Source organism: Xiphophorus hellerii, chromosome 16, assembly GCF_003331165.1.
Source record: "Xiphophorus hellerii strain 12219 chromosome 16, Xiphophorus_hellerii-4.1, whole genome shotgun sequence".
NCBI lineage: Eukaryota > Metazoa > Chordata > Actinopteri > Cyprinodontiformes > Poeciliidae > Xiphophorus > Xiphophorus hellerii.
This window is the reverse complement of record NC_045687.1, coordinates 21,357,843-21,418,729: the sequence shown is the minus strand read 5'-3', so window position 1 is coordinate 21,418,729 and position 60,887 is coordinate 21,357,843. Positions and strand designations below refer to the sequence as shown.

The window sequence follows — 60,887 nt, the reverse complement described above, 5'->3', positions numbered from 1 at the left end:
AAGATGTACAATGTCTTATGCTTATTTCATCACCTCTGTGGAAATCTACTTGATTTTTGCTTTCAGTTCATGTAAGAAGTTATGAGCAGCAATAAACGCAATAAAGTAATATTCAGTAAGAACAAAAATCACATGAGTCCTTGTGACTAGAAGTCCAGTGGAGGAAGGTACAGCTTCAGCGGACGCAGGATTTGTCAAGCTAAAGATTTATTTAAATCCAGGATTCAGTGCTACAGAGAGCAGAGTTGTTGCTTTGTGTTATTGATCATTATGATCTTTGGTGACTCCACATGGAGACGTTCAGCTGTGTGTGAACTGGTGTGATCGATAAACAATGCCCTCCCACAGTTCACTGGGCTGTTTTGACACTTGCACAAAGGATGTGAGAAGTTTTGATTATTCATCTTGACCTTTAAGATTGTGACTGAATTATCACAACGTTCCTAGAGAAGAGCCCAAGCTTTGGAAAAGTCAAACATTTACACATTTTGTTACATAACAAAATCCTGGTTTTAATCTTTTTTTTTTTTTTTTTAACCTAAATCCTGGAAAGCGTTGGGTATCATTTTTTCAGACCACCAATTTAATAGTTTAAAGTTTGTAAAACTTTATTTTTTTCTCACTGTAGATTACAACTTCTAGTCTTTTGAAACCTCTACCACTTTTGCTCAAATCCCTCAGCATGATTCTGCCACCACCTGACTTGCGTGGCCCTCGGGCTTCATCGATGCCGTTTCTTCAGATATCCTCCAACAAAACTGAAAAGATAATTATTATTTTTAATATTTAGAAGTGTTAAGTACAATGCTGTATTCGGGCCATTGTAGACGGAAACCCCCCCCCCCCCCCCCGCCCCCGAAGTGTACAAGAGTACATTTCCACCTAAAAACTCAGAATATTTGAGATTAATCTCTGCAATTTTCCAAAATTTATATATTTTTTGGAAATATCTGAGATCCAAAAGTGGAAAGTTTGCAAAAAAAAAAACAACAAAAAAAAACATTTTTATAGGAATCTATTCAATTTTCTAGAAAATGTTTTGGAAATTAAGTTTCAGAAATCAAAAGTTTTTGATTGTTTGAAATTTCCAAGTTTCTTCTAGAATATTTCTGAGATGAATCAGTTTTTTCCCCCCCACAGGTTTCCTTCCCCCTCTTCAAGGGGTATTATTACTTTTAAAGGCCTGATGTCGTTTTCATGTACAGAAGTTTCTAGATGAACCTAAAAGAGTGAATGTAGAGAAACCAAACAGATGTGATTTTCCTGTTCGGATCCAGTTTATTTGATGTGCAGCAGTAGAACAGAACTACGGCTCTTTAACGTGCCTTAGATCCCCGTCACAGCACCACGTCATCTACCAGACCACAGTATGAAAACACAGCCAAGCCCCTTCCCACCATGCTACCATAAATAAAACAAAAGCAATGAACGCAGAAAAACGTGCACAGCAACATGATTGTGGCCTGAAGAGAAAACGGCACAAAGCGTCAACGGGGGTCAAACAAGTTGCAAGATCGCAGTTCTGATATGGGATGAGCAAAAAAATAAATAAAAAAAGAAAATACGTAGATAAAAAAAAAAAAGAAAAGTCAGGGTAAAGGTAAAGAAAAGGCAGATTTAGTGTTTGATCATGCCTTTTATCTGCTGCTCGCTTCCTGTCAGAAAACGGCACAGATTCTGGCGTTGCGTCAAAGTTTCCTTCCATGAGGCGTCAGCAGCACAAAATGGCCGAACATCAGTAGTTTGATCATCCAGCTTTAAACTGGGATTAACACGACTCCAGCAGCGGGAAGCGGTGAGCGCCGTTAGGCTCCACCCACAACCACATACCCTGTTTCAACCTTTAGTGTGATGATAAAAAAAAAAAAAAAAAAAAACAATATTGAGAAAAATAAAAAACATAAATCTAAACTTCGATGCATAAAACAGAGAAGAGGTTGATCATCTTCATCGCCGGTCTGCTCCACAAAGGAAACAGTTTTGATCCTATACAAGGCACTAAACTCGTCCAGCTTTCTAACAAAAGTGCTCCAGTGTAAAGAGTTCTAAGAAGTTTGCACTTCAGAAAAACATTCAAGTGAACACTAAACATTTCCCAACCACCCCCGACGACCGGGTTCCCTCCAGTGTTTACATTTTAGACGAAGACGGGAGAGAACTCATCAAAAACAGTGTAGTGATTTTATACTTTACGCCTTCTTTAACCGGAAATTTCCTACTAATACCCTTCTCCAGCACATTAAAATGATCTAAACTTGTACCGTTTTACCTAACATTAAATAATAATAATAATAAAAAAGATTAAAACACAAGACTGAGTTGAAGAGGCTACAGAAGAAACAAAAAGAGTCACCTGGAAAGGTGACAAAGCCTGCTGGAGGCTAATTACAGAAAAACACAATACTCTCATGTGGCTGTGAGCCAGCAGGGGGCAGCAGCAACACAAGAGACGGAGGGAAATATGTGCAGCTGTGCAGCGGTCCAAGTGAAGGCATCAAGGTAGAGGTGGACCCCGCCGTCTGGTCCCGTCTCATCTGGGCTGGAGGCGGACCAGGCCGCGCCGGGCGTTGGTGGACTGTCTCTGCTGGGCCAGGAAGGACATGGCCTGGTTTCCGGGTCCCAGCCGCTCGCCGGACACCTGCTGGTGCAACGCCATGCCCTGCGGAGGAAACGGCGCGAGTTAAGCGAGACGCGGAGCTGGGAAAACGAGGCGTCGCTCCTGGTACCGACCATGTTGTACCAGGCGCTGATGATGAGCTTCTCCTCCTGGCTGTGTCTGGCTCGGCTCCGTTCGTAGTCGTGCTGGAGGAGAGACGAACGCGCCCGGCGCTTTTTAGTGACACTTTGGGGGAAAAAACGAGCGGAGGTCGCCGGCCGACGCTCTTCACGCGGCTCACCTCCAGATGCTGGAGTTTATTTTCCTTCTCGGTCAGCTGGTTTCTCAGAGACTGGACGTCGGGAGTCGGAGCCGGCTGCTTGGGATCCAGAGTCTTGATCACCTGCACACAGAAAACATCCTCCTGGTGACGCCTTTCTATCGCCCCGGAAACGCTTCATCACGCTGAACATGCGTCCTAACTGTCGAAAATAAAATCTGAAAAGTGTGGTGTGCGTCTGTAACCAAGTCTGTAGGTTTTAGATCCTTCTGCTGCTTCATTTCGAATAGATTTTAGGTGTGTGCTTTGGTTAAGTCATTCAAAAACATGAATATTACTTGACATAAAACAGTTGCATTCACAGATTAGCATTTCTACAGCATAATGGTGCCAGAACATGTTGCAGTTTGAAGCTTAACTTTGGTCAGAAAAGAAAAAAAAACACCCAGAAAAACCATGGATTCCTCCACTTCAAAATGACACATTTCAACGTGATGATTTATCACATTAATTTTGTGGTGGCGACATAAAAAAATTAGGTAAAGTTTAACAGATAGAAGTGCTTTTGAAAGCTTCACTGCTGTTACATCTCATGTTTCAGCCACTGAGAGACCTGAATAAGACTCCAGCTCTACGGTATGTTCGGGGTCTAACATCGAACATAAATCAGAGAATAATTAGCCGAAAAACCTACAGCAACTAGAAGTTAAAGGGATCCACAACTAGTTGAACATGTTGGCCACAATATGTTGAAATATTCTCATTTACTTAGAAGTTGTTAACATAAAAACTAGCGGCGCACCGATTGCTGTTTTCTGACCGATCACTGATTACCAATCTTTAAAAAGCCTGACCTATCGATTCCGATTTTGGCCGGTACCAATTTTTTTGTCGCTAAATGCAGCAAGAAAGTTGCTGAGTTGGTAACTATTGTTAACTGCAAACATGACCTGGTGTCTGAGTTTGTCAGTCAAAGGTCTGTCACTGCAGAGCAGAAGAGGAGAGTGTTTCATTTTTAGACCTTTGCTGAGGTGATAAGATTGTTTTTATATAAAAGTATTGGTCCATCACCAATCTCCCAAAATTAAGAAAATCGGCGCCAATAAATCGGTGCACCCACAGCAAAACCTCACAGTAACTTAAAAAATTGTACACCGTGGATATATTTTTCACCTGCAGGGGCCGCCATTTTTTTCACAATGCCTGCCAGACTGAGGATGTGGTTACACCAAAAGTTTGATTAATCTTAAATAAAAAGTATTGGTATTTACTTTGTGTAGGAGCAATACCAAAACTCATTTTTGTTTCTTCAACAAAGACGGCTTTGGCTTCACCTCCAGTCTGTGTAATACGTAAAATCAGTCTCTCCTCATCTTCGCTTTCCTGTGTCGTTGCTGAACTGGCGTTCAAACTGAAAGGGTTGAACGCCGCTCAAAGCGCAAAAAATACTTTTCTGATGGAGCTAGCGCTGTAGCACCTAGCATACGTCCGCCACCGTATACATTTTTAAAATAAATCTGTAGTAAATGTTCCTCAAATAAAGTCTGAATGTTACAACTGATTGCGGGTCCCTTTAAGAGGACAGCTTTGTTTTGTAAATATCTAGCAGATTTCTTCTCATTTGAAGCTATAAAATGACGGAAGGCTTTTACAGCTGCCGTCATTTTAATGGCTTATTTAAGCCATGTTGATGAGGGGAGTGTGTTCCCTCGACGAGGACTGACCGTTCTGGCTTTCTCCATGTAGCGTTTGTATCTCTGCTCCATCTGTTTCATGTCCTCGTCCTTCTTCCGAAGGATCTCCTGGAGTTCATCTATCTTCTTGGCCACTGAAAAAAACGGGCGCGTTCAGAACTCCACAGCATGAACCAATAAGCCGGGAGAGTAAGGGGGGGGAGGGAAACAAAAAAAAAAACGGGTCTTACTGTTGCTGTCCGCTTTGGGCTCAAGGTCGTCGATGACCTCCCGTTTCTTCCGGAGGTCAGAGTGAGCTTCGTTCAGCTTCTCCCTGAAACAAATGAGTCACTTTAGACGAATCCCATCGGTGGTAAACCGGCGCCAAGCAACAGCGGCGGTGAATGACTTACAAATGCTCCTCCAGCTTTTTCTTCAACAAAGATGACTTTGGTTCAATAAGAGGAGGAGAAAAAACAAAACGTTAACGTAAGATTCACGCTACGTGAAGGATGAAAACCTGAAACGTGTAAGCAGCGAAAGTCAAGCTGTTGCAGAATGAAATCATGGGCCTCTTGGACGGACGACGGGCCGTACTTACGATGGCCTGATTTTGGCAGATGTAGGATGGGGGGAAGAGGGGAGAGAGACAAACAGAGAGGGGCAGGCGTTAGCGCTGAATCACCACAGCAAACATGGGTTAAAGTCCCACACAACAGGTCCCACAAGGAGAGCAAACACTGCAGTCCTCCAAGGCCAAGTGGTCTTTCTAGCTAATCTCTCAGTGAGCCGTGTAAAAAGGATTCTTTTTCTTTTTCTGTTTTCAGAAATGATAAATTGATTATCCTTTTTATAAAGAGTCAGCATTCCATCGGCCTGATTGTGGACAGTATGCTGAGTAACGGCGAACGGCAACAGAGCAGGAGAGGCAGATTATTCCACTCACGTCCTCGTGTTTGCTGTCCTGCTGCTGGAGCGCTTTCTGGAGCTCCTCCACCTGAGAACGCAGCTCCGAGATCTGCTGCTGGTTCAACCTTGGCAGGGAGGAAGGAAGATTTTAATGTGGATTTTAAGAAAAAGTATTCTAAGTCTGAAATGACTACCAACTCTACGACGCCGTCATCTTGTTTAAGGACCATGATTTTATTTGTTGACTGATTCGTGTTAGCAGCAGAGGCAGTGGAGCGCATTGCTAACTAAAACGTTAGTTGAGCTAACCTTACAGAAGTAATCAAAAAATAGCTCTGCTAAAACACCTACATGGTATTTAGCTAAAGAGCTACTGTACATTAACAGTATTTAGTGGAAGCTAAAGCACTTTTTCCACAGCTGTTAGCAAAAGCTAATGGTTCTGCTAAAGACGGAAAAGTGAACGGGTTATAGCGCTTTCACACTGAGCTAAAGTGCTACATTAACACAGTATTAAAAGGAGCTAATGCTAAAGCACCAAACAACATGGTATTTAGAAGAAGCTAATGCTAAAGCAGTAAATCAACAAGGTATTAAGAAGCTAATGCTAAAGCACTACATCAATGTGGTATTAAGAAGCTAATGCTAAAGCACTACATCAATGTGGTATTTAGAAGAAGCTAATGCTAGAGCACTACATCAATGTGGTATTAAGAAGCTAATGCTAAAGCCCTACATCAACGTGGTATTAAGAAGAAGCTAATGCTAAAGCACTACATCAACGTGGTATTAAGAAGCTAATGCTAAAGCCCTACATCAACGTGGTATTAAGAAGCTAATGCTAAAGCACTACATCAATGTATTAAGAAGCTAATGCTAAAGCCCTACATCAACAAGGTATTCAGCAGTTTATTACTTGTTTTCTACTGTCTGTTTTATTTCCTTCCTGTATCTTTCTTGTTTGAAATAAAGTTGAGAAGACACAGAACTGTCGTCCCAGAAAAAATATTGCTAAAAAACTGAAAATATTTAAGCTAAATGTTTAGATTAAACCCGTTTCCCTCCAACAGTTCAATGAGTGAACTTTCAAAAATAAACTGTATAGGATTCTTTTGACAATGTAATAGTCCTTTTCAGAACTGAGCATTTCATATATGTCACTATCCTCTTTTGAAAAAAGATCCTTAGATTATCTTTGTTTAAATTATCTAGTAATTCCACTGTGGGTTAAAGATGTTTCAAGTGGAACTTTGTGCATCTGCTGTGAGCACCTGTCGTCCATTCAACGCTCCGCTCTACTGAGCATGCTCACTCCACTCCTCTCCTCCTGTTACTGTTGCCGGGGATGCTTCCCACACCCTCAGCCTGGTGTTGCATTGGACACACACACACAAACAGTCCACCCACATGTCCACATGCCCAAAGGCATGTAAACACACACACACACACACACACACACACGCCTGCACGTAAACACACACGCCGTAGGGACAATCTGGCTTTCTGCTGCCTGTCCTCCAGCCCAGCCCACACAGCTCCGCTCCACACGCAGTCCAGAGGGCGAGTTGACATTTAGGCAGATATCACTCCTTCCCTCAGCCAAATCAACAGTTTAATACCCGGGAACGCACAATATGGTGGCCCCCGGGGGGGAGGGAATGCTTATCCAACTATGCTGAGCGAAAAAAAAAAAAAAGTTAAACCATTTAATGAATTCATGAACAAACTCCCACCTGTTCTGGGTTTCCAGGGTGTTCTTGCTGCGCTGCGCCTCTTCCAGCTCGGCCTGGACCTCCACTAGTTTCTGTCTGTAGGCCTCCTCCTGAGCACACAGCATCTTGTTCTCGCTCTGCAGACGGACGACCGTTTCCCTGTCGAAGGCAGAAAATGGGGAACAACAGAAAGGCAGGATGAGGGGAAGGAACGGGAGACAGACCGGGGAACAGTGGGACAGACTGAGGAGGCTCTTATGTGATGCCGTGTGTTACCGATCCACTGGCCAGCTGAGCGTTCAGCTTCCAAAAATAAAACGCCACAATGAACACAGCCCCAGCGTAAGCTCTGGTTCAGATGGATAGATGGACCTACTTTAGCTCAGTGGGCATGATCTCTGCAGCAAGGTTCCCCACCGTCACATCACCGTCAGACAAGTCTCCTACAGAGAGAAAGAAAGATAAATGAATTGTTTTACGAAACGCCATCGTGTTTCAATGCGTTACCAATCAATAAATAAAAGTATTCGGGATGATTTTCCCACCTGTTCCGCTCAGGCAGCCCTGCTGGACCTGCGCGCACCGCAGCTCGTCGTTAGCTTCCCGAAGCGAGTCTCTTTCTGAAATGAGACGCTGCAGAAGAGAAAAGGTCGTTGGAAACACGCTGTCCAGAATATTCCAAGTCCTGATTTGATAAACTTTGTTTTATTATTCATGTTTTGTTATGTTACATCACCAAACAATGCATTTTACACAAAGGATGCACGATAAATCTTCAATGTTGGCACTGGCTGATTTTTTTAACATCTGCATATCGGTCTGATAACTAAAACTAAAACAAACTAAACAGCAGATACTTTATTATTTACGTCTTTGTCGTTTGTTTTGGAGGGGAGCATTTGTTGACCTTGACGGATATTTATATAAAAGTAGTACAAATTGTCGTCCATGATAGCAGTATTAATATCTGGGCCTGTTGCAATAAGCAATAAATCAATTAATCGTGTGATAAATTGAAACAAGCTCAATAATTTCTATTTGCATGATTTATCATTTTCCTTTTTTCTCTCTGTCTACAAAAACTGTCCTCAGTCTGGTGCTTTGATCTCAACTAGTCCTAACTAGACATAGTTCATTTTATCCGTTTTGTTTATTTTGGATATTTAAAATGTCTTCCAGTTCCAAAGGTGAATGTTCACTAGAATTTAAAGATTATTAATCTTTGAGCATTAGTTTGTTTTTGCATGATATTACTTGAAGTTGGTGTCAAAACAGCAATATTATCGTTCATTGCAATAATGTGCTGGATAATTTATCGTACTGCTAAATTTGCTGCTGTTACAAACCCATTAATATTGGATATTCATTTTCATAAAACAACACATCAATCTTTATGTGACACGGATCGTTGTCAGATCTGAGACTTTTCTAGAAGCGACAGATCAGGTGGGAGTCTGCAGCACAATATCTGCCTGGCGACAGCCTCAGCAGCAGAGAAGTGCTGATCCACACAACATTTCCCAAATGTGCCGGCGAGGAGCAACAACTCACTTCTTTCTCCTTCAGCAGTGCGTCATACTTGTCATAAAGATTCTTGTACTCAAACTGCCACTTCTCAGCCTTCATGGCCTCCGCTGTGTGCCTGGTGTGAAGCTCATGAGCCTGGAAAAAGATAAATAAATAAACACACACGCACAGAAAAAAAAAAAAAAAAAAAATCAGAAAGCACACAGTCTGCGAGAAGCGCTCCAGGAAAACAGCAAATCTCTCCAAACACATGCAGCAGCCAGACTCAGTTTATCATCGCTCAGATGGCGAACAGATGAAGCGGCGACGCGGCGTGCCTGTCTCTTGTAGGTGTCCAGCTGACCGCGGACGGCGTTGGCCCGCCGCAGCTCCTCCTCCAGCTCGCAGGTGCGCTGCATGTACACGGTGTTGCGCTCCTCCAGGAGGCGCACCTGTCTGCGCAGATCGCCCAGATCCTCCAGCTTCCTCTTGTAGGTCTCCACCAGCGCTTCGAGCTGGTTCACCCGGTCAGACGAGTGTCTGAGGGGGCAGCAGAGGGACGGAGGGTGTGGGTAGCGGCTAATCATGCTTGGGGAAAGTCATTTATCGCTGAACATGAATAACAAACGCCTTCAATTAAGAAAGGTGGTGTCAGCTTTGTGTCCTGATCTGTGTCACCTTAATATATTTAGCTGGACGATAAATTGTCTCAGAAGTTATTGCGATAAACAATAATATTGTTGTATTTAATACTTTTTGTTTTAAATCAAGGCTATCATTTGATAATAACTGGAACATTGATCGATATATTCAAAGTGTATTTGCCTGATGATAGTATTTGACAAAATGTCATTTTTATTTTTCGTTTCTTCATTGATGACTGTATCATGTTGCTATGATGTGATGCACTTTGAAGTTGTCGCTGAAATGTGCTATACATAAAAAAAAAAACTCGACTTCATTGTGTCACGTGCTGCACTGCTACTCTAAAGCACATGTACAGTTACGCTGATCACCATTCCAGCTCATTTCGATAGTAGAGAACCACTAAAGCGTTCGGCCACCTGAGGATGTCCATCTCGTCTTTAAGCGCCTGGGCTTCGTGCGCCAGACTCGTCAGCTCCTCGTTCCTCTGCTGCAGGTCGGCCACCTCGCGCTCCAGCAGGTCTGCACGAACGCGCAGGTCGTCTCTGCTGTTCTCCAGCCTGAGACGCACGGCGGTTCATGTGGGTGAGAAACAAACGCGGCCGAGGTGACTCGAGAAGACACTCGAGTCTAGCACCAAAACGTCTCACATGTGGGTATAGAAGCTGCTAGGTATCACAGTGATCTTTTCGGCGTTGGCCAACCTGTAGTTCTCCTCCTGCAGCTGCTCCATCTGACTCTGCAGCAGCAGCAGCTTCTTGCCCGTGATGGCGGTGGTCGCGGCATCCAGAGAGTCGCTGCAGCAAAGCCTCTCCCTCAGGGAGCGGACCTCCGCCTGGAGCGACGACCTCTCCTCCACGCCCAGCGACAGCTGCCGGAGGGCAGAGAGACTTGATGCAAAACATTGCAAACACACATCGAGTAATTTAGGGGGGGTGGAGGTGATTCGACTAGAGATACACTGACCAGATATAAATATCTGCATCGGTCACAATATTGAAAAAAAATTTCTAGATTGGTGACACTGTGCCCGACCCATAAGGGGAGATCTATTCAGTTTAATTCTATGTTTCTCTGAGCGACGTCGTGCTTTATTATTTATTTTACGTTACATTTAGAACTCCTTATTGTACTTTCTGAACCTTTTCAAAGAAGGTTTGTTGCAGTTTAATTTTACATGTTTGATCAAGGCACTCCACCTTTTCTTTTTCTCGATTTCAGCTTATATTACACTGGCTGTTCTACTCCTAATTGCACCGACTGAACAAATTAAAGTTTGACCAAGCTTGTGATGCCATTTGTATATACACAAGTGTGCAGATTTATCACATAAATATGTAATTCAGTACATTTGGTCGGTGTTAAAAAAAAAAAACAACTAACAAAAAAAAAAACTTCAGATATCTGTATTGATACAGGAAGAGAAAAAAAAAAGTGGATCGGTGCATCCCTGGTTTTAACTACATAAAAGACAATGCAAGTAAAGAACAAAAATCCTCAAGGCAAAAATATTCCCAAGTGTGTGAAAGTGAAGAAATTTGTTCATTTTCAAGCAGATTTATTTAGAGCAAACCTATGAGATAACACAAAAGAAACTCACCATGCTTTAGTTCAAAGAAGGTCTTTAAAACACGAGCTTCTCTGTCACTTCACATGCTCTGTCGTCACTGCTGCTCAGTCAGCTGATGTTCAATATTCCCTCACAGTGCTCCACTTATCCCCTACCCCGACGGTTTAAACCAGATCCTCATGCTAAGATTAGATACGACAAGAATGCTTATACTGGAACTGCTGCTGTATTTTTTTTAAGTTGAAAACAACTCCAACAATTTGGATCTTTTAACCATCAAAAAAAAAACAAGCGGAAACTTTTCAAACGGGACGCGTTTTCCAGGCAGCATAAGCTGCATAAGACCGCGCTGAACTTTTTAGGACAGATTGTGTGTTTGCAGCGCCGGGCCAGTAACAGCAAATAGCTCCTAAAACAACACCGCTGACTAATTCCCAATGTGTGGGCCGAGCAAGTAAACAAACAGGTGGGCCGAGAGCAAGCACAAATTATTGTTGGCTACAGATCCATCCCAAGGCAATGTGTCAGTTTTATCTAGATGTTATGCAACTGCTGACAAGAAAGTGTGTAAAAGGGGGAAGAGGGAGAAAAAAAAGTCACAAATAAGCAGAAAGAAAGATGATATCCTGCAGGGTAACCAATAGAAGCTAAAGTGAAAATAGTTCTGATAATCTCTGGCAGAGCAGCATGTCGGCGCAGAGAAGAGCTTTGTAAAAAAAAACTGATTCTGACTTTATTAAAGATGAAAATGTTGGCTATAAAGCAACGTGAACTCCGTTTAGCCGACTGACCTGACGCTCAAGGTCTCTGCAGCGCTGCGTCAGGTCCTCCTTCTCGCCTGCTTCCTCGCTCAGAAAGTAATACTTCCTGGACTGAAAGAGTGCAGAGAAGAGACGTCACATCAGGGAATCAGAGGAGAGACCGGCGCGTCACAACAGCAACGCGAGCGCTCACAGTTTCACACATTACTACAAACTTCCCTGCATTGAGAGCGGAACACAATGAATGTAACTGTGAAGTTTAATCATTTGAAAAGCTCGTCTTCAACTGCAGCTTAAAAATGATTTAAATATTTTTTTTACCGCATCCAGCGCAGGTGCTCAATGCAAACTGAGAGATTCTATTTGTAGTCAGATTAAAACTATTACAGACGTTATTTTCTTACAATAGAAAATGTAAAGTACAACAAAAAGTATTTGTGTTTTTATAACCGAAGTTTAACAATGCTTAGAACCAGAGACTTTTACTGAGAAGCCCTAAATAATAAAGCCAAATCAGCCTTTACTGAATTTAGTAAGTTTGGCAGAATATGGCACTAAGTCTGTCACGATAACAAATTTTGCTGGACGAAAAATTGTCTCAGAACTTACTACGCTAAACAATATTGTTGTTTTGATACCGTTTTGACTTATACAATAGTAATAATGCCATAAAAATGGCATTCTCAATTATCAATAAACTTTAAATTCTAATTAACATTTAAAAAATGGAACTGGAAGACATTTTAAATATCTAAAAATAAATGAAGAACAGAAACAGCAAATAAAGTGAATTATGAAGACTCTGTAAACAAAATGATCTTTTAAAAAGGGATAGTCGGGACCAAAACACCAGACTGAAGATTTTTATCATCCAGTTTTTGGTAAAAAGAGAAAAAAAGAGAAAAACGCTAAATCATACAAATGAAAATGATTGAGTTTCTTTTAATTTCTCATGCGATTAATTGATTTATTGTTTATTGTGACAGGCCAATATAGCACACTGCAAAAACACTAAATGCTACAAAAGTATTTGTTGCATTTGTCTAAGTTTACTTGAACAAAGGCAAAACTAAAGTACTAACAACATTTCAACTAAATATTTCTGGATATTGATTAAAAAGTACTAGTTTCACTGGCAGTTTTTGATCTTGTAAAAGACAAAAATGTCTCAATTTAAGTGAAAATAATCTAGAGGAACTAGTACTTTATTAAAACTATATTAAGGAATTATTGACTTAAATCAAGCTCCTACGTATATCTTTGTGAAATGTTAAATGTAGGTTAGTTGTGTCGTATTTCACGTATACTGAGATATTTGCACCGACTAGACAAAAGAAATCTTGGTAATATTTTGTGTTTTGAAAGAAAAAGGCACAAATTTTGTTCTATTTCCTGAAAATAAATTTGTTCAGTCGAACAAAAAACAAAAGAAATTGAAAACTAGATGCCTGTTTTTAAATACAGAAAACGTACAACATCTCTTTTTAAGTTTTGGATGTACAATGAACAACATCCATTTTGTATATAAAGAAAAAAACTAAATCTGACTATTTAAGCATTGTTCTTTTTTATTTCCTCACCCCTTTCACCTCACAAACATAAATACAGACGATCCTCTGGTTCATAATTTTCCTGTACTGACTTTGTGATATTTACCTGGTAGTCAAAGTCTCCATATGTCTCTGGACTTCCTGGTTCAGATGACGGTTCCTTCGCCAAAAGCTGAAACCAAGCAGCAGGAAATGAGCTCAAGTGACAGATAAAAACTGACAAGAACCGCACTGGCAGACGCAGGTTTGCTCAGATTTATTAATATCTTTCATTTGAAGGCAATCTTCCTAAGCTCAATATTAATCAACTCCTACAGCGTTGGCCCTCAAAAGCATCAAATCTATTCTTAGAACTGCACAAAGCAGGATTTGGGGGGAATTATTTCAGTCTAAATGTTTATGCGTATGAATTACACCCATGACTAACATCTGGATTAAAAGAAAAAACAAATAAAAAAAAAACAAAAAGAGAGAGCAAGGAGAGGGTAAGTCGGGGTGCTCACTCACCTCCTGAATGGCTGTCATCACAACATGCTGGACAGATTCCTCAAGTGTCATAATCTGCTGGATTTGCTCTGTTTGGGAGATGATGACAACAAAAGCTGTCGATGTGCAGCCAGATGCAGATTAACGCAAATAAACTTTCCTAAAATGAAACCAGCTCAGGTTCATTAAACCGACGGTTCAAACTTTAGTGTTTTAAAGTTTATTCTGGGAAATGGGGAAAAAGCGTCATTCATGTGTTTGAGTTAAAATAATCTCGTGGATCATTTCTCACAGGTTGATGCGTGGATTTCATTTGTTTACTTTTTTTTTTTACCTTGTTTCTTTTCGCAGCTGACGGCGCAGCCCAACACGAGCTGCAGCAGCTTGCCCAGCTCCGTCACGTCTCCCAGCTCGCCTATGAGGTTCACATCTGGTAAATGCTCGTCGGACACCTGCTGACTGAGCACCTGGCCATGACACGGGAATGTCAAAGGTCACATGTCCAAACACAGCCACGAACCAAACAGAACTAGAGAAGTAAGGGCGCAGCTCAAAGAATCAGAACATTGTCAAAACGTTTTATTTTTTTTTGTTGCTGCAGTATTTCAATTTGAAAACATGGCTCACAGCTAAAGATAATGATAAAGATGTTGTCTATATCAAAGTCAAACAAATTTGACTTTATAATTTAAGCCTTGAAATTGGGCTTCTGTCCCTTTAAGAAACTCCACCTTCAGTAAGACATCACAACATGGCTCCTCTATTAACCCTAACCACGGTTTTACCAATGTTGCACTGAGAAGCAGCTCCTATAACGAGCTCAGCAGACGTGCAGCTCCACCAGGTGTTTGCTAATTGCTGCTGACTAGTCTGAAGGAGCTGAGCGGGGCTCAGTGAGGCAGAAGCTTGGAAAATGAAGCTCCAAGGAGGTCGGGCTAGGTCCACCAAAGCGTTTTGCACAGCTAAATGGTTGCCATGGAGATTAAAGGATTCCTCAAACATGCATGAAAGAATCAAAGCAACACTCCAAGTATGTTTTTGATGAGGGAATAAGAATATAACATGTAAAGCTCAAAAAAGTCAGTTTCACATAACACTACTGCCCCTTTAAAGAGTGAATAAACAAACTAATGTGTGATTTTAATTGTGTTTGTAATTTAACGAAAGCACCACAATTGCAAAATTGTGATTTCTTTTTCAATATTAGCGGAATATCGACAAAGTTTTGAGCACATTTGTAATGCAGCTACTGTGCTGGACTGGCCAGCAAACCTTCCGAAACCTTTTAATGTACAGAAGATGAGAAACAACAAAGCCAAAAAATAACCAAAAATAAACATTTCAAGTATCAATTTGTCTGGAATGATTATAAACAATATGAGCTTCCTGCTTTGAATTAAATCACTGAACTAGATTAACTTTTGACGATACTCTGACTCAGTGAGAGGAACCGATAAAAAACAAACAGCCTTACATCATGGTAATACTCCAGCATGCTTTTCAGGACCTTCTTCAAGTTGCTGACCTAGAAAAACAGAAACAAGAGTTGGCACTGTGATTTTTTTTTTTTTAGTTCTAGTGAAAGACAACAAAAACAAAAGGGATGTTCTGCTGCTCTTCAAACGTTACTTTAAGGCGCCAGTTGGCCTCGCTCTCCTCCTTGATCCTGCCAAGCCACGTCTCATTAAACCAAGAGGGGTCTCTGTTAATGAGAACGCAGAGCTGCAGTCACAATACATCTCTCTGGACATCACAATCCACAGGAAGCAGCAGCAGTAACACAGCCTTTGTTCTTTTAAACACAGTAGCATTCGAGTAAAGATGCTCATTAAAGTTACATGACATGGGAATAATGAGAAGGGGAGGAAAAAAGTCAAAGTGTCCTGAAGTGGAACAACAGGTTTGATGTTAGGACATTTTTAAGCAAGCTGCTCAGACACGGACCAAAAAAAACAACCAAATAACTTTTTCCTACAAGCCGAGGTCTTGATTCAAATGCACACGTGAACGGAAAGAGAAACGGGGAACAATCCAAAAGCAGGAAGTGGCCTATAATGCAGGGCATTCTGGGTAAGTACAACCAAAACAAACGCAATATTCTAATTCTAGCAGGAGAAATGTCACGTTGTCTTTTACCAACAACAAAAGATTAATCCTACAATGACTAAAATATGACGCCACTACATTTTGGTTTACATTTCGTGAAGAAGGAATTTGTGCTCAGTGTCTTCTTCAGAGAGTTATGTGTCACATCCTTGAGCGGGTCCTGGTGCGGCGCCACCGCAGGTGAGGAGGGGAACAGGTTTTTTCAAAAGGTTCTGGCTCGTTTGACACAATGCAGTGTGAAAGAGAACCACACCAGCTGAAAATGTAACAAATGTTGCAACTTTGGTTCCCAATTGAAGCGAGTCTACCAGACTATCAGGTGTGAAAACACCCTTAATGACTTTGCCGTTAAAATGAGACAAAAAAATTAGTAACAATCAGTATCAGCCAAAATCGAAATCAGGCTTTTAAAAAGATCAGAACCATTTTTTTTTACCGAGGCTTGAATAATTATACAAGTGTAAATATATGTAAAAGACATTCTATCCAACACTGGGTCAATATTATATGTACATGTTTCAAATATACACGTGATAATCATTAACAAGATTCTGATAAAGTTCTGATCGGATATTTGACCTTTTATGAGAAATGGTAGACCTAATTTAGAATGGTTGGTTTTCTGGTTTTGGTCCAAACTAACTAAAGTTTATCCTGTAAATCTTCAGGGAAGCTGAATATGTGAACTCCTGATTGTATCCAAGTTTGAATCATCTAGCTTTTTATTTGAGCGGAAGTTGAAGAATTCAGAGACAGTCGTCCATTTATACTGATAAAGAGAGGATGTAAACTTCTCAGCAGAACTGTAAATTAGTTTTTTTTTAAAACATTTGATTTAAGTCCTTCCTCTGCACGAATCAGAAGAGCAGAAAGTCTATAAGTACGCAATGCTTACATTCTGTAGAGTACGTGAGCAATGGCCACTCCACTCGTTAGATCGTCCTTGTTGTCACATGACGGGACCTGAAATGTCTGCAACTGAGAATAAAAACATAAAAATGTTAACATGAGTCGTTTTATATAAACTTAACCATACAGCTGCACACCAGCTGATTTGAAATTACTACCAAGTCATTTGGTTCCTACAAAATATGAACCAAATCAAACTGTATATTTTGTTTCAAATACACAGTTTGAAACAAAATTCAGCCAGAAATCACCAGAAAAAAAATAAGTATTTTAATCTTTGGGCACATTTGATTTCTTTATAACAAAAAGAAAGAAACAAAAAACAGATCAGTTTACAAAAGCACAAAGATGTATGAAACTCAAATCCCCAAATACTCAAACGTATTTCTCTTTAAAGCTTAAATATATCTAATTTTATATTAGAACTTCAGTCTGCAACAGAGGTCCAACAAAACAGTAGTTCTTAATGAAAGTGACACCAGTCACTTTGAGTCATTCAGTGACTGGTTTGTGACCTGCAGCCCAGTGATAATGCAGACAGATCTCACTCAAAGTGACTGGTTTGAGTAAATGAATCTCATCTCACAATGAGATTCATTTAAGATGAATCTTTTACATTCATCTTAAATAAAAGATTTTAAAACAATTATGATGGACTGCAGACTTGCTCAGTGCGTCACCTTACCCCACTTGTTTGGAAGAACCAAACAAGTGGATTTTCCCTGAGCTTCAAAGGAAAGTTAGCATGTTGGAGGCTTACGCCAAGCCGTTTGGGTTTGTTTGTTTAGCAGCTACTGTAACTTTGCTTTGGTAAGCAGACCACCAAGTCCATATTGCTCAACTTGTTTACAGCTTGTTAGCTTGACTGAAGAGCAGCTAACACCGTTTCCAAGAACTAGTTACTGCTTGTATGTTGTCACAGAGAGTAAAACAGAACGTCCCGTTTTACCTCAGGAATTTATTTACGTGAATTTTCAGAACACCTGCCGTCACCTGTTAGCCCCGGGGCAGGTTAGCCTCGCTCGGAAACCTCGCTAACTTCAGACTTACCCAGGTCAACAGCGAGTCGCACAGCTTTGCTTTATCCAGACTCATGCTGCCGAGTGGCGTGAAGCGACAGACCGACTGGACCTTCGCCGGTTCTGTTGCTCAGGAGTTTGTTTCTCCGGTCCTGACTCCTTCCACGTCAGGCCTCCGAGCGCTGCCTCCCGTCCGCTTCGCGTTTCACTCCCTCCCTCTGTTATCCACGCGAGCTTCCGTATGACGACCGTTACCATGGAAACGGCTTGTGCTACGGGGTCAGCGTGTCTGGTCACAGTGAATGGTGGTAATTTGAGAGCAATGGCGTCGGTTCAGTCAGGTTTGAACGCACTAGAAAAGAGGTGGATTTAAACGTTATCATGTCTTATTTTTACCTGCGTATTTAAGCGAGATTTTGTTAATTGAAATATATAGAGGAAAAAATTAACTAATGAAAAAAAAGAAAAATAAATAGGAGCTTTCAGGAAGACTTTTCGGGTTTACTCTAGTTTAAAAAGGTATTCATACCCCTGAACCTTTCTACATTTTGTCTTAATTTACAACCAGAGGTCGGTAGTAATTCATTACATTTACTCAATTACAATTACGTTAGTAAAAGTAGTTTTACTGTACTGCACATTTTATTTTTACTTGAGTAATATTGTGATGAAGTAGCCTATCGCAACTCTTGAGTAAAATTACTGGCTACTTTACCAAATAAAATTTAATACACGTCTATAGTAATACTATCCACTACAGTAAATGGCTGAAGAGAGAGGAGATGCAGTAATTATAAAAGACTGGAAAAAAAACAATCACATTTATATTCAGTCAGCAAAAACGAAATTTCAAGAAAATCTGGATGAGATGGGCTGTATATTAAAATACAAAAACGTACTCTTCATTTTCAGATACCATTTCAAGTACTTATTGCCAAATCCAAAGTGTTTAATTCTTTTCATGTTTTTTTATTTCCCTTAAAGCACCACTGGATGGCTCTAGTCGACAGTGGGTCTATACAGCTGCGTGTTGCACGACTGCTATCTATCCGTCTGTCTGTGAAGAGTTTTTAAAAATTTTTTTAAACCAAACATGACATTTTCGATTCCCCAGTTGGCCGTTTAGCTGCATCTGTTTTCTTGTCCCTGCTGGAGAAATGATCCCCGCAGCATGATGCCACCACCGCCTGTCCTGTGAGTTCCTCGGTCTTCATGATGCTGTTTGAGGCTGGATTCACAATGAGGTTTAATAACACTCTGGTGAAGGCTACATGCTAATTAGCCACTCTTATGTCATTGTGGGATTATCACAATTAGGACTCTAAATACACATCTAACACACAATTATGTGTGTTTTTTTTTTGGAAAAACAAATAAAAAAAGGAAACCATGCATCATTTTCCGTCCACGTCACTCTCTTCTGCTACATTGTGTGGGTCTATTCCAGAAAGTTCTGATGAAATACGTATTAAAGCTTGTGTCTTTTGCAAGGGCCGTGTGTTATAGATAAACGATGTCTTGGTTTGCTTTAAGTATTATTAAAATGTTTTCATTTTGAAATTCCTGACTGTTTCACAACACTTTGTGATTTCCAGCACGGCAGATTTTTCACAGGTTTCTGTCAGAATCCTCCCCTCCCGTAATACCAACATGTCGTTCCACACGTACACCCTTTCCACTCCGGTCTCTGTATCTCACGGTTCACTCCTGCCTCCTTCCTGCAGTCTTAATTTCCTGTCACAAATCAAACTGCAGTAGCTAATCGCGTTGAAACTCTGCCCACTTCTTTCCTGTTTGCTTTGCCAAACCCAAAAACCGCAAGTTTGCGCCGAGTCCACCGTGTGTTGTGAACACCTGTGCGAGGTGAACACCTGTGCGAGGTGAACTGTCGACCTCGCTTCCTGTCCTTCGCCATCCAGACCGGTCGGGTCAGTTTGTGGCCTCAGATCTGGCTTCACCATATTTGTGTGGCTGGAGTTCCTGTTTTTCCAGAAGGTTCTGTAACCCGAGGAATGCAAACGTTTACCCGATGTCTTTCACCGGATCCTGTTGCAGTATTTTCAGTCTGTCTCTCTAGGTTTTGTGCACTGAAAGCGCCCCCAAATTCTTTGAATTGGTTTTATTGTTCGTACATGTTTGATTATTTTCAGCCAATGGCATGTTTCATCCTGAGTCTCACACACACACACACACACACACACACACACACGAAAGTGGGGTCCAGAAAGAGCAGTTTCAAAAGAGTGATGGTTCTCAAGTTGGAGCACCCTGAAGGAAGTGAGGTTCATGATTCCAGGTGGGGGTGGAGGGGTGCAGTGGAGAACTTAGTCACCATCTAAGGAGTAGGTCAAGGCTGACTAAGTCTTAAGTGGCGGGAGGTGTGGGAGGGGCACCGGCAAGGCAGAGGCTCACTATTTTTGGCCGGCTACCCCTTCCTCCGGTCTAATTCCTCTTTTCACCCGTTCTCTCTTTCCTTATTCTCCAGATGCGTTTCCTTCCTGAAAGTCGAAAAGCTGCACTTCTCCTCTTTTCCAACCCCTCTCTGACGCACTTGCTTCCCTCTGGGGGGGGGGGGGGGGGGGGGGGACCAGAAGGGTGGAGGTAGCAGGGCCAGCAGCTAAGATTGAGCAATTATTTCTTATTTCGAAGTTTGCGGTTTTGTAGAGGGGGGGGGGAATGAGGATGGTTCCGCTTTTCTTCTTCTTCTAAAAAAAAAAAAAAATTCTTTAAGAGCAAGTTGCAAAGAATCCACGTTTTTCACATCATAATAATGACATCTAAGCCACTTGTTTAAGAGATAAACAAATATCTCTCAGTGTGTAGAATGAGGGTGAGTGATATGAGCTTAAAGTTTTACTACGATATTTTGTGATACTGTCGTGATAACGGTAAATATGACAATAAGAAGTATTTATTGCTTTTTTTTTTAGATTACTGTATTTGAGACTACATGGCACGACAACCACAGTCTGGCAAACACAAGTACTAGTCTTGAATAACATAAAGAAGTGTGATTTTTATCACTATTCTGTTCACAGTATCTGTATTTTATCACATTTTCAAATTCATTGATATTTATTGATGATTATTGAATAAACATCAGAGAAAATAGTGAAAATAATCTCGACAGTGCAGGTAGTTTTGGGGGGGATTTAAACAGCACTAATAGGAATTTATCGTGACAATAACAAATCCAAATTTTTATCATGATAAGAAATGCATCGCGATACGATAACTGGTATCGTATCAACGTTCTCCTAGCAGGATGTTTTTACATTCGTCTGCTGAGTAGAAACAACAGCCTCTAAATGTAAAAAACGTGATTTTTGTCTCTGCTAATCAATTTCTCTGAGGATTTTAACCGTACGTTATGGATCAATATCCTGCTAACTGACGCCAGCAGTGACCCGTTCTCAGTTTACCGGTAGAGGAAAATCTCACAATACCCTGCACTTTGTCAAATTTCCATCAACCTTTGGGATGGAAATGCTGGCGGCGTCACAGATCCTCCACCGTGCTTAAAATTGGAGCTTTTCAAAATATTCATATTTAGTTTCACATCAAACCCACGTGGAGCAACGGCTACCTTAAAGTTCAGCCTCATTAGTCTCATCTGACCAAAGAACCTGATTACAGTCCAAGGAACATTTAGTAACCCCTGTTTTTTTCCTCTTCTGTGTTTGTGTGGCTCTTGTGGCTTTAATTGCTCAATAACATGACAGGAAATTGAAGTGTTGCAGCAAAAAACCTTGGACTTGAAGTCAAACCTATGATGACTGTGTTGTGGAAAACGATCTTGCCCACTAAGCCTCTGGCGCTTCGGAAACTCCACATATTTACACTTGTGTTGATGAGACAGAAAAAAGTTTTTGGCATCACCCAGAAATAGTTGGTTGCCATTTATAAAGTGTCTAATGGTTGTTGAGGGGACTTTGGTGATTCGTGAAGTCCACTCTTTTCTAGTACAAATGCATGGGTTTCCAGAGAGAGCCTTCATACTGCAAGGCAACAGTAGCTGTGTTTCCGCTGATCATATATTTGCAATATTTGACATTTTGAAAATACATTTGCTTAATGGAAACACTCCAATTCCAAACATTTTAAATTTTGTACGCTAGATTTAAGTGCTTTTTTTTTTTTGGCTGTGTTGAAATTGGTTTATTTTACGAAATTGCAACGGAAACACTTTTTTATTCACATCACACGAGTCACATGATCAATAACCAGACTTTGCACATGTGATTTTAGTTGCTTTTCTTATTTAATGGAAATTGTGTGAGGGTTTTTTGTTGTTGTTTTTTTTACATTAGCAGAATAGCGACAAAGAAACAAAGCTAGCTCTGCACCATGCAGACCCTCAGTTGGCTTGCAGAAAATGTCTAATCTATTAATAAAGTCTGACTGACCTATCTGACTATTTTGTTGACATTCCCTTTAGCGCAGCTCCATCTAATGGATGCATAACGTAACCCCAGCCTCTACTGTAGCGTCTATTCTATGCGCCTTATAATGCGGTGCGCCTGATATATGAAAAAAGTTTTAAAATAGGCCATTCATTGAAGGTGCACCTTATAATGTGGAAAATACGGTACTGTTAGTATAAATAAAAGCTAACAATCGGATTGAGTTTCTGATTTAGTGCTATAAATCAGAAGACAAAACTAAAACTTTTTATAAATTAAATGCTAACAATAAACAGTCGCAAATATTAGGAGCTGAGATACTTAATGGTTTTAATTGTGATTAATCAATTATTGAAGTGATTGTCAACTAATTTAGTAACTGATTAATCATTAACTGGAGTATACATACTCAGAAAAGTTATTTGATAAAAGAACAACATCCTCAGAACAGTACTCAAGGCAAAATGTACAAAAATATATAAATTTTGCATTTGAGATAAGAAAAACTGTCTGTAAATACGATCTGCGCAAAACTCATCAAGTGGCAGTTTTAGCTTCACCTGGTCCAAATTCAGTCAAAAAAATAATCTCACACTAAAACACATTTTCAACTCTACACCTCATTAACGTTAAGTCAAGCACAAAGGACACAACTTTTCAAATGTTGATGTTAGAGATAATTTTAAGCTGCAGATTCATCCTTTGCTACTGCTGATCAAGCATGATATTTAGGAAATAAAATTAATATTTTCTTATTTAAAAAGGATTTGAATGTCTTCCTTATTTGTATATTTCAGTGTATTTCTGATTGCATAAAAAAGTCTTAAATAAAAAAAATATTTTTTAAGATAGTAATCAGAATTATAACTAATATAACCCTTAGTTGAGCATGAAAGTTTAAGTTCAGGAGTCACAGAGACTTCAGACTCTGTGACGTCAGGAGTCACAGAAGTTTTCAGCCTCTGTGACTCCTGACGTCAGAAGTTTTCAGTCTCTGTGACTCCTGACGTAAGAAGTTTTCAGCCTCTGTGACTCCTGACGTCGGAAGTTTTCAGCCTCTGTGACTCCTGACGTCGGAAGTTTTCAGCCTCTGTGACTCCTGACGTCGGAAGTTTTCAGCCTCTGTGACTCCTGACGTCACAGAAGTTTTCAGCCTCTGTGACGTCAGGAGGCACAGAAGTTTTCAGCCTCTGTGACTCCTGACGTCACAGAAGTTTTCAGCCTCTGTGACTCCTGACGTCACGAGTCCTCAGCCTCTGTGACTCCTGACGTCACAGAAGATTTCAGCCTCTGTGACTCCTGACGTAAGAAGTTTTCAGCCTCTGTGACTCCTGACGTCGGAAGTTTTCAGCCTCTGTGACTCCTGACGTCACAGAAGTTTTCAGCCTCTGTGACGTCAGGAGGCACAGAAGTTTTCAGCCTCTGTGACTCCTGACGTCACAGAAGTTTTCAGCCTCTGTGACTCCTGACGTCACGAGTCCTCAGCCTCTGTGACTCCTGACGTCACAGAAGATTTCAGCCTCTGTGACTCCTGACGTAAGAAGTTTTCAGCCTCTGTGACTGCTGACATCACAGACATTTTCAGCCTCTGTGACGTCAGGAGGCACAGAAGTTTTCAGCCTCTGTGACTCCTGACGTCACGAGTCCTCAGCCTCTGTGACTCCTGACGTCACAGAAGTTTTCAGCCTCTGTGAGGTCAGGAGGCACAGAAGTTTTCAGCCTCTGTGACTCCTGACGTCACGAGTCCTCAGCCTCTGTGACTCCTGACGTCACAGATGTTTTCAGCCTCTGTGACTCCTGACGTCACAGAAGTTTTCAGCCTCTGTGACTCCTGACGTCGGAAGTCCTCAGCCTCTGTGACTCCTGACGTCACAGACGTTTTCAGCCTCTGTGACTCCTGACGTCAGAAGTTTTCAGCCTCTGTGACTCCTGACGTCACAGAAGTTTTCAGCCTCTGTGACTGCTGACATCACAGACATTTTCAGCCTCTGTGACGTCAGGAGGCACAGAAGTTTTCAGCCTCTGTGACTCCTGACGTCACGAGTCCTCAGTGTCTGTGACTCCTGACGTCACAGAAGTTTTCAACCTCTGTGACTCCTGACGTCACAGAAGTTTCAGCCTCTGAGTCCTGACTTCAGAAGTCTTCACCCTCTGTGACTCCTGACGTCACAGAAGTTTTCAGCCTCTGTGAGTCCTGACTTCAGAAGTCTTCACCCTCTGTGACTCCTGACGTCACTGAAATTTTCAGCCTCTGTGACTCCTGACGTCACAGAAGTTTTCAGCCTCTGTGACTCCTGACGTCACAGAAGTTTTCAGCCTCTGTGACTCCTGACGTCGGAAGTTTTCAGTCTCTGTGACTCCTGACGTCACAGAAGTTTTCACCCTCTGTGACTCCTGACGTCACAGAAGTTTTCAGCCTCTGTGACTCCTGACGTCGGAAGTTTTCAGTCTCTGTGACTCCTGACGTCAAAGAAGTTTTCACCCTCTGTGACTCCTGACGTCACAGAAGTTTTCAGCCTCTGTGACTCCTGACGTCAGAAGTTTTCAGCCTCTGTGACTCCTGACGTCATAGAAGTTTTCAGCCTCTGTGACTCCTGACGTCAGAAGTTTTCAGCCTCTGTGACTCCTGACGTCACAGAAATTTTCAGCCTATGTGACTCCTGACGTCAGAAGTTTTCAGCCTCTGTGACCCCTGACATCACAGAAGTTTTCAGCCTCTGTGATTCCTGACGTCACAGAAGTTTTCTGCCTCTGTGACTCCTGACGTCACAGAAGTTTTCACCCTCTGTGACTCCTGACGTCACAGACATTTTCAGCCTCTGTGACTCCTGACGTCGGAAGTCCTCAGCCTCTGTGACTCCTGACGTCACAGAAGTTTTCAGCCTCTGTGACTCCTGACGTCAGAAGTTTTCAGCCTCTGTGACTCCTGACGTCGCAGAAGTTTTCAGCCTATGTGACTCCTGACGTCAGAAGTTTTCAGCCTCTGTGACTCCTGACGTCGGAAGTTTTCAGCCTCTGTGACTCCTGACGTCACAGAAGTTTTCAGCCTCTGTGAGTCCTGACTTCAGAAGTCTTCACCCTCTGTGACTCCTGACGTCACAGAAGTTTTCAGCTTCTGTGACTCCTGACGTAAGAAGTTTTCAGCCTCTGTGACTCCTGACATCACAGACATTTTCAGCCTCTGTGACTCCTGACGTCACAGAAGTTTTCAGCCTCTGTGACTCCTGACGTCACAGAAGTTTTCTGCCTCTGTGACTCCTGACGTCACAGAAGTTTTCAGCCTCTGTGACTCCTGACGTCAGAAGTTTTCAGCCTGTGTGACTCCTGACGTCGGAAGTTTTCAGCCTCTGTGACTCCTGACGTCGGAAGTTTTCAGCCTCTGTGACTCCTGACGTCACAGAAGTTTTCTGCCTATGTGACTCCTGACGTCAGAAGTTTTCAGCCTCTGTGACTGCTGACATCACAGACATTTTCAGCCTCTGTGACGTCAGGAGGCACAGAAGTTTTCAGCCTCTGTGACTCCTGACGTCGGAAGTTTTCAGCCTCTGTGACTCCTGACGTCACGAGTCCTCAGCCTCTGTGACTCCTGACGTCACAGAAGTTTTCAGCCTCTGTGACTCCTGACATCAGAAGTTTTCAGCCTCTGTGACTCCTGACGTCACAGAAGTTTTCAGCCTCTGTGACTCCTGACGTCACAGAAGTTTTCAGCCTATGTGACTCCTGACATCAGAAGTTTTCAGCCTCTGTGACTGCTGACATCACAGACATTTTCAGCCTCTGTGACATCAGGACGCACAGAAGTTTTCAGCCTCTGTGACTCCTGGCGTCACGAGTCCTCAGCGTCTGTGACTCCTGACGTCACAGAAGTTTTCAACCTCTGTGACTCCTGACGTCACAGACGTTTTCAGCCTCTGTGAGTCCTGACTTCAGAAGTCTTCACCCTCTGTGACTCCTGACGTCACAGAAGTTTTCAGCGTCTGTGAGTCCTGACTTCAGAAGTCTTCACCCTCTGTGACTCCTGACGTCACAGAAGTTTTCAGCCTCTGTGACTCCTGACGTCACAGACGTTTTCAGTCTCTGTGACTCCTGACGTCACAGAAGTCTTCACCCTCTGTGACTCCTGACGTCACAGAAGTCTTCACCCTCTGTGACTCCTGACGTCACAGACGTTTTCAGCGTCTGTGAGTCCTGACTTCAGAAGTCTTCACCCTCTGTGACTCCTGACGTCACTGAAGTTTTCAGCCTCAGTGACTCCTGACGTCACAGAAGTTTTCAGCCTCTGTGACTCCTGACGTCAGACGTTTTCAGCCTCTGTGACTCCTGACGTCGGAAGTTTTCAGTCTCTGTGACTCCTGACGTCACAGAAGTTTTCACCCTCTGTGAGTCCTGACTTCAGAAGTCTTCACCCTCTGTGACTCCTGACGTCACAGAAGTTTTCAGCCTCTGTGACTCCTGACGTCACGAGTCCTCAGCCTCTGTGACTCCTGACGTCACAGAAGTTTTCAGCCTCTGTGACTCCTGACGTCACAGAAGTTTTCAGCCTCTGTGACTCCTGACGTCACAGAAGTTTTCAGCCTCTGTGACTCCTGACGTCACAGACATTTTCAGCCTCTGTGACTCCTGACGTCGGAAGTTTTCAGCCTCTGTGACTCCTGACGTCACAGAAGTTTTCAGCCCCTGTGACTCCTGACGTCAGACGTTCTCAGCCTCTGTGACTCCTGACGTCAGAAGTTTTCAGTCTCTGTGACTCCTGACGTCAGAAGTTTTCAGTCTCTGTGACTCCTGACGTAAGAAGTTTTCAGCCTCTGTGACTCCTGACATCACAGACATTTTCAGCCTCTGTGACTCCTGACGTCACAGAAGTTTTCAGCCTCTGTGACTCCTGACGTCACAGAAGTTTTCTGCCTCTGTGACTCCTGACGTCACAGAAGTTTTCAGCCTCTGTGACTCCTGACGTCAGAAGTTTTCAGCCTGTGTGACTCCTGACGTCGGAAGTTTTCAGCCTCTGTGACTCCTGACGTCGGAAGTTTTCAGCCTCTGTGACTCCTGACGTCACAGAAGTTTTCTGCCTATGTGACTCCTGACGTCAGAAGTTTTCAGCCTCTGTGACTGCTGACATCACAGACATTTTCAGCCTCTGTGACGTCAGGAGGCACAGAAGTTTTCAGCCTCTGTGACTCCTGACGTCGGAAGTTTTCAGCCTCTGTGACTCCTGACGTCACGAGTCCTCAGCCTCTGTGACTCCTGACGTCACAGAAGTTTTCAGCCTCTGTGACTCCTGACGTCACAGAAGTTTTCAGCCTCTGTGACTCCTGACATCAGAAGTTTTCAGCCTCTGTGACTCCTGACGTCACAGAAGTTTTCAGCCTCTGTGACTCCTGACGTCACAGAAGTTTTCAGCCTATGTGACTCCTGACATCAGAAGTTTTCAGCCTCTGTGACTGCTGACATCACAGACATTTTCAGCCTCTGTGACATCAGGACGCACAGAAGTTTTCAGCCTCTGTGACTCCTGGCGTCACGAGTCCTCAGCGTCTGTGACTCCTGACGTCACAGAAGTTTTCAACCTCTGTGACTCCTGACGTCACAGACGTTTTCAGCCTCTGTGAGTCCTGACTTCAGAAGTCTTCACCCTCTGTGACTCCTGACGTCACAGAAGTTTTCAGCGTCTGTGAGTCCTGACTTCAGAAGTCTTCACCCTCTGTGACTCCTGACGTCACAGAAGTTTTCAGCCTCTGTGACTCCTGACGTCACAGACGTTTTCAGTCTCTGTGACTCCTGACGTCACAGAAGTCTTCACCCTCTGTGACTCCTGACGTCACAGAAGTCTTCACCCTCTGTGACTCCTGACGTCACAGACGTTTTCAGCGTCTGTGAGTCCTGACTTCAGAAGTCTTCACCCTCTGTGACTCCTGACGTCACTGAAGTTTTCAGCCTCAGTGACTCCTGACGTCACAGAAGTTTTCAGCCTCTGTGACTCCTGACGTCAGACGTTTTCAGCCTCTGTGACTCCTGACGTCGGAAGTTTTCAGTCTCTGTGACTCCTGACGTCACAGAAGTTTTCACCCTCTGTGAGTCCTGACTTCAGAAGTCTTCACCCTCTGTGACTCCTGACGTCACAGAAGTTTTCAGCCTCTGTGACTCCTGACGTCACGAGTCCTCAGCCTCTGTGACTCCTGACGTCACAGAAGTTTTCAGCCTCTGTGACTCCTGACGTCACAGAAGTTTTCAGCCTCTGTGACTCCTGACGTCACAGAAGTTTTCAGCCTCTGTGACTCCTGACGTCACAGACATTTTCAGCCTCTGTGACTCCTGACGTCGGAAGTTTTCAGCCTCTGTGACTCCTGACGTCACAGAAGTTTTCAGCCCCTGTGACTCCTGACGTCAGACGTTCTCAGCCTCTGTGACTCCTGACGTCAGAAGTTTTCAGTCTCTGTGACTCCTGACGTCGGAAGTTTTCAGCCTCTGTTACTCCTGACGTCACAGAAGTTTTCAGCCTCTGTTACTCCTGACGTCGGACGTTTTCAGCCTCTGTGACTCCTGACGTCAGAAGTTTTCAGCCTCTGTGACTCCTGACGTCGGAAGTTTTCAGTCTCTGTGACTCCTGACGTCACAGAAGTTTTCAGCCTCTGTGACTCCTGACGTCACAGATGTTTTCAGCCTCTGTGACTCCTGACGTCGGAAGTTTTCAGTCTCTGTGACTCCTGACGTCACAGAAGTTTTCACCCTCTGTGACTCCTGACGTCAGAAGTTTTCAGCCTCTGTGACTCCTGACGTAAGAAGTTTTCAGCCTCTGTGACTGCTGACATCACAGACGTTTTCAGCCTCAGTGACGTCAGGAGGCACAGAAGTTTTCAGCCTCTGTGACTCCTGACGTCGGAAGTCCTCAGCCTCTGTGACTCCTGACGCCATAAGTTTTCAGCCTCTGTGACTCCTGACGTCAGAAGTTTTCAGCCTCTGTGACTCCTGACGTCAGAAGTTTTCAGCCTCTGTAACTCCTGACGTCACAGAAGTTTTCAGCCTCTGTGACTCCTGACGTCAGACGTTTTCAGCGTCTGTGACTCCTGACGTCGGAAGTCCTCAGCCCCTGTGACTCCTGATGTCACAGAAGTTTTCAGCCCCTGTGACTCCTGACGTCAGAAGTTTTCAGCCTCTGTGACTCCTGACGTCGGAAGTCCTCAGCCTCTGTGACTCCTGACGTCACAGAAGTTTTCAGCCTCTGTGACTCCTGACGTCGGAAGTTGGCAGCCTCTGTGACTCCCGACGTCAGATGTCTTCACCCTCTGTCACTCCTGACGTCACAGAAGTTTTCAGCCTCTGTGACTCCTGACGTCGGAAGTCTTCAGCCTCTGTGACTCCTGACGTCAGACCTTTTCACCCTCTGTGACTCCTGACGTCGGAAGTTTTCAGCCTCTGTGACTCCTGACGTCGGAAGTCTTCAGTAGTGTCAGCGGTCTCAGTGTTCTCCCAACCGCCATAAAAAGAAGTGCTCAGTGTTCCGACTGTCATGAAAAGATCAGATAGAGGTCGAATTACGTAAAAAAAAAAAAAAAGAAATCTGAATTGGGTCACTTCAGGCTGCAGTGTGAATGCAGCTTGATATGTATTCATTAATATCAGAGTAATATCAGTCTGTTCCTATCCTTAGTTCATGTTTTACATGGGAGAAATGATGAGATGTGGTTAGCCGCCAAGACTACGTCTATTCGTGTTTGGCACCACAAACAACGTGTGACTCAATTTCAGCTGACAGATTGAGATTGAAAATAATGAAAAATTTACACAAAAATCAAAAATGGGTTTCTGTCAAAAAAAAGGGCTATTACCGTATTTTCCGCACTATAAGGCGCACCTAAAAACCTTCAAAATTCTCAAACGCCGACAGTGCGCCTTATAATCCGGTGCGCCTTATATATGGACCAATATTGAGCCACAACAGGTCTCGCAACTACGGTAAGCAGCCGCCGACTTCATTTCCCCCCGTAGAAGAAGAAGCGCGCAGTGCACACTGGGTTTTGTGTAAAGACCCCAAATGGCTCCTATTAAGAGACACGCTTACGACGCAGAGTTTAAGCTCAAGGCGATCAGTCAATCAGAAGAACACGGGAATAGAGCAGCAGCGAGAGAATTTAACATGAATGATTCAATGGTGCGGAAGTGGATATATATTGTGATTGCACTAACGTTTGATTTACCGTAACAGTATCAGACTGTTTTTTACGTGTTTATTGAATCGAGGAAAAGTTCCCCTCCACTATATGTTATACCTTGCTGTTGTTAAAAGATAAACTGTGTCACGAAAATACCACGTCACTGACTTTACCTCGGGGAAAATAATAAAACAGATGTTTATTCATTTTGGGAATGAATGGAGTTTTCAGAACGCTGGTTTGTAATCTATTAATAAAGTTTGACTGACCTATCTGACTGTTTTGTTGACATTCCCTTTAGTGCAGCTCCATCTAATGGATGCATAACGTAACCCCAGCCTCTACTGTAGCGTCTATTCTATGCGCCTTATAATGCGGTGCGCCTTATATATGAAAAAAGTTTTAAAAATAGGCCATTCATTGAAGGTGCGCCTTATAATGTGGTGCGCCTTATAGTGCGGAAAATACGGTACCTTAAAACAGAAGATTCCCATAAATTTTCCATTATTTTCTTTGTTCAATGTGCGAACAAACACTTAAGTTACTGTATTTGGAAAATTTCACTTTAAAGTTTGTTCAGTTGTGTATCCAGAAGCACCTGTTTGCGAACTTCAAAAACAGTTTTAAATATAATCAAAACTCTTGAAGGCTTTTTAAGATACGTCTTATACTAAAAGCATTATTAGAGTAGCGGATCACACGACCCCTAACGTGTTTTTGCAGATCCTTACGGCCTGATTGGGCTCCTCAGCTCAGCCTTAGACCATTGTTAAGCATGGCTGATCCCAGGCACTTGGAGCTGGAATGTGTTGGCATGCAATTTGTTTCCCCTTCAGCTTTCCCAGGTGTCACTGGGGGGAAAAAAAAAAAAAAAAAAGGAAAAATAACAAACCCACAGAACAGAGATGGACAGACCGCAAAACTAAGCAAGGGCACGCAGCTGGAGGTGAGAAACACCCAGCAGTCTGACTCTAGAGCTCCTTTTCCAGACATGAGGTCACGCCTGCAACTACGCTCTGTTTGAACATGCAAAACAAGACGCAAAAAAAGAAAAAAAACATGAGAGATTTATGACCGTTCCTGCTTTATCAGCTGGGTTCCTCCTCCCACTCAAACCAAAGATTTATATCTCCAGTGACAACCGTGCCTCTTGCTAACCTGGCAGGGAGTGTACGTTTAATAATCCGCGCATGCAAACAGCAACTTGGCTGTTAATCCACTAACAGGGTGTTTACTTTGTAAAAAAAAATAAAATAAAAAAATACAGTTCTGGAGTCTCACTCGCGTTAGACATGACTGCGTACATTAGAGTAGGAATGTGCGACCAGGTAGCTGCTTTGTGACTCCCAGTTGTTGTGTCTGCGCCTCTAGAGCTACAGCATGAGCAACGCCTAATAACCTAGAAACCCACAAGAGGCCAGGAGGAGGAGAGATCAGCTGTGTTGTGTCAGCAAACACCACGCGTTAACAGTTTGTAAAAAAAAAATTTAAAAAACCAGTGTGTTCTCACTCTCGGTTTCAGTTTACCTCCTCTGTTGGTGTTATTGATAAACCCCTCTCTCGGTATCGCTTTCTGTTTCAGGACCTCGCCCCTCCAACTCACCAAAACAGGCAGCACATGGCCAGCAAGAGTGAGTCACAGCAGACGGGTGACAAGTGCTTCTTTTCAGGGAGAGTCCTTGTGATAGGGCAAATCCCCTGCAGTGTATCAGGTGTACAAGTCCTCTGGGGAACGCGAGGCTTGGTTCCAACGCCAGCAAACCGGTAAAAAGACGATGCCCTGTAAGACATTAGAGGTTCTGGAGATTCAAAAATAGGCACAGCAGATAAAAGAGGCTGATAGAATTTCATTGGTAAAAATGGAGAACCAGTTTACTTCGTTTTTATGTGGGTACATTTTACCTGCTTGCCTCAGCACAGTCTTGTGGTTCCAGAACTTTCTTTTTGGACACCATCTTGGAAAAAAGTTAAAGAGTTTTGGACAGGCAGTGGGATGGCCAAAATCTTCAATAGGAACTCCGCTAACCTTTCCTTTGCGCGACGTTACCAGCTTGATTTTCGTTGGGGTAGCAACTTTCATGCCAAGGCACACTGTGTAGACGTCGTGCGTATCTGTCTCCAGTTGAAATAATCCCTGAGCTTTGCAGTGATATGGGAGTGAGCCATAGCTGACTGGCACGCCGAACATCTTTCTTCTTTTCTCAAGGTCACAGTAGGAATCGCAAGAAAATGGCCTTTCATCTTGTTATCCATTACCAATCAGTGATCTGATGCGTGCTCAATTGTAGACTTGGATAAATAATTGTTGCAATAGGTTAGCCATGCTAATGCTAAACCAGTTAGTTCGTTTTTTGACTCTCAACTGAAGTTAGCTTTGCTAACCTACTGCCATGGCAGGTTAGCCTGGCAGTGGATTAGCTATACTAAACTCAAATGGGAGTTACGTTAGCCAGGCTAACTTCAATTGGGAGTTACGTTAGCCAGGCTAACCTACTGCAAGCAAAACAAGCACAGAAAACTCTTAGAGAACAACAACGCTCAGCTCCAATCAAACAGTTTACATGCATCTAATGCGCTAGTTTAGCGCAGATGCTAAACTAGCTTAAGCTATATTTCAAATCTTTCGACAGTTCATTTTTGTAGATAAATTAATTTCCAGTACATTTCTAGTATATTCGAATAGCTGAATATACCCGGATTCATCCACTCGACATTCCTCAATAGATTAAAACCTTATGTCAGAAACTTTACCCTTAAAATATACATTTACAGTCCGTTGTTTTGTTTTCATGGCAGAATTTTAGCAAGCACTCGTGGCTAGGAAATGACTTGATAACAGTTTTTCCAGAAAGGTTCTTAAAGCACAGCATTTGTCTGCACTTTTTTTTCTCCCCTAAATTGATTGACTTAAATTGCTGGAGCTGTCAAGACATTTAGAGGCAAACAACTTGTCATGGATGTGTCACCAGGAGATGAATTAAAGAAGCCACAAATTTCAGAGTGTTTATCCTTTAAGGAGATGCTTTTAACTTTCACAGCGGCTATGTGAAAACACTTACAGCGGCATAAAATTAACCGGTTTTTCTTTGTTGTTGTTTTTGTTTTGTTTTTCTTCTTTCACTCCCTCTGCCCCCCCGACAAAGTCCTGGGTGGCCTCTGATGATGTATGGAGGATTGTGGATGTTGTGGAGTGGGGGCTGATTCAGCAGGATAAGTGTAGTCAGATTAAATAAGGAGGCTGGGGAGAACAGTTGTTAGCTAAGCTTGTGTTAGAGCAGCTACCTGCTACTCATGTTTGTTCATTAAAAGATTATAATAATTCACAGATGCAGCTTGACATCATGCTTTGTACCAAGATTTTTTTTAACAACTTTATTCATAATGTAATTAGTTTTTGTAATCGTCTCAATTCTGCTTGTTGTTTACTGTAATAAAATGGAGCTATATGACCAATACATGTTGTCTACCAGCATGACTCCCCTTTGCTTGATCTAGTTTATGATTTGTTCTCATCCCCCCCTGGATATCTAAACATTTCTTTCAGCATTTAACTCCATAATTTATAAAACCAAAAGTAAAGGGACAAATTGTCGCTTGAAATATAGGCATGAATGGGCAAATCCACCGTCGGCCTTAAGCCGTGCAGTAAACACACCTGCAGGTACAAGGCTGCCGTGTCTTTGTTTTTGATTATCTCCATAGCAACTTTTCCTAATCTAGCCGAATGGCCTAATATCTCTGTCCAGACAACAAAATGATGAGTCTGTGGGAAAACTCTACTCCTTGATGCTGTGGTGAAGGTTTGACTAGACCTTTACAAACCAAAAAGCCATTTCAGCCCTCAGGGGAAAAAAAGATAAATATCTACAGGAAGCTTGCTGTCATTATATTTCTATTTCTACAGTGGATGGATACATTTGGGATGTTGATATTTGTGTAAAATGAAATAATAATGATCTGAAAAAAGCTAAACTTTCCACTTTAATCTAAACATCTGTTGATTCCTTATCATTTTTTTTAAGCTAAAGTTATTACAAACCTTGGACTACGCTGATAAAACTGACTGAGAGTTTCAGTCAACTCCTTGAAACCATCAGTCAAAGAGTTGGTCGCCATGGTGACGGAACGTGAGCAGGAGAAGAGACTTTGCAGACCACGAAGGTTTGAGTCCCACTTGCTTGTCAAACTTTAACTGCAAGCTGCCATTTTCACTCAGGAACAAACCACAAACATGCCAGCAACGTGGCTACTGTTTACAGAGTTAGCATGTCTCAAGATTACACCTATTAAAAAAAGAAAAAGAAAACAAAACATGGATGGGTGGGAAAAAAAACCCAAAACTAAAACAAACAAGTTTTCTGTAAAATCTGATAGCTGCTGTTTGTGGTACTGCTGAGAATTAAACACAGGACCAAATATAGTATTTTGCGCAAGAAAATAAATAATAATAATTTTAAAAAAACAATGTGAAAAGCAAACGGCATTTGCTTCTCACTTTTGCATGTGACTCCTCGCTTAGAGACACTTTGATGCGTGCAAAGTGCGTGTTTGTTTATCTTACGGCCACAAAGGGAGCTGATCGGATCGCTGTCATCACGTACATGTTAGACAACACCTGCTGATATAAACTCTTAAAGAGAGGCTAAAAGGCTCTCGAACACAGTGTCACTTAGTGGTTATGAATCCAATAATTACCGCTGAGGGCTAATAACAGGTTGGAGGAGCACGTTTAAGCCCGCTCCGCCCAGCACATGTTCGCAAACGCACCTCACACACACACGCACACACACGCACACACCCACTGTCAGCACGAACAATAGCCGAGCACAGCCAGTCAGGTGGATATATAACCTCCACCTTGTGTGCTTGTTTTTTTTCTTTCTTTCTTTTTTTTTAAATTGAGTGCACACACAGGCCCACGCTCTGCTTTCGGTATGCTACAGTATGTCCTGTATGCACGCTGTGCAGAACACGGTGGCCTGGTCCTGCAGGTTAACAGGCAGGACTGAAAAATGACAGGGTGTGGGACTTTTTTTTTTTTTTTTTTTTTGCAAGACCGGGCCTGCAGGAGGTTCTGTTTTCCCTGCAAAGTCGGCAGTCAAAGCTAGAAACGAAGAGAGATGCGGTTCCCGCGTTGTGTGCGTGTCAAATTTGCGTAAACTTAACTGTCAGAGCGGTTGAAACCAAATGTTCACATGTAAAATGAGATGTCACCTTTATTATTGTCCACTTTTCCTCTTCTATGTCGCTAAGATTGACCAAAACTACTTCTATCTGTTCTAATTATTCTGCCATTTGCTAAACGTGAAAGTAATAAAAGAAATGTTTTGTTCTAGCTTCAGACCCAGCAGTTTACACACACACTAAGTACACACACTAAAAGTGTAAGTCATTAGACAGCCCGGATGATGATGTCATGGTTTTGCAAGCTTCTAAAAAGATTTATTTACAAAGTCAGAGTTCACTACACACAAACGTGGATCTATTTGAAGACGGTATACCTCAAACTATTTTGCGCAGCATCATGGGAAAAGAAATCAGGTGCAGTTCATCTTTGGGTCCGATCTCCAAATGCTGGTCCAAAAGCAAAGAGTTAGCAACCGTAGACAAACTCCTGAAAAGCCATTCAGCAAGGAAGAAGCCATCACTCCAAAAGCGACATAAGCTGTAGTTTCAAAGCTTCAGTCTTACATAGCAGCCCTTCCCCACTCAGCTCCTTCAGACTAGCCAGCAGCAATTAGCGAACTCCTGGTGGAACTGAGCCATCTGCTGAGCTCGTTATAAGCTATTAGCTATAAGCTATTCTCAGTGCAAGGCTGGTAAAACGTTGAAGGTTTAATAGAAGACCCATGTTGTGACGACTTCCTGAAGGCGGAGTTTCAGAAAGAGCAGGAGCTTCTTAAAGAGACAGAGGCCCAATTTCAAGGTTTTAAGTTACTTTTAAGTCATATTTGACATTTACTACATTTTTGTAACAGCTAAAGGTAACAGTTATTTGATTGTGCTACGAAATGTCAATATGTTGCTGAAAAACACATAATACCGCCCCTTTAAGTGCAGGAGGGTTTGGTCCACTTCATAAAATCGATGGCATCATAAGAAAAGAAGATTATGTGAAAATATTAAAGAAGTATCTGAAATCATCAGTCAGGAAGTTAATTCTTGGACAAACTCAGCTAAATGTCTTGGAGTGGCCGTCAAAAAGCCCTGATCTCAGTCTCTCATTGAAAGTTAGTTGCCAGACCTGAAAAGGTGTGTGAGCAAACTCAGCTCCACCGGTTCTGTCAGAAGGAATGAGGCAAAAGTCCAGCATGTCGTGAGAATCTTACGGGTTTTTTTTTTTTTTTTTTACAGTCCAGGTATCTGGAATCAGGAAAAGTTCCCACTGCCTTTAGCGCTGCAGTGACATTCCCAACAGCTTCTTATGGAAGCTGTTCTCACTCCTCCTTAGCCCGGAGGAGTGAGAAACGCTCCAGTCAGCGTCGCGGCACCGCATTGCCTATTCCTTCTAGCTGTAAAGCCACAAATCTTGACCGTTTGATGGGTGTGTGAGTCCAGGTCCTTTCTAGGCAACATGTGCCAAGAAATGTGAACCACACCTTCAGCCTTGCACAACTTTCCCCATCCTCTCAGCGCAAACACAGCCGAGCGTTTCGGTCTCGGCGCTCTGCTGCCAGCCCGCTTTTTAATTGGCGCCCATCCCTAACGGCCTTAATTACACAGCCGGGCTTCTGAGGGCGCACAGTGGGCTGTCAACAAGCGAAGCCCTGACCCTTTATGCCGAGCGACAGTTTGCTTGACTCAGCATCACGCGGGCAGTGTTTACTGGACCTGTCCGCCGCAATCAACACTCCTACATCTGGCCTTGCAGTGAGCGGCTTGCTGTGAGCCGTTATCGCAGCACAGAGGGGAGAGCGGGCCGGCTGATGGGAAACAGAGAACGAAGGGAGGCTTTTGTCTGTCCTCATCCACATCAGAATGTGTTCATTTAGACCAACTCAGCAGAAATTTCACAGAGACACACAAAGTACTTAAAAACAAAGTATTTATAACTCTTGAATTTTCCCCAACTAGAGACGCAGTGATCCAATATAATACCTGTATCTGGGATTTTTTTTTTTTAAATTCCAGATCGGGTATTGGTAAGGGCAGATCTATTCAACCTTATTCTATGCTTTGCGCTCTGAGCGACGTGATTCTTTATCTATTTGACATGTATAATTTCTAATTTCACTTTCCGAATCATTTGAAAGAAGGTTTGTTTTTACATATTTCACCAAAAAGGTTTTTTTTTTAAAAATTATTATTTATTTTACATTGGCTGTTCTAATCCTAATTGCACTGACAGAACAACTTAAAGTTGTTTTTACATATTTGACCGAGCTTGTGAAACTATTGGTGTATTTAAATGTGCTGCACTGATGCAGTGTTAAATATTTGCATTTCAGTACATTTATGTCGGCGTTGAACTTTTTAAGTGAATTCAGCGCTGCTTCTCCGTATCGGATCGGTATCAGCCGATACTAAACCTCAGACATCTGTATTGATATCAGAAGTGAAAAAAAGTGGATCGGCGCATCAGCGAGTTTGAAAAGTCAAAAATCTTCAACTATTTAAGCTCAGCAATTGTTTAGAAATGTTAAGAAAAAAATTTGCAAAAACATTTCTGCAAATAATATCAAAATTTCTAGCAAACATTTTGTCTAGTAAATTTTTGACTTTTCAAACGCAGAAATTTTTTAGCTTTTTGGCAGAAAGTTCTTCCTTCTTTTACTCCATCTACAATGGCCCTCATACTCCGTAGTAATAACTGGATGTTGCCACAGGTGCCAACCACAAAGAAGAAAACAGGAAGTAGTCCTGAGTGAGGCATGTTTCTTATAACTTAGTGAGAACAAACTTAATTACGAGTGATCTTAATTACACTTCTTATTTAATGGAAATATGTTTTTACATACACATCAGCAAAACACTGACAAAATTTTGCGCCTCTTTGTAATAGAAACTGAAGTTATTCCCTCTTTTATTTATAAATCTAAAATATTCGTAGGCGTAAATTCAAATATTTTAAGTGCTTGTATTAGAGACACATTTTAATGACAAAAAAATAAGCAGTAAGGAAATATTTAAACGTGGATATGCGACATCGCATTTAGCATGGAATAAAAGTGACCTCCTAATTGGGACGCCTGTATCTCACTCCTAATTTGCACAATCAGCACAAAGTTTGAGAGAAGCCCCTGAGTTGAAGCTGATCCCTTCAGACAAGCCCTCAAAGAAAGTGAGGTGGATGCGGGCGCAGCAACTGCCTCCAAACAGCCAAACACAGACACAGACGGGCCGATGACTTCAGTGGGAGAAAGCTGCTGACCCCACAGGATGTCTCACTTCTTCCACATCCATCGTCCAGGGTGAACTTGAACTTCAGCGTCTCTGATCTGTGCAGCCAGGAGAAGTTCTCCGAGAAGTCCTCTGAAGTGTCGACGCTATCGCTAGGTAAACACAGTACAAAAAAAAGAAGAAAAATAAAAGGTATGCGCTTGTCGCACGTTTGCCTCTACAAAGAGCGACAGCTGTTGTGGTTTTGGGAGATAATTACAGGAGAGGGAATAAAAGGTTGCGTTCGAGAGGCGCTTGAAAACGGCGCTGTCATGGAGGATTAGAGCCTTGTTGAAGCGGTGACTCCTGTGACCTTTCAACTCCTTCTGCGCGGGGTCGGCACGGATTCGCTCCCAGCAAAAGTGCTGAAAAGCAGGACGGTCTCACCCGCGATCTCAGCTGCAGAGTTTGTCTGCAGGTTGAGTCGGCTGTCGTCCTGGTTCGACCTGGCTTTGATGTACAACATACCAAGTTTTTAACTGGAGTCCAAATTTTTACACGTTAAAATGGTCTTCAGTGCAAATCCAAACTAAATTTCAGTTTGTATATGCGTCAGTATGCGAGACGCACAGCATGGTTTCATACCTAGAAGTAAGGACAGCCGGTCTGAAGAACGAAAAACAAGCGACATCAGACGGACAGATGCCCGAGGCTGCAGCCATCATGGGAGGCGCTGCCCTTTGACTAGATGCAAAAAAAGAGCATTAGGAAAGTGGGATGAAATCTAATATCAACGCCTTGGCACAAACAGCAACAAACACACAACCAGTGTTGGGTAAGTTACTTTAAAAATGTAATCCGTTACAGTTACAAGTTACCTTGTTTAAAATGTAACTGTAGTGTAACTTTTTCGATTACTTTTAAAAAGTAATGTAACTAATTACTTTTGATTACTTTCTGATTACTTTGAGGTTTTAATGAGTATTGACCCATGTTCAACATTTAATTTTTGAGAACTGAGTGGGAACCTTAAAAGAGCACTAAGCTGAGAGGGAATTGCTGACAGGCAATCACAGGAGGTCCACAAGAAGAGATGCCAGCACCAGGCATGTAAGATTTTCTCAGACTCCTCTCATCGGGCCATACTCTTTTCTGCTCCTCCCCCAGGCTCTACCATTTACGCAGTTTGCAGACTAACACAAGCAGGTTCAGAAACCACTTCTTTCCTACAGCGGTCACCTTATTGAACTCTTCCCAAAGACCAGTCTTTCCTTCCCCTCTATCCATACCTTACTGTACCATCCCAACATTTGTACAGTGTTCCTCTTCAATTCGCACCTGTATAGCCCTATCTACAGTGGCTCTGCACATACATGCATTTCCCTAGGGGTAATTTATTTATTCTGCTGCACATATCTATCAACCATCTTTCCTTACCCTAGCTGTGAATAACTGCATTTTATCTCTAAATACTGCATGCTGTACAATCTGCACACGTCGCACTTGATTAGATGCCAAACTGCATTTCATTACTTCATACATGTGCAATGACAATGAAGTGCTCTAGTTTAGTAATAAATAAGCAAAGTAAGACTTTTACATCACATTTTATTTTTCTTGATTTTTTTCTTTGCACACCCTTGCTTGTAAAATTAAACACGGCACAATACAGTGCATCAAGAATTAAGATGGACGATGGGTCCCGAGTATCAGATGGACTAAACGTGCCTTTCAGAAGAACGCCTGGATGCTTCCTCTGAAAAGAGAGAAAAAAAGATAGAAGAAAAATATACTATGATTAATAATTATATGTTCAAAGTAGCATTAATTGGGGCCTGCCCATAGCAATACATAAGGAGAGTAGTGACTGACTGACTTGCGAAGCAAGTGATAAAATTCCACAAGCTAATGACTACTATTTAGCTAAGCTTAGCATTGATGCTAATTTTTAGCATCAGAACGCTGGGTCCAAACCGACGGGCACACTTTGGCAGGCCCCAGTTAAATTTCTTCAGGAATTTTCTAGTTTACTTTATGTTCATCATGAAAACCATAACACTAGCACATTGCATACAATGTCTCATGGGAAAGAATAGATTCCAACGTTTGTCATGCATCAACACCAAACAGTCAAATATTCGTAAAACAATACGCTTCGTCTATCAGTGAGTTGCACTTACCTCTAAATGTTTCCTCAGGTTTGACATAGATTGCTTCGACGTGGACAAGTTCTTGATAGCCGGCAAACACTTCTTGCACTGCACGGTTAAATTTGAGCCATTTTCACATATGTAAATGAAATGCTCCTTATATTTCCAGTGCTGGAAGGCTGTCATTTTTGATGCGCTGCTTGAGCTGAAATGGAACCGTCCGCTCGCTTGCTGTTCCTCCAGGAGGCTCCGCCAGCACAGGATGGAACATCAGTGGCATTGCGGCTGGCAAATATGATAGAGACAAGGAGCCGTAGCGGGAAACAGCGATATAGGGCGCAAAGCAATAAAAATATCATTACATATTTCGCAAAGGTTTTTGTTCATATTTTTTTTTTAAATGTAACTAAATTTGTAATTCTTAATATTTTCGGAAGTAACTGTAACTGAATTACATATTTTCTCATTGTAACTGTAACGAATTACAGTTACTCTTTTTTTGTAATTAAATTACGTAACGTCGTTACATGTAATCCGTTACTACCCAACACTGCACACAACACAGTAACAACATTGTACATGTCGGATGGGGCTTCCACGCCGCCCAAGTTAGTGGTGATGCTGGCGCGAAACATCTAACCTAGGTTGCCGTACCGGTAACCAGGTAGCTGGATGACGCTGCTAACTGTCAGCTAGTATCCTAACAACTAGGATTCACCAACTTTGTTTGGCAAAGCACAGACAGTTGCCTCGCACGCAAAATTATTTGATTTGAATGCGGGACGTTTTGGTCCTGTTCCCACGTAACGGATCGCAGAGCTCACCATCGGACGTGAAAGCCAATCAGAAGACACTTTTTGGGTTTACCTCTGAGTCAGAACCTGAGTCTTTCCAGGCTCAATTATTATATTAATGAGCAACGAAAAGAAAAAAAAAAACACATCAAATTTAATTAAGCTAACATTAACCACCCGAGCCGATTTATTAGTGTGACTCAACATTGTTTGTGTAAGTTTAAATATCGAGTTGGAAGTTAGACGTTGTTGCCGCACTGCTATAATTTTCAGCCCACATGTTTTTACCCCTTGTAATTTCTCTCTATTTTGGTGGATCTTTGGATTTTGAGAAGTTACTATAAACTATTGACATGATTTTTTTGTTTTTCAGTTTTATTTAACAAAATCAGACTTCCGTTACAAATTCCGGGAACGCATAATGGGTTACTCTCTAATTATGCAACACAACTAACTAACTAACCCAACTATTTTTGGCACCTCTTGAATTCCATACATAATGTTACTACAACCACAAGCAGCACTTGTGTCACTATCGCCACGCTTGCAATTAAAAACCGGTCCCAGTGTTGCTTCTGTCTGTCTTTAAAATGTTGCTGAAAGTGAATTACTGTGCACAGTTATGCTACGTATGCCCACATAACGTTTGTGTGATGCTTTACACAAACCTCTGCAATACTGTTGGAACATAGCACATTTTTACCACCTTCAATTTCTTTGCTGCCTTCAGAGGATGGCAGCAAAAAAAAAGCAGGTAAACAATCCGGTAAAAACGGAGGAGGACATATTGGCAAACGGCCAGGGATCCACAGCAGGCAGGTTTGCTTTCGAGGCACGGTTGCACTGTGACCCACTTTGTGTTTGGTGTGAGGTATTTCCAAAGCTCAGGTCGCTTGGCTCAAGTCCAAGTGAAGTATAACAGTCAAGCCCAAAGTTTTTTGTGATTTTAATCACATGGAGTCTAAAGTCATCACATCTGCGTCTCGGGTTTTTACTCGACTCCATGTCAAACGAATCAAGTGGAACCACAGCACAAGTTATGTGTAGTGTTGGTTACTTTGTGTTGGCCTGTAAGATAAATTCCATGTAAAATACACTGAAGTTGGTGGTTGCAACAACATGTGAAAAAGTTAGACATTCTGCAAGTTGCTGTAAAACTTTAATCATTAAATTTCTTTTGATATTTCAGTATTATGTACTTTTTAGCCACATAGTGCCATTTTTTTGCGTAATCAAGTAACTATGTTACCTTAAATTGTTATAAAAATGTTATTTATGTATCAAATATGACTTAATAGAAATTTGACTTCTTAATTTCAAGCCTTGAAATTGGGCCTCTGTCTCCTTAAGAAGCTCCTGCTCTTTCTGAAACTCCGCCTTCAGGAAGTCATCACAACATGGCTCCTCTATTAACCCTTTAACGATTTTACCAGCGTTGCTCTGAGAAGCAGCTCGTATAACGAGCTCAGCTGATGTTCAGGTCCACCAGGTGTTTGCTAATTGCTGCTGGCTAGTCTGAAGGAGCCGAGTCAGGGACAGCAGGGCTGCTCTGGGAGGCGGGGCTAGGTCCAACCAGGCGTTCTGCACAGCTGAATGGTTGCCACGGGAGATTAGGGGATTTCTCAAACACGCATGAAAGAGCCAAAACAACACTCCAGGTATGCTTTTGATGAGGGAATAACATTATTCATAGCTCAAAAAAAGGTCAATTTTACATAATATTCATCTGTTGCACAAGCAATTTCCCATTAATTTACACCCTCTCCCCCTTTTTCCCTCCTCTTTCCCCACCAAGGCTTACAGACGTCCAACTGTCTGACTGATATAATTAGTCCCGTTCGGCAGCTCGGCCCCTGTGGAGGAAGATGAAACGATCCCTGAGACAAACATTAACCCTGGCCCTGACCCTGCAGCCTGTCAAGAAGATGAACGTCTACGACAGGGGTGGAGTGGGAGAGGATGGGGGTTAGGGGGTAAAAACAACAACACAGCATTCAATTTCCAGTAAGCCAGGAAGGTGGAGGAGGGAGGGGGGATTTTGGGAAGTTTGGTGACTCATCACTTTTTCTTTTCTACCAGCTCTCGGCATCAAACGCCGGAGCTGGAATACCTCCACGGCGGATCTCAACGACCCCCTTTGACACGGCCCTGCAGCAGGGGTCACAGCTGTCTGCGCCGGCTGTGACCCCGACATGCCACCGGGAGACGCGTCGCTTCGAAACCTGAGCAGATAAGAAGACGGTAAAAGAACAAACAAAAAAAACAAAAAAAAACAACAAACAAAACAACCACAAAAAAAAAAGAAGCATGCAACGACTTGAACCCCCGCCTGCTCACTCACGCCCTTCGCCACTCAGGTTCGTTCTTGCAGGTGTGACTGTTTTGTTTTTTGCGGGTCGAACTGGGAGTGAGTCAGTGGATGCATGCGCGAGGAGTTCAGAACTCACCCGCTGCGTCTCGTGCCACAATAACATGCTGACGAACGCCTCGTAAAGTGATGACGCGGCTCGAATGCAGGAGCTTTTACAGCAGTTTTCTGGGGGGAGCGAGCGACCCATAATGGAAAGTGCTTAAATTCTCATTGAGCAGACCACAGGCTGTACAGTTTGACTTTTATTTCTCCTATTTTTGTGCCAGCTTCTTTCAGTGTGACCGTATTACACTCTGCTGCACTGACTGACTTGTGGTCAGGTACTTTCCCCAGCAGCCCCTCTCCACCCCCACACAGACCTCCTATTAGGGGCCTCTGGGAGCTTTTTCTCCCCGCTGCTTCATCTGTCCCTCTCAAACACACACTCAGGATATTTATCACTCTTTAATGACAGACTCCACAAAGGGGTGATGTCACCAACCGCGGCATAACAAGGTCCAACAACGGGGCAGCCAGTCCCACACTTCTCCCAGCTGTACCGCAGCGAACCGCAAGCGATTGATGGGCCTCGGCCTCACTGGGCCCCTCTGTGCCAGCGTGGATATTTGGCACACGGGGCCTTAATGCCGCTGGTGACTAACACTGAGTAATCAAAACAGTCGTAGAAACTTAGCTGCTTTCACAATGATGCTCGCTGCCGTTGAAATGGCCCTCAGCACCCGCCATCGGCAGCAGCTGCAGGATGTAATCTGTGTGTGTTGTGTCAGAGCTGGGGGACCAATCAAAACGCAGCAGATGTTCAGGACAGAAAGGCAGCGCTTTGTCACACGTTAAGTTTCACTTGTTCAATTCAATCCAAATGTAATCAAAGACAGCACATTACATGTCATCACCTTCCTAAAATAATGGCATGTATCATACTTTATTTTGCCAAAAATGATTTTGGTAAAAAGAAGAAAAAAAAGATTATTTTAGGAAGGTGACGATATTAAAAGCAACCGTTGTTGTGTCCTTAGTTGGACCTTTTTTAAAAGATAGCGAAATTAAAAATAATGATTCCCTCCCCCCCCCCCCCACACACACACACACATATGTAGGCCTGTCACAATAACAAATTTTGCTGGACGATAATTTATTGCGATAAACGATATTATTGATGTTTTCAGACCATTTTCAAGTAACATAATGGTAATGGCATAAAAATACAAGAACACATTCTCAAAGATAAATAAACTTTACATTCTATTGAACGTTTAACACTGGAAGACATTTTAACTATCCAAAATAAATAAACAAAACCACAAGAAATGGCGAAAAAAATTAAACATGAAGACTCGAAGCAAAATTGTCCTCCAAGAGAAGGGACTAGTTGAGCCCAAAGCACCAGACTGAAGACTTTTGTCGTCCAGTTTTATGTAGAAAGAAAGAGAATCGAGAAAAACAATAAATCGCGCGAATGGAAATGATTGAGTTTGTTTTAATTCACCTGGGAATTAAAGATCTGTTACCATTTTTATTGCTAATAATATGAGGACCTATGAGAAGGAACATATGCTTGTTGACCTGCAGTGTTTGTCGGTCAGCAGTCTAACTGAAGTCCCAGTTTCAGTTGGTCACCGGACTGATAAATAAAGAAGTGAGGGTTGAAATGCAACTAAAAATACACTCTTTATTATTATTGACACACTGACTTACTGACTGCGGTAACACAGAAATATAGGGTTTTGCATCATCAGCATAAAAATGCAGTACTAAGATAATTTATCACTTCATAATCTGAGCTAGTGGGAGCATACAGATACTGAATAAACAGTAAACCAAGAATGGAGCCTTGATGAACCCCGCGTTTAAGTGCAGTTTAGTTAGATCAGCATTTGCCATATTGTGATGACTAAATCTGGCACTACAAGATTTAGTTACGATCCTGCTGACTGCTCATCACGCAGGACGAGACTCAACTTCAAGCTATCACTTTATTGTTTTGTGTGTGTTGGGGGTGAAGGGTGTATTTATTCACACAAATTGCTCCAAATAGCAATCTTTCCATTCAGAAGGGTAAACTTACATTCATTTTCAAGAAAATTACTCAAATTAAACAGTAAATCGAGCATGACGCCCTGATAAACCCATTTAATCTTTGCTTGCTTACATCTGTACTTTCCATATCTTGACACTCAAATCTTATCTACAAGATTTCGTTACGACCCGCTGACTACTTATATCCAGATATTTTTTTTTGTTTTGCGGTTGTGGGGGCTGTGTTTATTCACACAAATACCTCCAAATATGGCGCAATTTATCATCCTGAAGGTTAAATTCACATTCATTTTAGCGTAAAAATACTCTAATAGAGTTCCGTATACCACAAAGCTAATTCATCCAGTAAGCCAGAATCGGGTGGAAAACCATAAATCCAGTCCCAACAGCAAACATTCTTCCAGTAAACGTAAACAGCTCCGGTTCCTCTGAATGTTTGCCGTCTGCGCATAAACACACATATTTCACTAATACGCTCATCAAAAGCCTCCCGTTTGAAACTCCCCGAGCAGGCCCCGATGAAAAACAGCGTCTATGCCGCTGCTCCAAAACCTCGGTTCGGTTGTTTTGATTTCAAACGGGCGCCTCGCGAGTTGACTCACTGGGGCCCGCCGGATTTCCACTTCCGCTTTGGCCCGCTCATCTGAGAATGACCGGCGGACGAGGACGGAGATGGAGCGAGTGGCAGCGGGCGCAGGGGGAGGAGAGAGGGGAGGTTGGAGGAAAAAAGGAGCAAATGACGGGAGGAAGAGATGTGGAGAGATCTGGAAGCCATTAAAGAAAAAGGCTGGCAGCTGCAGCCTCGAGTGGCTGATTCAGAGGATTTGAGAAAGGAGGAAAACGAGAAGGAGGGCTAAGCCACATGATTGCTGTAATGATTTTAATATCTCTGCATGTGAAGGTCATTATAGATTCTTGTGATTTACCAGCAGGGAAGGAGAAGTGTGTAAAAAAACACAACTTTTTACTAAAGACCTTCTTCCTCACAACAACTTCTAAGACTGCCTGCGTTTCCTCCGGGGAGTTGTAACGTCTTATCTGCTTCATCATCCATGAGCCCCCAATCAGCTATCTTATTTTATTACTTCCTTCCTGTCTGGATGGTGTTGCGAAACCACACAAACCTACACACACACACCCACCACCCCCCATAAGAAGACATTGAGACACAATGCTAATATTAACCTACAGATATCGTCATAGCATTCTGATCTCAAATGAGGTTAGAAAACCTCACGCTGTGCTGCTGAAAACATTTTCTGCCTTCAAGTTTCCCCTCTTTGAATAAAGATAGATTTTGTAATTACAAATCATGCTTTCATTTAGCAATGTAAAAACAAAACAACTGTTGATTTTATTGCTTAAAAACTAATTCGCAGAATTTAGCTGTAATAAAAAAACCAAAACAGCGTGTACTGTCCGAGATGAAGAACGATCCCATTGGAAAATTGGCAAGTAATACACCAAAAAACTGCAGAACAACTCTAGTGGCTTTTATTTGGAAGTGCTAAGACAGGAAAGTAGGAAAGTAGGTAAAGAGAGAGAGGGAAGACATACAGGCATAATTTTGACGTAATGCGGCCTGTATCTGATCTTTTCATGACAGTCTGAACAGCACAGGCCGGATTCTTTTCGAATGCGACCCATATCCGATACGCATCCGATTCGAATGCGACTGAACGTTCAGGTCGCATTCCTCCGAACCGATACTGGATGAATCTCACGATTCTGCGCCCTGATGCGCCAGCGGGAAGAAAAACAACAACTCTGACGGACTGTAATGAGGATGAAGTTGTTAATAAGCTGCTCCGGTCGAACAACAAGTTCAAACGTGTAAGCTATGCTCCACCGTTAGCATCCATGTTTACTTCCGCAAACACCGAGCGCTTCTTCTCTTTATGGCGGTTGGCAGAACGCTGGCACTATTGCGCCTTCTACTGCGCATGCGGGACAAGTTCAGGTCGCATATGTGTGGCAGTGTAAACAGCCCCGGCAAAAAAAAAAAAAAAAATCCAATTTGACAAAAAAAAATCGGAATTGGGTCACTTCAGGCTGCAGTGTGAATGCAGCCTAAGGTCGCCTTATGAGGGTTTGCTTAACCCCTGCGCCACCACGGCAACCCTGACACTTCCTTTAAATCAAGGCTAAATCCCCGCCTGTTTAGAGTCACTATTGATTAGAAGTAGCTGGAACATTGATCAATATTTGATGTATTGGTGAGTTTGATGCTGAAATATGAGAAAATGTAATGTTTTGGTTTTTTTTTTTGCTCGTTTCATAATCGGGTGACTGCATGATGTTTTTAAAATGTAAAGCACTTTGAACTGCTTTAATAATGGAAAGCGCTATACAAATAAACATGACTTAATTTTTTAAAAATGATCTGCATTTGCATGTATATCAACAGTCACCGCAATAGAAAAAAGGAATCTGATTTAGATAAACCTCTCAGATCCCACGAATTAACACTGATTAGTCAAAATCAGTGATTTAATTTAGCATAAATCTGAAAAATTAAGATTAAGTCTTTTATTACAGTCTTGCTCAAATCTCTGGCGCTTCCTTGTGAGTCAGGTGTTAAGATTATTGCCTGGAAAAGACGGTATATATTCTCCACGGAAAGCGATTCTGTGTTATTCCAACTCGGCTGCATCCTGTTGACACAGAGCCTGGAAGTTCAAGACAGGGACAAAACTCAGGTTTCTTTTTTTTTTATGTGACTCATCGCAGCGAATCACGTAGCAGCACCTCACGACTCATCAGCGACTCAAATCCATGTTCTCACAGATGTAGTACAAAATGTGTGTGTGTCATCAATAAGAGTGTTTGCATGATCATTGTTTACATACATTGTTTTGCAATAAAGGCATAGAAATGTTTATGTTGACTTTGTGTTAAAAGTTTTCACTTTTATTTTCGCTCAATGAAATCGCGGCAGTTTTGGAAAGAAAAAAAAATAAAAATCTCTCTTGTCAGTAAAAAGTTTTAGTCAAGAACCGGATGTTTTCCGCTGACGCAAACCACGAAGAAGAAGACGGGAAGAGTTAGGAGGAGGACGGCACGGCTTGTTTTTTAATAACTTATTGCGTGAACACAACTTATTCACGTCTGATTTTAAATGTGTTTCTTATTCAATGGAAACACATTAATTTAAAAAAAAAAAATTTTTTTACATTAAATAAATTATAAAGGGTTAGGGTAATTTAAAAAAAAAAAACCCTCTAATTTTGTGATACAAAGTTTTTGCACCAGGATGAGGTGATTTTTTTCCCCCATATTGAAATTGATGTATTTCTCAAAACCGCAATAGACAAAACTTTTTTTTTGCACCACATGACCAACATCATCAACAAAAACGGATGCTACCACCGGCGCAAACCACGAAGAAGACGACGACAGACAGTGGTAGGAGGATGATGGCACGGCGTGTTTTTTTAATGATTTACTGTGTGAACAAAACTTATTCTCCTATGACTTTAATTGTGTTTCTTATTTTAACGGAAACGCTGCAATTTCGAAACTGCATTGTTTTTTGTGTGTAAATATGGACAAAGTTTTGCGCACATTTGTAAAGGAAACGTGGCTAGTGACTGCAAAAAAAAAAAAAAGTTAAAAATACAGAAAACTATAAATCACGCAGTGACTTTCTCTTACTCAGGGCAGCTACATAATTCACATCCATCCTCAGACGACTGTATTACACAAGCTTGGTAAACCACTTCATTTGCGGAGGGTTTTTCCCTTCGACTCTATCTAGATGTGATGTATGCTCTCTGCTGTTCCACCTTCTGCCTGGCTGGCTTTCATTTCCTTTCACTAGCTGTACTCCTGTCTCCCCCTGACTCCTCTGGTGGTCCGGCGTTATCACAGCGGTGGCCTGACAGCTGTGTGGTCTTTCTGGGTCAATTATGAACAACACAGACACTGACTTTGGTCAGCAAGCGCTGGGAAAAAAGAGAGAGGAGTTTTCTTTCTTCCGGCGTGAGACGCGACGGTCTGTTGGCCAAGACAAACTCGAATGCTCGAAAGGCCACACACGGCTCACAGCTACAGCGCTGATAGGTCTGCAACATGTTGGAGTGATAAACAACAACTCATTATTTACAATATTGTCACCTTCTGAAAATAATGTCCTTTTTCTTTTTTTTTGTTGACAAAAGTCATTTTAGAAAAATAAGAATCATCCATTTTTATTGCCAGGAAAGAGAAGAAGAAACAAAAAAATTTCACTTTTGGCAAAATTTCTTTTTTGACTTGTCAGTAAATTAAAATACCGTAACATACTCATATTAATATGTCAGCTATTCAATTCAGTAATCGAAACTGCTTCACACAGTCATCACACACAAAAAAGACAAATACTTAAATCACCTCTTTGTCATGTCGTCTCATCTATTCCAAATTAACTTTCTCAGAACTTTCGACTAAACAACAGAAACTGAAATGTTTTGCTGCGGCCTGTAAAATCAAAAGGTCTTTGCTAACGAAGCCGGCTGTTCGCAGACCGCTGTACTCAGTGGAAAGTTCAGTGGAGAGAAAAAAGCAAGAAGAAGACACCGAAGCAGCACAATCATTGTGCCACTTCAGCCGCGGCGTCAAACTCGTCTTCATCATCGAGACCATCAAAGTTTTAGTTGCGGCAGAAAATCCAGATAAAACGACTCTTGTTATGGCTTCCTTTGTGTTCGATTTGTACTTCTTAAGGTACTAAGATCTTTTCGCACTGATGTCATTTGGCCCAAAACCAATAAAAACTGATTTGATTTGAGCGACAAAGGAATATTTAAGCACACGGTTGCTCATTTGAAATTCTACTTCTGTCGTCAAATCGTGGTCTTGATCAAATCTCTCTCTTCGAGAGAACAGGAAGTGAGTTAGACAAACATCCTGGCGTCGGTTGAATTTTGAGGAAAGCAGAACAGTTAAACAGCTAAACGCTGGAACCCAAAAGGTGCAGCGTGAGTCACAACTTTCACATCGGTCTGAAAGGCAATTAGTCTGCTTAATCACAGTCGCTTCCGAACCACTTATTAAACTTTTCAGAGCGAGATGCAGATATGTGAACCTCTGCCTCTCCTCCTTAATGTGAAACGGAGGCATACTCTGTTCACTCAAGTGAGTTGAGTAAAGCCTGTAAAGATCGACGAGGGAGCCGGCGATCGTCACAGGAACCGGGAACAACACTGAGACATCCTCGTAAAAAAAAAAGGGGTCTGTAACGGGAAATTAGATATTGACAAATTTGACATTTCATAAATTCGCAAATGAATTCAGAAGGCAAGAAGCCAGAAGGTTGCCGGTTCAAAAGTCTCCGGCTGCGGTCGTCCTTCTGGTGGGTTTGTTCCAACAGTGGCAACGACACGAGCATTTGGACCAACTGGTGACTCCGACCAGCTCATATTCACGGGTTTGTGACAATGGACAGCACACCGTATAGCTGGAATGTGTCCAGGAAAAGGAAGTAAAAATCCTCAGTTTCCTCGGGTGAACATTTTTAGAAAATTCCCATTTGCAGCAGCCCAGACGTTTGGGACACGTCTCTACAAGCTCTGAATGTCTAGAGTTGGACATTTTAGCCAAAATTTGTCTTGGTAAGGTAGCCGGAGCTGGGCAAGCTTGGCTGGAGGATGTCTGTGAGCAGCTCTTCCTGGGATTCTCAACTGGATATAGATCTGAACTTTGACTAGACCATTCCAACACATGGATATGCTCTCAACTAGACAATTTCTCTGCTGGGAAGTGAATTGACGTTCCAGTCTTATGCGTTTTGCTGTTGCTAACGGGTTTTGTGTGCTGCAGTTCAGTTTTGGTTTCATTGGAGCAGAACACCTTCTTCCACATGTTTACATTATCCCAACATGGCTTGTGGTAAATTTTAAGATTTACTTTGTTGTGCTTCTGTACGATGACAATAAAGGCCGATTCTGATTCCTGTTCTGATTCTCTCGTTGTCCGATCTCTCATTTTCTTTTAGGTAGGTATTCACGGGGGGCTTCTCTTTTTCAAACGTTTTATCTTATTCCAAATTGCACTGAATCGATTTCTTTCCTCAAAAGTCTACACACACAAACGCCCCGTTCTGAAAATGTGGAGAAAAGTTTTCGAGGAGTTATTAGAAAACTAAGAAACCACATTTACTGAGGTATTCACAGCCGTTGCCATGAAGCTCTAAATTGTGCTGTTTCAGTTGATTTGATTGCTTTGTAAAAATACACGCCTGCCTACGCAAGGTCACGCAGCTGACAGTGCAGGTCAGAGGTCAAACACCAAATATGAAATCATAGGAATTGTCCAATTAATACATTTACAGGCTAACTCTGCATTAGACTCCACAGCTTCCTCCCTGACCTGTCTGCTCCTTGGTCTTCATGATGATTAAATTTAGGGGTATTGAACTGATAAAGGGGGCTAATAAATTTGCATCCCACACTTTTCAGATGCTTCTTTTCAAAACATCTGAAAAAGCCGGTATTTCCGAATTGTGCCCTACTTTATGTCCATCAGTCGGACAAATCCCAGTAAATTTACACCGTAGTTGTTTGCGTGACAACATGTGAAAAATTTCAAAGAGTATGAATACTTTTGCAAGGCTCTGTAGGTGTGTGTGTGTGTGTGGGGTGTGTGGGTGTGTGTGTGGGTGCCTGTGCGTGGCACAACAATGGAGCTGTTGGCTAACACTGGATGAGGCAACACTCACTCCTTCATCTTGAACCACAATGTTTTCACGTCTCCAAATGGTTGAGCAATTTTATTATAAACAGCAATATAAGAAATTCTGCAAAGCTGGTCGCTACACGTTCCACAGGCTGTGCAGGTGGATTTGCATAAAGTTTTTTTTTTTTTTTGTTGGCATAAACTGAAACCAGCTACTGACAAACTGACATGTGTAGGCGGCTGGAATAAACAGGGAAAAAACAACAAAAAAAACTCAAACTAGAGACTCATGCCGTGATTTTTTTTGGTTTTTGTAAAAAAAAATATGTATATAGAAAAACACAACAGAAAAAAAAGAGGGAAACTGGTTGCGCAGCAGTTTCCCCACACTCATCACTTCATAATGTGGTTTTAAGAAAACCTAAATGTGTAAAACAAAAGGAGAAATGAAAATGCTCACTTTGAAACCACAAAGTCCTCAACGGCACTGTTTGTTCATACTGGGATTTGTTTTTAAGAAAGTTATTTTTATGTTCAGGGCTGTCAAACTCCAGTCCTCGAGGGCCACAGTCCTGCAGTTTTTAGATGTGCCGCAGGTACAAAACACTGGAATGAAATGGCTTAATGACCTCCTCCTTGTGTAGATCAGTTCTCTAGAGCCTTAATGACCTAATTATTCTGTTCAGGTGTGGTGCAGCAGAGGCTCATCTAAAAGTTGCAGGACAGCGGCCCTTGAGGACTGGAGTTTGAGACCCCTATTCTAAAGGTTCGGCCAAATTGATTTGGAAATCAAATCCCACAACAGCGGTCAGTGAAAACACGAACAGCTCCTCTCACTAGTGAAGCAAAAGTTTTAATACTTCTGAAACTTTTTCACATTTTGTCACAATAGAACCGCAAACTTGTTTTGTTGAGGTTTCATGTGACAAACCAGCCCAAAAAAAAAGCGCTGATTTTTGACAAAAAAAAAAAAAAATTGTGGCAAATACTAAAAAAAAAATCTGGCATGTAGTCAATAGGTCCATTCCACAGTGGGACACGGTGGTGGCAGCATCATGCTATGAGGAGAGGGAAGCTGATATATTTGGCTCTAATGGAATCCCATACCTAAACCTTGAACTAAACAGGTTAGAGGCTGCGTTAGACCTTAAACTGGGGGGAAGGTTCACCTCCTAGCAAAACATTGAGCAAAGTTTCTTTTTAAAAACATAAGGAAATTATCTTTAACATAAAAAAAAAGAAAATTGCATAACAACTATTGAAAAGGGCATAAAAACAGGACGCAGTTAGTGCCAGGAAGCCCATGACGTGAAACAAAACCGAAAAGCGGCGAACAGAAAGTTGCTCATGCGAAGCGCAGTCCCTAATGTCAGTGCAGTTATTTTTAATGTCAATTTGTGATTCACGATCGGTAACGATGCTCAAGCTTTGTCTATCTAATTGAGCCCGACTGGCAGGAGCTCAAAGATTTCCTGCCTGACGGCTGAGTGGGCCGGCCGCACAAATAGAACCGCTGACATTTGGATGCTGTTTATATCTGCAGAGAGTCACAGAAGTCATTCTTGTTTACATCCATACTTAAAGAGACAGAGAGGGAGAGAGAGAGTATTTAGGAAAGTCATGAAAACCCCGTTGTAAATAACTGCTCTGATACTCAGAGGAAAAGTTTGTTTTTTTAAATTTCAGAGTTTTTTTTGGGTGGAAAAATGTCCAATACTAGTTTAAAAATGTGACATCTGTCTCTCTCTGAACTTCTCTTGATACTGACGTCGAGAGCCCAAAACAGAGAGACATCACTTCCCTTTGGCGCCTATTATTAGCACACTTGGTCACGGATGTTGCCAAAAATAGCCAGCGCTGCGGTCAGATCCACTCGTGACCTTTGCGGCGTTTGTGGAAAACATGCTGAGATTACGATGCGCTTTCCTCATCGGTCCGCACCTACGCTTTCCAGAGACAAAAAAAAAAAAGACAAATGATGTTTGAATGATTTTTTAAAATTTTTATTTTGACCAAAATAATCTGAAAAAATTCCGGTGAGACATCGGCGACTCTCAATCCCGCCTTAAAAACATCAAAAACTCACCGACGCCTGCGACTTTACGTACACTCTTTGTTTGGCTGGTGTCGCCTCTCTTGATCATCTGATGGAGAAGCACGTACTAGTTTTTTTTTTTTTTCTTTTCTTGTATTTCTCTTTCCCTGATAAGTCACACAGAGCAGAAGCTCTGCTGAGATCACAGCTTACATCGGTTGTGGTTTGCAGGATGATTGAGCAACGTTGCTCATTGACGTACGCAGCTGTAAAATCTAATGAGTCGGCTCGTAAAAAAAAAACTCCCGGTGTATGTGACAAGAAGGGCGACTCCTTGAAAAGGAAAAATGTACGAGCCAGTGAGAGTAATTCATACAAAACCGAGGGAAATATTTTTTAAAGTCTTTCACATGTGTGATTGAGAGTAGACGGAGAAGAAAAAGTTGTTTTTTTTCTTTGTCGATTTTCAGATTCTTTTGGTGTTTTTGCTTCCTTGCCTTAAATGAATCAGCTCAAACTAATTTTTAAGGGTAATTTCTTTTCTAATATAATTAAGCTATACACCCAATCTGGTTTTTTCATCTGTTTTTTTTTTTTTTCTCAGACGTGAGACAAAGGTCAACAGGCCGGGAGTGAAACTCGAGGACTGAGGCCTCCGTATGCAGGTCGCACGTTTTACCGCTGCGCCACGGCCGCGCCCAGCCTGGCACTGTTTGTTTTAAAGTAATTCCTACCTCGTTAAGTTCAATTTCACTCGCCACACCTAGGCCTGGTTACTACCAGACCTGTAGGATCAAGAAATCCATTAAATAAAACCAGTTTAACAACATGAAATAGGCTAAAAGGTCTTGAAAAGTCAACACACCGTGCCCCGGTCTAAAGAAACTCAAGAACAGACGTGAAACAAAGTGACCGGGAAAAGGTTTTAAAGGAGAAACATGGTGTTTTTTCCAGGCACGTAGTGCCATTTTATGGCACAATCAAGTAACTATGTTAATCTGAGTTCTAAGAATGCTTCACATATCAAATAAGCACATTAAATCTTTTTCGGAAAAGCCAAAAACGACCTCAAGCAAACTTTTTTTTGAGGAAGTTATTTCAAATTTAGCTGTTTCCATCAACCGTTCCGAATGCGACACATCAAACTGAACGTTGATGGAAACAAGACTATTGGTGAAGCTTCTGGAAGTAAAGGGAAAAGAAAATCACTCAAAAAACACAAAGTACATCCGGAGCACCTTAACTTAACTCGGTTAAGATCGGTGTTCATGATTCTACAAAGAGCCTGGGTAAAAACGGCAACATTGATCTCCATCTCCATCTGTGACCTCAGACATTATGCCTTAAGTTCAAGGTTGAGGTGTTGAAATTATGTGATGTGTTTTATCTTCTTTTGAAGAATAACTTCTAGAAAAGTGATGAGGGGATGAGAAAAATAGGGGAAATGTGCCAAAAAAGAAGGAAGATCAGCTGATATATATGTGTCAAGGTCTGAGCCAAACCAGGGCAACGTAGAGAGCAACTTATGAGGAACTCTGCCAATAGAATAATAATAATAATAATAAAAAAAGATTCACTCTGACACAGAAAGTAGGAGAGCAACGGCTCGCCAAAGGCTGCGCTGCAGAGCCTTTTTTATCTCTTGACTGTTTACCTTGCACTGTTAAAAACTCTTCCGAGGTTTACCCTCCAAACACTGACGTCTTCTCCCAGCTGGCTTTGGCAGACTTTAGCTGCTGTCTTTTTCTCCCTGTAGCACTGCTAGTAGTTTGACATCTTTGATCAAACTCCCATCAGTTACAGAATCTTTTTGGTTTTCAGTAAACATTAAGAGAGCCTTTGGGTTCTTTATGATCACGACTAAATTTAAGTGAGGCATGCAGTGTTGTAGTTTTTGTTCAAGGCTATTTCTCGACCTCCCGATAAGTAGTGGATGTGCCTTTGGAGTAATTTTGGTATAGGCTGGCAACTCCTAGTACGTTTCACCACTGTTTTATGTTTTCTCTATTTGTGGGTCGTGGTTCTTTGGATTCCCAAAGCCTTAGGCTATGTGTACACAAGACCGCTGTTTGGAAACTGACAGTGTTGAAAGTTTTACACTTAGACAGGACAACCGAGATACCTTGAATCTGCTGTAGTTGTCATGCCAGGCCACTGTATGGCGCTGTGAAATTAGCATGTCGTCCAAACGCGCACTCAGTTTTGACCCTTGGCTTCCTCTACCTTTAGTAAACAGAGACACATATCTGATTAACCAAGCCCTCATGTAACACATATATTCCTCATCAGAAGTTGTGTTAAACTTAACAGGCTAAAGCTAGGGGCTGCAACTTTTATAATAACAACAATAAAAGGTTTTTACATATTTGTTAAAAGTGAATATGAGGCAGATCATTTGTGAAAAGATCGAGCTCCTTCACCTCCTCCCAGTGCTAATACTGTTGAGGAATGAACCGCTCCCAGTCCAAAACAACCAATCAGAGCACAGAGTACTGTCTGAGCACTGTCAATCATGCTGGTGTACACGCAGCTAAATGTGCCCATGGCAGGGAAACAACTTACTGTTCCAGGAAAACCTTTTTATTCACCATCATTTGTGGCCATTTGTAGCTAGCTCTGTTGTGGCAGGGAGCAAAGAAGCAGGCATGAGAGTGATTGACAACACTTAGATCCTCCTCCTGGCTCTGATTGGTTGTTTCTGACCAAGCTGTGTATTTTCGTACTTAGCACTGGGAGAAGGTAAAGGAGCTCATTTATTCCACAGATCTATCTTATTCTGTACTGTCACAATGTAGCGACAGTTTTAAATATGTAAAAGAAGGGGCGTGCTGTGGTGGCGCAGGGGGTTAGCACGCCCCACGTTTGGAGGCCTTAGTCCTCGACGCGGACGTCGCGGGTTCGACTCCCGGTCCCGACGACCTTTGCCGCATGTCTTCCCCCCTCTCCTCACCCTCCTTCCTGTCTGCCTACTGTCGCAAAAAAAATACGAGCCACTAGCGCCGCAAAAACTCTTCGGAGAAAAAAATGGAAGAAAAAAAAAATATGTAAAAGAAAAATAATTTTTTTTAATAAAAGTTACACACAGCACAATGCTACCCACCATTGTTCGTCTTGTCTTCTGATGGTTCATGTCTAAAACATTGGCTGCATGCTTTTCACACCTGCGGAGTGCTTCGCACCTCGGCCGGGGGTGTTACCGAAGAGTTTCACTCTGAGACCGGGTTTCAAGAAGTGTCGGTGTGAGAGACTCCCATCACTGGAGACATGTAAATGCGCGGCCGGACCGCAACAAAAACGCTTCAGCTTCCCTGAAAACCGTCTTCCTGTAACCGGGGCCCTAAGACCGTTTCCGGATGCCAATCGCTTTGTTTTCTATGTCTACTTGAATTTCTTTAAATTGGGGCATGAGGTGTTTCAGCCCATGTTGTTTTGAGACACATTCAATTGAATTGGTTTCTTACGTTTCAATAGACATTTTCTCTTAACAAATCAAGACATCATTTGAAAAACATGAAAGTGTAAAAAAACAGAAGAAATTTAGGAGGGGAGCAAATCCTTTTTCACAGAACTGTTCCTTTTTTTCCTTTTACCTGTGAAAGCATTCTGAAAACCCAACATGCTTTTCCACTTTAGCTCGTGATGTTTGTCGTTTAAAGATGACAAAATGTAAAAGGCAAAGATGATGTTGGTTATTATGAAAAGCATACGCTTTGTGATAATTCCACATAACGAGTTAAGCAAAGGAATTCTCATAAGCTGCTGGTTTTATTTCCAATGTTTTACAAATAGAAATTCCGATCTTCAGGCATAAATCCAGAGATTATGCTTTTTTGTTGCTGTTGTTGTTGTCAACGCCATGTTTTGCCAAGAAAATATGTTGATGTGTGAGATGACTCAGGATATTTGATCCATTCTTGTGCAGAACTCTGAACTTGGAGAATTGCAGCTGCCTCTGCTGAGGGCGCAGTGAAAGTGTTGGTGCACTCGGCATCTTAACCCCCTGGGGGGGGGGGAACTGCTCCTTTCTGGGATTTTCCTGTTAATCTGTTGTGAAAGCTTCAGAGAGTCCGTTGAGACAATGGAGCGTGAAAAGGAACGAGCAAATGATGAACTGCTGTTTGGTGGTGGGGGGACGGAGATTCACAAAATCAGGAAAGGGCAATCTGCCAAGTGGAAATTTTGGGAGCTTTGTCCCCCGTTTGCTGGAACAAAAATTGTATCTGCTTCAGGGTTAAAACACAAATACATCTGATGAAAAAACTATATTACGAAGCCGTTCAGTTGGCCATACTTCTATATATTGGGTTAACATGATCAGCCAGTTTGGCATTTCTCTCTTTGCATTGGAGGGAGGTTTTTTACAGCGCAGGCAATGTTCTGTAAGCTACTTAGCTTCGAATTAGTGCATTACAATTGCAAACATTAGCGATTGGGTCCATGCCTCCAGGAAGCAATCGTTTCTCAAGAGCCCAGACCCTCTGGACGAAGCAAAGTGTTGTACAAGGGGCTGGTTTTTACGAGGCTAGTCTAGAGCGATTTTGACGCTCGATATTGTCTGTTTGGCTTCAAACTTAACTCTGTTTTAAACTTCTCTACACCTTCGTCCTTGACTTTGGTGTGTTCTTTGGTCTTGATGGTGAGACAGAAGCTTGGAAAGTTGGAAACTGCAGCTCAGAGGAGGAGTTACGTCCCAAAGGCGGTGCTGGGTCCACTCAGGCGTTATGGACAGCTGAATGGTTGCCACGGGAGATTAAACGATTTCTCAAACAAAGCAACACTCCAGGTATGTTTTTGATGAGGGAACAACATTGTAACACGATGTAAAGCTCAAAAAAGTCGATTTTACATAATACCGCCGCTTTAAAATACATTGTATTTGGTTGTAATGTAGCAAAAACGTGAAAAAATGTAACGGCTGTGAAGTCTTTTTGCAAGGCGCTGCCTGTGGGGCTGGATTTGTGTGCAAGCCGAAGCCTGGGAAGCTTTAAAACTCATGCCATTCGATGGATTCCTGTTTGTTTTCTGGGCACCAGATCAAAGTCAGGTGGACTTAAAATTACTTCTGAGGGGCTTGCATTGTGTGCGTGTGTCACTGCTGAGCAAAGACCCCAGAAGGAGAGAACGAGTCCTTTAAAGCCCATCCAAAAGCCAGACTTTCCACTTTGTAACTCCATTTCACAGGTGAAAGCCCTGGCGGTTCCCATTAAAACTAATTCCTCGCTGAGCCGCCGCCGTCTCCGTGAATGTTAATGTAACCGTTTCGCAGCTCGTGCTGTTAATTCGTGTGGATAAGTGATCCAAATCCCCCGTCCTGGCTGTGTGGGGGGGGCAGGGGGGGGACGAGAAGGGGCCCCCGCGGAGGCAAAGCTATTCTCAGTGACAGAATCGGATTATGTGACAATCCATATGCAATCACTCTATGCCAAGGGACAAGACAGACGCGGAGAAGAGATGGCAGAGTGGATACAGAGCGACGCGCGATGAGAAGGAGGCGTGGGGGCGAGCGACGAGAGGAGGGGGCGGCGGGAGAGAGAAATAGCAGGGTTGCCAGGACGCCAAAGCTTGTCTGTCATTCTGTGCGTCAGTCGGCCTATTCCCAGGCTTTAGACGCAGGTAGCCTACAGTATTTGCGCAAATTGGAGTATTTATATATTTTCACACACACACATACAAAGGGACACGTTTCCTAATTCAGCCTGCTAGAAAATGGAAATGCCCCGCTTTATTCCTCTGTCACCGTCTAATTAGATTCCACCACCACGCCGTTGCTTTCCTCTTTTCTTACCTCGCTCACACTTTGCTGCTGTGTAGCACCGTAGACCTTCTGGCTGTTTCCCTGGCAACAGCTGCTTCCTGTTTGTCTGTCTTTGTTGCTATGGAGGAAGGGCTGGGGAGTAGAGAGGGGAGGTCGGTGAGAACGGGCAGCTTGCTAACGACATTAAAAGTGGGCCGTGAAGTGGACTCTCGTCGTAAACGTTTTCTCGGAACAGTAGCCGCACGCCAGCCTTCAGCTCCAGATAAATGTTGTTTTCCTTCCTTTCTGAAGAACAATTAACACATTCATGTTGGAGGCTGTTGTACACAGACGTTTATTTCTTAGCTTTCTGTTTACCCAAGGTAACGTCCTCTTCTCTGAGTAATAACGCAGCTCATTTTTTTCTTAGCTTTATTGTGTTCCTTATTACTGTTTAAGAACCCAAAGTGGAAATCCACTCGGCAATGGGCCATTATGTCCTTTATTTCTGTTCTGAC

At 42.3% G+C, this 60,887-nt stretch overlaps 1 protein-coding gene and 1 long non-coding RNA gene across 3 annotated transcripts; both read right to left on the bottom strand.

The window, feature by feature from the left end:
* Positions 1-1,253: 1,253 nt before the first annotated feature.
* hook2 (hook microtubule-tethering protein 2) lies at positions 1,254-17,949 on the bottom strand. Of its 2 annotated transcripts, XM_032588440.1 has the most exons (23): positions 17,754-17,949; positions 16,690-16,772; positions 15,318-15,390; positions 15,163-15,213; positions 14,023-14,155; positions 13,710-13,777; positions 13,309-13,374; positions 11,683-11,763; positions 10,026-10,192; positions 9,741-9,881; positions 9,015-9,216; positions 8,722-8,832; positions 7,716-7,803; positions 7,547-7,613; positions 7,192-7,329; positions 5,496-5,583; positions 5,151-5,156; positions 4,963-4,997; positions 4,801-4,883; positions 4,601-4,704; positions 2,898-2,999; positions 2,731-2,802; positions 1,254-2,659 (listed from the first exon to the last, which is right to left on the bottom strand). In XM_032588440.1, exons 1-23 carry the CDS (start codon positions 17,796-17,798, stop codon positions 2,531-2,533), a joined length of 2,133 nt encoding a protein of 710 aa, XP_032444331.1. In that variant the 5' UTR covers positions 17,799-17,949; the 3' UTR covers positions 1,254-2,530. The 2 variants fall into 2 exon arrangements, with proteins under 2 accessions (XP_032444331.1, XP_032444332.1); XM_032588441.1 differs by lacking the exon at positions 5,151-5,156.
* Positions 17,950-40,185: 22,236 nt separating this feature from the next.
* Positions 40,186-41,086, bottom strand: LOC116736150 (uncharacterized). The gene is made up of 2 exons (XR_004342494.1): positions 40,775-41,086; positions 40,186-40,350 (listed from the first exon to the last, which is right to left on the bottom strand). It is a non-coding gene; the product is annotated as an uncharacterized LOC116736150 (long non-coding RNA).
* Between the last annotated feature and the right edge of the window lie 19,801 nt (positions 41,087-60,887).

Coding starts and splice junctions, on each gene's coding strand:
- hook2 (XM_032588440.1), bottom strand. CDS start 17,798: ATGAGTCTGGATAAAGCAAAGCTGTGCGACTCGCTGTTGACCTGG. Junction 15,391..16,689: donor GCTCACGTACTCTACAGAAT/GTAAGCATTGCG, acceptor TCTCATTAACAG/AGACCCCTCTTGGTTTAATG. Junction 15,214..15,317: donor AGGCCAACTGGCGCCTTAAA/GTAACGTTTGAA, acceptor CTGTTTTTCTAG/GTCAGCAACTTGAAGAAGGT.